Source organism: Vigna umbellata, chromosome 5, assembly GCF_029865625.1.
Source record: "Vigna umbellata cultivar VRB3 chromosome 5, Vumbellata_1.0, whole genome shotgun sequence".
In the NCBI taxonomy this organism is placed as follows: Eukaryota; Viridiplantae; Streptophyta; class Magnoliopsida; order Fabales; family Fabaceae; genus Vigna; species Vigna umbellata.
Window position 1 is genome coordinate 2,036,385 of NC_142169.1, and position 72,089 is coordinate 2,108,473.

Consider the following 72,089-nt stretch of genomic DNA (forward strand, 5'->3'; position numbering starts at 1 on the left):
TTCTCTCAAAATCAGCCACCATACTCAATACATCTACCCTATCTAATCACCTCTTCATTCTCCAACAATTGCTGCTAATTGTCCCATCACAAATTCATCACTGTGTGCATCTTTTTCATTGGATTAAAACTAATAAAAACTTCTAAAGAAAAAGAACGAAACGTGAGGTTGACGGCTCCCTTCACACATCCAGCCCCACTTAAATTCCCTTCACGTCTCCCATTTTTATATCCCAGCTGGAACAATTAAAAGGCACCGTGCACCACTTTTCTATATGAAGAGAAATACTGGAATGAAAACCGAAACTCTTCCAACTCCACGCACACCATTATCCAACACGCACACACGTTGGTTCAAGCGTCCGTGCACACCATTCTTTTCTTCTCGGTACTGCTCCAACACATGTACAGGCCGAGACACCTTGTGCCACTTCCAGAATCATAAAATGCGAGTAGAGATTGAACAATAACGTGCACTTTTCATAATGAAAATTAAATAAGCATTGCTCATGAATCCAGCACTTGCAAAAACGAAATGGAAAAATTGAAAGTGTATTTTTCATTCATGATCCTCAAATAGCGTTTCCAGCCAAAGAAGAGTTCAAAAACAAAATCCTAAAATCCAAAGACAGAGACTGAGAGTGAGTGGCAAGTGGCGGCTGAACCACACACGTCCAACGCCCCCTTTCAAATTGAAATGTGCTTTTCTTTTTATGTGGGAGGCAGTTGCCCTAGGCCGAGACACCCCTCCCTCCAAGCACGTCCTCTGCTAGGTGTGTTCCCCTCTTCCACGGGCTCCCTTCTTTTTCTGGACGCACCCCTATTTTTGCTGCCAGCTTGTGCTTGAAGGCTTGGTCCGAGTGCTTCAATGTGGGCCCTTCTTTAATTCCAACTAAGGCTGAATAAGATGAATGGCCGTGTGATGTGTTTTTCCTTCCAGCAAGCAACATGCACATCTCCAAGTGCACCCCCAAATATGAAATCCACACCTCCTCACTCATTTAGCCTCTAAATGTTCCAAATTGTATTTCCGAAATTTTCCCTACAATTAATAATGCAAATAATTAGCTCAAATCATTCAAATTAATTAAAATAAGAATTTCTGATCAAATTAAGCACAATTAGGAAAAATGGGAAAATACCAGACATTTAAGCACAATTCCCCGATTAATTCTAGTATAATAAACTAAGTGAAGTGAACAAAATATTGACTCATCACAGGCCATTCTTGAAAACTGCCCGAACTAAGATTGATGTGTATGCTGGAACTTTGTCTATGGAATTTGCTGATATTGTTGTTCATTTTAATATCCTTGATGCAATGAAATTTCCAGCTGAGGACCATTCTCTGTTTAGGATCGATGCATTGGATGACATTATTGATAAATATGTTGTTGATGATTTTGATTCTTTGCATAAGAAATAGCATTCTTCTCTATCTTCTCTACATACATGCATTGAATCTGAATTCGAGAATGATGTTGATTTTGAAGAGAATTTTGATATCCATGATGTTGATGATGTTTTTGGTATGGATGATGTTGATAATGTAATTGTCATGGATATGGATTTGGAGCTTGATGAGATAGGTGTTCCGCCTTTACTTGTGAATTCTTTGGAGTCAGAATGCACTAACCACTTTGTAGGAAGTACAAATGAATCTGACTTGCAGGCACCTACTCTTGAGTTGAAACAGCTCCCAGATAACCTCAAGTACGTGTACTTGGAGGAAGATGAGAAGAAACCGATGATCATTTCCACCTCCCTTGATTCTGTTCAAGAGGAGAAGTTGCTTGGTGTGCTGAGGAAGCACAAGAAGGCCATTGGTTGGAGTTTGGCTGACATACCTGGTATTAGCCCATCCACATGCATGCATAGAATTCTTTTGGAAGATGGGGCAAGGCCAGTGAGACAGCCACAAAGAAGGCAAAACCCCGTGATCATGGACGTCATCAAGAAGGAGGTGACCAAGCTTTTGCAAGCTGGGATCATCTACCCTATTTCAGACAGTCAGTGGGTTAGCCCCATCCATGTTGTGCCCAAGAAAACTGGCCTCACTATGGTGAAGAATGAGAGGGATGAGCTTATCCCAGCTAGAGTGCAGAACAGTTGGAGAGTCTGCATTGACTATAGGAGGCTCAACCAAGCAATCAGGAAAGATCATTTCCCCCTGCCATTCATTGATCAGATGCTGGAGCGCCTGGCAGGTAAATCTCATTATTGTTTTCTTGATGGTTTTTCTGGTTACTTTCAAATAAATATTGCGCCTGAGGATCAAGAAAAAACCACATTCACCTGCCCCTTTGGCACTTTTGCCTATAGGAGGATGCCCTTTGGTCTATGCAACAGCCCTGGTACCTTCCAGCGGTGCATGCTTAGCATTTTTAGCGACTTTCTTGAGAATTGCATAGAGGTGTTTATGGATGATTTTACTGTGTATGGATCCTCCTTTGATGCATGTTTAGACAGTCTGGAAAAAGTTTTGAAAAGATGCATAGAAACAAACCTTGTTCTCAATTTTGAGAAATGTCACTTCATGGTTGGACAAGGTTTGGTTCTAGGGCATATCATTTCTGAAAAAGGAATAGAGGTAGACCCTGCTAAGATATCTGTGATTTCGCAGTTGCCTTACCCCCTCTTGCGTGCGAGAGGTGCGATCTTTTCTTGGACATGCAGGTTTGTACAGGCGCTTCATCAAAGATTTCAGCAAGAAGGCGCTTCCCTTGTCCAGACTACTGCAGAAAGATATTGACTTTTCTTTTGATGACAGATGCAAGCAAGCGTTTGACTGCCTGAAGGAAGCTTTGACCACCGCCCCTATCATTCAGGCACCAGATTGGAGAGCCCCATTTGAACTCATGTGTGATGCGTCTAATTATGCATTAGGGGCTGTCTTGACACAGAAAATTGACAAGCTGCCGAGAGTGATCTACTATGCTTCACGCACTTTGGATGTCGCCCAGGCAAATTATACCACCACTGAAAAAGAGTTGTTGGCAATTGTTTTTGCCCTTGACAAGTTTAGGTCATATTTGCTTGGATCACCTGTTATTGTGTATACTGACCATGCAGCTCTAAAGTTTCTGTTGAAAAAGGCGGAGTCAAAGCCTAGATTGATCAGGTGGATGCTACTGCTCCAGGAGTTTGACTTGCAAATTGAAGACCGGAGTGGAGCACGAAATTTGGTTGCAGACCACCTAAGCCGGATTGAAAAAGCTGGGAATGAAGCTGATGTGTTGCCCATACAGGATACCTTTCCTGACGAGAGTTTGTTGATGATTTCTTACTCTCACCCCACTCCTTGGTTTGCACACATTGTAAATTATTTGGTTGCTTCTGTTTTTCCTCCCTTAGCATCACGTGCTCAGATTGCTAAAATTAAGAGTGATGCTAAGTATTATGTTTGGGATGACCCATATCTGTGGAAGTTGTGCAGTGACCAGGTTACTAGGAGATGCATTCCGGACCATGAGATTGACTCGGTCCTGCAGTTCTGTCATGCCTCCTCACCTGGTGGTCATCTGGGGATACAGAGAACAGCTCGCAGAGTGCTTGACTGTGGTTTCTATTGGCCTTCCATCTTCAAAGATGCAGAGAAGATTTGCAGCACTTGTGAACCTTGTCAAAGAGCAGGAGGATCAATTTCACAGAGACAAGAGATGCCTCAACAACCTATGTTGTTCTGTGAGGTGTTTGATGTATGGGGTACAGATTTCATGGGTCCTTTTCCTGTTTCTTTTGGTTTCTGTTATATTCTCCTTGCTGTGGATTATGTTTCAAAATGGGTGGAAGCTAGAGCCACCAGGACTAATGATGCTCGGGTTGTTGTAGATTTTGTTAGATCTCACCTCTTTTGCAGGTTTGGAGTACCTAGAGCAATTGTTAGTGATCAAGGAACCAATTTTTGCAACAGATCCATGCAAGCTTTGCTCAAGAAATATGGGGTAACGCACAGAGTTTCTACACCATACCACCCCCAAACAAATGGGCAGGCTGAGATCTCCAACAGGGAGATTAAGAGGATTTTGGAGAAGATTGTCCAGCCCAACAGGAAAGATTGGAGCAATAGGTTGGACGATGCTCTTTGGGCTCACAGGACAGCTTACAAAGCACCGATAGGGATGTCTCCCTACCGGGTTGTCTTCGGAAAGGCATGTCACCTACCGGTCGAGATTGAGCATCGAGCATATTGGGCTGTGAAGATTTGCAACTTCTCCATGGACCAAGCTGGAGAGGAAAGAAAGTTGCAATTAAATGAATTGGATGAGATCCGATTGGAGGCATATGAGAACTCGAAGTTCTACAAGGAAAGGACAAAGAAGTTCCATGATAGTTCTATTGTTAGAAAGGACTTCGAGGTTGGCCAACAGGTTTTGTTGTATAACTCTAGACTCGGCCTCATGGGTGGTAAGTTGAGATCAAAATGGACTGGACCTTTTGTTGTGACTAATGTTTATCCTTATGGTGCAGTAGAGATCCAAGGTCCATCCACAGTTAAAAGCTTCAAGGTGAACGGGCATAGACTGAAGCCTTTCCTCAGCAACCCTTCTTTAGTGGATGTAGTGGTGGAGGAGACGTCTTTGGTCCACCCCACCTATCCTCCCATCTGACTCAGGGAGTTTCTCTTCTCCTTCCCTCCTCACTTTTATTGCACTTTGTCGATATCTGATGATTGTTCTGATTGTTTGATCTACTGATTGTGACACACTGAGGACATTGTGTCGTTTAAGTGTGGTCTATTAGGGGAGGTTGTTTCTTTGTTCATGTTTCGGTTTTTATGTAGTTTGTTGTGTCTTGTGTACAGTTTTGCATGCTTTTCGTAAATTCTGGATTGTGGTTAGGTTGTCAGTTTTCCTTCACTTCATTGATACTCTGAGATGTTGGATTCCTTGCTTTTCTTTGCTTGGAAGATGATCATGATGTTTGAGAGTTGAATTGATTGTGACACAAATGCCCTGTGTGAGAATTTGAGCCACTTTATGTTCTTTCTTGTGTGTGAAGTGTCTCTTGATTGCTTGCACATATGCCTTGGCTTGACTCTTGTTGATAATTCTTGATTGATATGCATGTTTGGAAGTGATAAAGGCAGTTTTGTTCTTGAGCCTCTCTAGCCAAATAAGCTCACCTTGTTCTAATCCTTTGAAAACCCTTTTTGAGCCTATACTTTCCCCCATTTCTTTATTTTGAATGCTCATACACTAGCCCTAAGTGAAAAACCATGATTACCTTAACCTTAGGGAATTTTGGAGCTTTGGAAGTGTTTTGGGAACAAGTGTGGTCTCTTGGGGGTTTCTGATGAGTTGGCTAGTTGGTTCCTCTTCTTGTTTTGTTTTGGTAAATATATGTGTATCTTGTCTTTTACAGTTTTGTTTTGAAAAGAGAGAAAAGAAAAGCGACAAGATGAAAAAAAAAGAAGAGCAGAAAAATAGTGAAAAAAAATGTGAATAATTGTGAATAATGGAGTCAAGAAGAGGATGGAATTAGAGGTTGTGGGTGTGTTTGAATGTGTTTACACTTGTTCCCCATTGCTCCTCTGTTCCTTATGGTTTGTAGCTTCTTATCCAGATATATCCTCCCTTGTCCTTGGCCCCATTACAACCATGAAAAGACCTTTTGATTTGAACATGCGTATGTGCTTGAGTGTTGATATTAGAGGCTTGCCAAGTCTGTTTGTGATTGCTTTCTTGAGTGCATTGAGTGACATTGATTTACCTTAAACACTTGAGAGAAACACTGATTGTGTGCATCTGTGAGGCTCTGTTGCTTTTGATTCATCTCTTGAACTGATTGAATGTTTTCCTTGTACTGAACTGTTTGGATGATTCTTTGAGTATTTGCTTTCATTGACTCTGTGTGGGATTCTGCCTATACTTTTTACCGTCCAGATTTTGTGAGAATTGTGCAACTATGTTTCTGTTTTGGAGTCTTTGTTGTCTGTCTTTCGAGTCTGTGTCAGCTTCCTGATGTTTGAGTAGTTCCCTGGTTTTCGTTTTCGTTTTGCCCAGGAGTGCAAAAGACTAAGTGTGGTCTATTTTGATGAGTCGTTATTTCTTGAATTATATTTAGTTTATTGCACTTAAATAAACCTGGGAATTGTGTTTAATTGTTTGATATTTCCCCGTTTTCCGAATTCTGCTTAATTTGGTCGGAAATTTGTAATTGTGCTAATTTGGATTTTCTGAGCTGATTAAGTGCATTTTTGAAGTGCAGGAAAATTTCGGAAATACATTTTGGGACATCAGGAAGATTGCCAAATAAATTCAAAACTCTCCAGACAGACATTTTTGAATTAATTAAATTGTAATTCAGTAGTTTAGAATTTTTGAATCAACTCTTATATTTTGGGTCAATTTTTGGTAAATTAGATTAGACCCAAAATTAGAAATTAATGACTTGGCACCCTAGGGTTTTATTTGTGTGGACCCTACCCTAAAAAAGGGACACACGGTCTTAGAAGAGGGTGCCCAGCCGCCACACTTTTTGGCACTTTTACTCTCTCGGTCTAGGCTTTTGGTTTGGGGGCTTTGGTGTTTTTGGCTGAGAACGCTATTCTTGAATGATGAATGAAGAAAACACTTTCAATTTTTGTATTTCGTTTTTGCAAGCGCTGGATTCATGAGCAATACTTGTTTAATTTTTATTATGAAAGGTGCTGATTTATCTTGGTTGGAGAGAACGTAAATTCCATTTTTGACTGCACACGCGTAGTATTCTTGAACGAGGGGTCATTTTCAGCAGCTAGCTTTGATTTAAGCTTGGTGCATTCACGGTTTTTATGCGCTGTTGCTTGATGCTGTCACAGCAGGGAGAAGTCACATTCAACTTGGTGAATGAACGGTGAAGAAGTGGAGCAGAGGCTGCTGCACGGTGCTGGAATGCTGATTGAAAGGAGTATGTGTGTGGTGTCAAGTTGAGAGTGAAGCACGCACATGGAGCGCAGGAGCACATAGATTGGCATGGAGATAAGAGAAATGGAACGGTGATTCTCGGACGCGGAGAAGGAGCTGGAAGCAAGGAGAAGTGATGCGTTATTCCAGGAGCTCTCGGTTTTATTTTTCTTTAAAGAATAGGATGTTGTTCAATTGATGGTGGGAACGTGGAGTGAGGCACCGTGATTAATGCTTGGAGAATAAAGTCTAGATGATGGGACATGTGGTAGCAGGAGGTGTAGCAATGCATTTCTTTTATTTATTTAAGAATGAAGAAGTGGATGCACACGGCCCTATTCATTTTTGCTGGAGAAGCTTTATGCTTGGAGCATTGGGAGACGTGGAGTTAATTTAAGTAGGGGCTGAATTCATTTGTTGAGCTGCCCATTAAATTCTTGAAAAGAAGAGGTGATTAGATGGAGGTAGATATAAATGTACGGTGGTTAATGTTGGAAGAAGAAAAAAATAATTCATTGCTTGGAGAAAGTGGCGTCATGGCGTGAGTTGCTTAAAGGCACATGTGAGCTGGAAAAAGTGAAGCAGAAGGTGTTATTAAGGAGAGCACAAGGTGACACGTGAATTGGAGGAGATGGTGATCAATTATTGAGAACAGTGGTGTCACGGAAGGAGTTTTAGGTTTCTTTACTTCTTCAAACATGTTCTTTAAGCATTCACTTTAATTGCCCGCCATTTTTAGTTGGCATTAAATTGTTAGTTCAGTGATGCACATTTAATTTGGTTTAGGCATTTTTTTTTCATTTTAATGTTCTCTATTTTTCTTGGTTGTGATATTTTAGTTATGATGTTAGTTTAACTGTTTAAACCCTCTGTTTACAGTCGTGAAAGTTGAGTTCAATTGCATTCACAAACCTTTCACAAACCCCCCCCCCACTACGTGTTCGATCTGAGACTGAACCGCAAATTGGTCCTTGAGAGACGACCTAGGAGTCACTTCCTAGTACTATACTGCATTCTTTTATGCACAACTTTTGTTGGGAGGTGCGACCCTCTCATCAATGTGTATCAGCAGATGTCTGGCTCTGTGCTGGCCCTCTCTCTCTACGAGCCCGGCGTGGTGGAACTGGCTGAGTTGCATCCTCACCTCCACAGTACTGTCTGTAATAGGCCTCATCAATAGCTTTTCTTGGCCTCTCAAATGGTGGAGCAGAAGTGTCCACCCCAGCTATCTTGCAAAGGTGCGTGATCAAAGAAGGATGTCCTAGTGGTGCTTTGTTGTTTGAAGTATTGGCGCACACACTAATCTCATCAGCTATCACCTGCCCAATATTAACATTCAAGTTTCTGAGAGCACAGTAGATGAAGAATGCCCTGCTGAGAGTAATATCTGACACATGTGAACATGGCTGAATGTTGGCATGAGAAAACGCCATCCAATACTTTGCAAGAGGAGTCAAATCCGTCCTCCTAATGTTAACCACTGAGCCAGATCTATTCCTTTGGAAGTGTCCTCCAGGTATACACAATACTCTCTCCACATCCTCATAATCAGCACCTTCCTCCATGCAAAGAGCAAACTGGCACTGCTCACCAGCCCATATAGTGTCCAGGAAGTTATTAATAGAATCAGGATCATACCTGATAGCATGGCCTCTGACATAGCCCAAATAATTCTCAGCTGGATAATCACCAATCTTCTTTGCATTGGTGTAAAATTCCTTTACCACAGCTGTGTTGGCAGGTGCAGGATAAGTGGCTAGCATTCCCCAGTCATTCCCTAAAACTTGCTCTCCAAATTGAGGAGCAAAGTTAGGTATCATTCCAACCTTTCTCTCCATCAGAAGTCTCCTGTCCTGAACCACTTTAAAGTGCTTCTCATGTTTCCTAGAGAGGAACCTGCTAGAGTGGGGTTGCTCTGGTTCCTTTTCCTTTGGTTTAATACCTCTTTTGGTCCCTAGAAAGGGGGCCAAAGTTCAATGTGGTCCCACCTTTTTTTAGAAGTTCAATGTGATCCCATCTTTTGTAAAAAGTGTGGAATCAAGTCCTTTTTGCAAACGGCGTGAAGTTTTTAACGGAGCAGCTGGCAGGGTGGACTGAGTATCATTACGTGGCTTTGTGTGGGTAATACGTGGCAAAGAGAGGGTGATACGTGGCTGTGAGAGGGTAAATTTGTTAATATTAGTGAGGTTAGGAAATCAGAAATTAGGGTTCAGGAGTTTTAGAGAAATTGCTAATTTGGGATTGATCATCGTGGAGGAAGTGCACATTGAGGATCTCAAGCGCGAATTGGAGACCACAAATCTGAAGCTCAAATTGGAAACCGCAAATCAGGTTAGGGTTTATGATATGTATTTGTTGTATATGTTATCACTGTTGTCGCTTTATAGGGGGATTAAGTAGGGGTGAAAAGTTGTCTTGTTTTGATGGTTCATAGTGGTCCCATAGATATTAGTTTAACTTAAATTAGTGGTCCCCGTTTGCATTTGCAGGGTTGGGGTAGGGATGGGTGATGACATGTTTCAGGTTGTGGTCCATCACGGTGGGACCTTGATCAAAGAAGTCCCCTTTAAGTATATGGGTGGGGAGATAGTTTATTGGGACGTAGATCCCGATAAATGGTGTTATTTTGGAGTATTAGGTTCACTTAAAGATCTGGGTTACATGGAAGTAAAAGAATTATATTACAATATCCAACATGTTTTACATAAGCTTGATGATGATAAAGGAGCCATGAACATGATGAAGGTGGCTAATTATTTGGGGAAAGTGAACCTGTATGTTGTGCATGGGGTGGACGAACCAGCTATTGTAGAAAATGATGACAATGAGATTTTGTACCTATGTGAAGGTCCAGCAGACAGTGGTGAGGGTAGTGACGTTGGAGGAGAAGCACATCTTGAGGGTGACAAGGAGGATGGTGAGAATGAAAATGTCTGGGAGGAAGACAAGGAGGATGCAGAAGATGTTGAGGTTGAGAATGAGGGATTAGTGGAAGTGCACATTGAGGATGGAAGGGAGGATGGAAGGGAGGTTGAAAGTGAAGAAGAATTGGAAGTGGACATTGAGGAGGGAGGGGAGGTTCGTACTGAACAAGAGGTGGAAGTTGACATTGAGGATGGAGGGGAGGTTCCTACTGAACAAGAAGTGGAAGTTGACATTGAGGATGGAGGGGAGGTTCCTACTGAACAAGAAGTGGAAGTTGACATTGAGGATGGAGGGGAGGTTCATACTGCACAAGAATTGGAAGCAGACATTGAGGATGGAGGGGAGGTTCATAGTGAACAAGAATTGGAAGAAAACATTGAGGATGGAGGGGACAGTGATGATGAACCTGGAATGGATGATCTCAGTGGTGATGAGTATGTGGATGCAGACAATGATGAAGAAACCCAACAACAATGCAAGGGTTTGTCAGATGATGATTGGGAGTCTGATATGCTTGTAACTCCTGAAAACAGTTCAAGTGAGGAGGATTACAACGAGGATAGACTATGTATGGGTGGTTTCTCAAAATATACAAAACAGAAGTCCATGGCAGATTACAAGTGGGAAGTGGGCACCATTTTCAGTGGGAAGGAAGAGTTTAAGGATGCTATTAGAAGGTATGCTGTTCATGCTGGGAGGGATCTAAAATTTGTGAAGAATGATAAGCGTAGGGTGAGGGTGCGCTGCATGGGTGGCCAAGGGAAGTGCCCATGGGTAGCTTACTGTGGGTACTTGCCATCACGCAAAATTTGGCAATTAAGGAAGATAATTGATACTCACGGTTGTAGTAGGCAACTTAACATCAAACTAATGAATGCTCAGTGGTTGGGTGAAGAAATAGATAGGTCTTTAGTTGACAATCCTAACTTAAAGGTGAATGATATTCGTACTAAAGCATTAAGAAAATGGAATACAAATGTGTCAATATCCAAGGCACGAAGGGCAAAGTTAATTGCCACAAGACAGCTTGAAGGAGATTTCAAAGAACAGTATAAAAGGATATACGACTATGGACATGAGTTGTTGAGGTGTAACCCAGGTTCAACAGTGCAGATTAAAGTTGACTCGCATAATGGTGATACAATCTTCCAAAGAATGTATGTTTGTCTGAAAGCTTGTAAAGACAGCTTCAAAAGTTGTAGGCCCATAATATGTTTAGACGGATGTTTTTTGAAATGTTATTACAAGGGAGAGCTTCTCACTGCTGTTGGTAGGGACCCAAACGATCAAATGCTACCACTTGCCTATGCAGTAGTAGAAGTGGAGAACAAAGACAGCTGGACATGGTTCTTGCAATTATTAATTGAAGACCTCGGGGGTAGTGAAGTATGTGGGGGGTGCACGTGGATGTCAGACCAGCAGAAGGTAAATATACACCTTATATTCAATTTTAGTTAATGCTTTGTTAAAGGATCTTGTTTTATGACTAAAATTATTTGTGCAGGGGTTGGTCCCAGTTATCCAAGAGCTTCTTCCTGGGGCAGAACAAAGATTCTGTATAAGGCACCTGTATGCAAACTTTAGAAAAAGGTTTGGTGGTCAAATTTTAAAAAACCTGATGTGGACAGCTGCCACAAGCACATATCCACAGGCTTGGGAGAGAGAGATGCTGAAAATTAAAGAAGTCAATATTGAAGCATGATGGACAAATTTGTAAGCACCAAAATATGATGTCACAAACTTGTTTCACAATCGGCAAGTATGACCGAATCGTTCAAGTAATAAAACTTGGTAAGACCAAGTATCGTTCTTCCCAAAGGACTCACGGCCTAGTTTAGTTATGTGATTTCTTGATTAGCTAAGACTTAAGAAAACAATGATTGAAATTTTAATATGCAAGACGAAAATAAACATGTATGCATGAATTGATCAATGGCAAAGACATAAGATAAACACTGTCAATGGATTAAATGAATGAATATGTTGTTGGGGGTCAATTTCATCTCATCCACTCTCATATATTTTAGGAATTCCTCTTTCAAATCATCATTGTTAATGCCACTCTCTAATGTACCATTCTAGATGGCTTCTCCCTAATCAAATAGTTCATACAATTCCTAGCATTCCTAATGATTAGTTCATGAGTGCAGGAGCTTAAGGCAACCAATATAATGTTGTCAGTAAAATATTGGGAGAAATTCCCCGGATCTAGATTTCCCCGTACGTGTCCGTATCAACAAAACCAATAATCATGCATTAGAATGAGTTAAACAATGCAAGCATTGAGCAAAGAGGAAAAACCCTAACTAATGATGAAAGGAAAGCATATGTCTTAATTCAAAGATGTATTCAACAAATCCATATATGAGAGCTTCAAGAGATTACATTGATTCCCCAACAAACATACAAGGTTTAGTTCACCATATTCATGGTGAACCTAGATGAATAACAATGAAAGTATGAAAGAATAAACCCAATAAAGGTGAAGAGGTAGCCTGAGCATCCAAGATCCTCCTTCAAAGGGGTGAAAGAGAGAGTGTTTGCCTCGTTTCTGCCAAAGATCCCTAACTAAAGGACGTGCAAGCCCTTATATACTAATCTAGAGTTACAAAAGATTACAAAAGCCCAAGCCCAAAAAGTGCCGCTCAGCGCCATTTACCGCTCAGCGGTGGTTACGCGTCTTCTTTCTTCCCCTCAGCGGCCATTTGCCCCTCAGCGGTTCCAACGCCACCTCTTGAGTGCCGCTCAGCGGTAGTTTGCCGCTGAGCGGTGCCTTCGACTTCTCTTTTTGCACTCTTCCTTGTCTTTTCTAATGTCCTCTCTCTCATTCTTTACTTCTTTCACCAAATTCACCTTAAAACCTGCACAAAAACACTCAAATCAAGCATAAACCTGTCCAGCTCTCTTATTTCTGAAAATATAAACAAAATGCATGATTTCAAGCTAGTTTCTAAGTCTAAAGGTTGCTTTTAGTATCACTTTTAAGCATGAAAATAACAGTTTTTCAACTGTTATCACAACCCCAAACTTAGAACTTTGCTTGTCCTCAAGCAAACAAAATGTAACTCCATCTCCAACCAATTCATATGATGGTTCACTCATTCAAAATCCTCTTTTCAAGATAAGTAATAACTTCACTCAAACTTATGACCAAGAGTTAATTCAAGATGTGCACATGCTTTAGTGTTCACAAAGTCATTTAAGTTCCAACAAATGCTATTTTTCATGAATGATCAATCAATTAAGCATGGATGTTCATGTGCTTATGGAATCTTTCCTCACTAGGTAAAGTGTTTCACTCAACACACAAGTGTATAAGAGGTAAAGTGTTTCACTCATTCACTCCACTATCACAATGTCACATGAATCAACTTTGCCTTTCATTTAACCACAATCAAATACATTCACAAGCATGCATCATCACAAGGACTTTTCAATGGCTTATAATGTGGCTGGGCTAACAAGAAAATTGGTTTTTCTGGATCACAAAATCCTTGAGTTAAGAGAATCATAACAACACAATCTTCTTATTCATTCCCAACTTTCTTTTGCCTTTGCTTTTGCATTTGCATTGAGCTTTGCTTCTTTTTCTTTTCTTTTCTTTGCATATTCTTACTTTTTAGCTGTTAGCTCAATGTTTTTTTCTTTTTCATGTTTCCCCAATAACCCCAAACTTGAACATTTAACAATACCACACAAGATCTTCTACTTAACTCAAGGTAAAGATTTTCAATCAAGGGTGTTCAGTGTATATTTAAGGCTAAGGGTTCAAAGGATAGAACACAATGTGTTCTCTTTTAGAAGGCTAACTTTATGAATTTGGCCAATAAAAAGGGTTTCAAAAACACGGCCTTTGATCATATGATGCAAAACAAGCAATTGATTCAATCATAGAAAACCTGGGCAAAGTCATTCATGCTTTCAAAGTAATAGCATTCAACAATAATAACTCTGGAGCTCAAAACCTCACATATAAGCTCATTCACATTTGACATGCACATCCTGCTTAATTTCACAATCACAATCATGATATTATGCATTTGTTCACAAAGCTTGTGAATCACCTGTATAAGCATTTTAATGTGCACATCATCTCAACATCAATCAATCAATAAGCATCATCAAGCATTACTTATCACATAATCACAGTTAATAGCAAACCATCATAAGAAACCAGGTGTTCAATAGAGTACATCAAACCCTAATCTAAAAACAAAAACAACTTACAAAGTACTGGGTTGCCTCCCAGTAAGCGCTTGTTTAACGTCCCGAGCCTGACCCAAACTTTCAAGGATCCACCAACAACATCATGGTGGACAATTGTTGCACCTCTCCCCCTAGATAGGGCTTGAGACGTTGACCATTTACCACCCAACTTTTCTGCGGATCATCAGATGGATTAAAGATTTCAATTGCTCCATGCGGATGCACTTCTTTTATCACAAATGGTCCTGTCCATTTTGACTTCAGTTTCCCAGGAAATATCTTCAATCTTGAATTGAACAATAATACCTGTTGTCCTGGATTGAAAACTCTATTCACCAACTTCCTGTCATGATAAAATTTTATTTTGTCTTTGTAAGCCTTAGATGAATCATATGCATGTAAGCGCATTTCTTCAAGCTCCAAAATCTGCCGTCTGCGGGTGCAGTGAGTGTCATAAGGATCAAAATTCAAGAATTTCAAAGCCCATAATGCTCTATGCTCCAGTTCAACTGGCAAATGGCATGCTTTCCCATAGACTAGTTGAAATGGTGATAATCCCATAGACGTCTTCATTGCTGTCCTATAAGCCCAAAGAGCATCATCCAATTTGAGAGACCAATCCTTTCTGGATGAAGTCACAGTCTTTTCCAGGATTCTTTTTATCTCCCTGTTAGACACCTCAGCTTGGCCATTGGTTTGTGGATGATAAGGTGCAGCTACCTTATGCTTTACTCCATAGTGTTTGAGTACTTTCTCTAGCTGATAATTGCAAAAATGAGATCCTCCATCACTGATCAACACTCTTGGAGTGCCAAAACGTGAGAATATCTGCCTCTTCAGGAATTTAATTACCGTGCTAGCATCATTTTTAGGACAAGCCAATGCTTCCACCCATTTACTCACATAATCCACTGCTACCAGAATATATTCATTGTTGAAAGATGGAGGGAAGGGTCCAACAAAGTCAATACCCCAACAATCAAAGACCTCAACCTCTAAAATACCTTGTAAAGGCATCTCATGACGTTTAGTGATTGTCCCTGCTCTTTGACATTTGTCACAATTCCTAGCATGATTATGAGCATCCTTAAATAAAGTTGGCCAATAGAATCCTGATTGAAGGACTTTTGCTGCTGTTCTTTCTCCATTAAAATGTCCTCCATAAGGTGAATCATGACAATGCCAGAGAATTCCTTCTGCTTCTTCATTTGTAACACATCTCCTTAGAAGATTATCCGCTCCAATTTTGAACAAATATGGATCATCCCAAACAAACTGCTTGGCATCATGTAGAAATTTCTTTCTCTGTTGCCAAGTTAAATCTTCTGGCATGACTCTTGCAGCTTTGAAATTGGCCATATCAGCAAACCAGGGCCTCTGCTGAATATACATGAGTGATTCATCTGAAAAAGATTCCCAGATTGCAGACTCCTTGCTAGTGACCTCATTGTTGACTAACCGTGACAAATGATCAGCAATTAAGTTCTCACTTCCTTTCTTATCACGGATTTCTACATCAAATTCTTGTAATAGTAGTACCCATCTAATCAGACGTGGCTTAGAATCTGGTTTTGTCAACAAATATTTGATAGCTGCATGATCTGTATAGACAATCACCTTAGACCCAATAAGATAGGGTCTAAATTTCTCTAGAGCATATACAATGGCAAGAAACTCTTTCTCTGTAGTAGCATAATTCAATTGGGCATCATTCAACACCTTACTAGCATAATAGATTGGATGAAACTTTTGTTCCTTCCTTTGGCCGAGAACAACTCCCAATGCATAATCACTTGCATCACACATTAATTCAAAATTTTGATTCCAATCTGGTGCTACAATTACTGGAGCTGACACTAGCTTCTTCTTCAATATATCAAAAGCTTTCAGACAATCTTCGTTCATCACAAAAGGCGCATCCTTCATCAAAAGATTACTCAATGGTTTAGCAATTTTTGAGAAATCTTTGATGAATCTTCTATAGAACCCAGCATGACCAAGAAAACTCCTAATCCCCCTTACATCTGTTGGGGGAGGCAGTTTCTCAATGACTTCTACTTTGGCTTTATCCACCTCAATTCCTTTAGCAGAGATTTTATGCCCCAGTACAATCCCTTCAGTTACCATGAAATGACATTTCTCCCAATTCAGAACCAGATTTGTCTGAACACATCTTTTGAGGACAGTGTTCAAATTAGCTAAACATCTTTGGAAAGAATTTCCAAAAACTGAGAAGTCATCCATGAATACTTCAATGCATTTTTCTAAAAGATCAGAAAAGATTGCCTGCATACACCTCTGAAACGTAGCTGGAGCATTACATAATCCAAAAGGCATCTTTCTATATGCAAAGATACCAAAAGGACAAGTAAAAGCCGTCTTCTCCTGGTCTTTTGGATCTACCACAATTTGATTATATCCAGAATATCCATCCAGAAAACAATAGAAAGCCTGCCCTGATAACCTTTCTAGCATCTGATCCATGAAGGGAAGAGGAAAATGATCTTTCCTGGTAGCTTTATTCAGCTTCCTGTAATCAATGCACATGCGCCAGCCAGTAACTGTCCGAGTAGGAATAAGTTCATTCCTATCATTATAAATTACTGTCATCCCTCCTTTCTTTGGTACCACCTGTACTGGACTCACCCATTCACTGTCAGAGATTGGATAGATGATACCAGCTTCTAGCAGTTTCAACACTTCTTTTCTGACTACCTCCTTCATAACAGGATTTAACCTTCTCTGCGGTTGAGCACTTGGTTTATAGTCTTCTTCCATAAAAATCCTGTGCATACAATAAGTTGGACTAATACCTTTGAGATCTGATATTGACCACCCAATTGCTTCTTTGTTGGCTTTCAGAATTTCTATCAACTGCTCTTCTTCTTGTAAAGATAAAGAGTTGTTGATGATGACTGGCTTTGTTCCACCCTCTTCTAGAAACACATATTTCAAATGTGATGGCAATCTTTTCAATTCTGGCGACTGTACTTTGATTGTTTCTTCCTTATCAATTGTTTCAAATATTGGATCTTCCTCTGGACCCTTTTTCAATGTTTCCAAGTCCATCAGACATTCATCGATCAATTTCTCTTCTTCTTCATCCAAATCTTCACATGCATCAATGAGCGTTTTTTCCAATGGTGAAATATTACGCACCATTCTTTCTTGAACCATACAAACTTCATCAAGTTCATCAAATTGAAAGCATGCTTTATCATCATTTGGATACGTCATGGCCTTGGATACATCAAAAGTAACTTCCTCATCATCGACTCTCAGTTTAAGCTTACCATTCTCCACATCAATCAAAACTCTAGCAGTCTTCATAAAAGGTCTCCCCAGAATAAGAGGAACATCACTAGCTCCTTCCATCTCCATCACAATGAAATCTACTGGGAATACAAATTTGTCAACCTTCACTAGAACATCTTCAACCACTCCATATGGATATTTAAGAGACCTGTCTGCCAATTGAAGAGCCATTCTGGTTGGTTTAATTTCCAACCCCTGAATTGTTCTGCACATGGATAGCGGCATTAGATTAATGCTAGCTCCCAAATCAATCAATGCTCTTCCAACTTTCACATCTCCTATGGTACATGGAATGGTGAAGCTTCCTGGGTCTTTAAGTTTAGGAGGTAGTTTCTGTATGATTGCACTGCAATTTCCCTGTATATTGATAGTTTCCTTCTCAATGTACTTGTGTTTCTTTGTGAGAAGTTCCTTCAAAAATTTTGCATATGCTGGCATCTGTTGTAATGCTTCAGAGAATGGTATAGTGATCTCCAACTTCTTAAACAATTCCATGAATCTTTCCAACTGCTTTTCTTTCTCCTTCCTTGAATAACTCTTTGGATAAGGAAGTGGCTTTTCATACTCTTTTTCTTTCTGTCTCTCTTCTCTCTCATTTTTTTCTCTCCTCTCCTCTTCTTCTTTTTTCTTTTTCTCTCTCTCACATGTTTCACTCTCACTCTCATTTTCTTTCTCCTCTCTCTCTTTTTGTCTCTCCTCTAACACTCTACCACTTCTAGTCACAACAGTTTTGCACTCCTTTCCAAGATTATCCTGTTTAATTTCGTCAACTATTCTCTCAACATGAACCTCCATTTTTTTAAATGCAACATCCACATTATGACAATAAGACGCATTTGTCTTCAAGAATCTCTGGAAAGTCTCTTCAAGCTTTGTTGTTTTCTCAACTGGAGTAACTTGCATCTGCCATTTTTGTTGTTCTTGAACCATTGAGACCTGTTGTATTCCCTGTGGTATTCGAGAAAGTTTCATAGTTACTTCCTCAAGCTGTTGAAAGAGAGTTTTATTTTGTTCTAGCAGAGCATCATGTAATGGTAACAACTCCCTCTGATGAAGGTCTCCTTTTTCAATATTGAGTTCGTTGTCACTAGTAGCCATATTTTCAATAATTTCAGTTGCTTCCTCTGGAGTCTTCCATTTGATATTGCCTCCGGCTGAAGCATTCAGTATCATCTTGGTTTGTGAACCAAGCCCTCCAAGGAAAGTTAGGACTACTTCTTCTTCTCTGAAACCATGCATAGGAGTTTTACGTAACAATCCTTTGTATCTGTCCCATGCATGTCCAAGTGATTCTTCCATGCCCTGCTTGAATGAAGATATCTCTTGCTTTCCCTTAGTCACCTTAGATTGTGGGAAGTATTTGTTTAAAAACTTTGTAACCACTGCTTCCCACTCTGTGAAACTTTCTGCTGGAAAAGAGTTCAACCAAAGCTTAGCATTGCCTCCCAATGAGAAAGGAAACAAGCTAAGTTTGATAGCTTCGTCTGGCACCCCATTGATCTTGACCGTGTTGCAGATCTCATTAAATGTTGTAAGGTGCTCATATGGGCTTTCATGTGATAACCCAGTAAATTGATTACTCTTTACCAGTTGAATTAATGCTGGTTTGACCTCCATGTTGGTTGCATTGACTCTAGGTCGAGCTATGCTGTTAAAGTGTTGAGGTCCAGCAAGATTAGTATAATCTGCAAGAGTTCTTCTAGCATTATTATTCTCCATACTCCTTGTGCTATTGAACTAGTGCTGGTTTGACCTTCCTGCATACACAAGAAAACAAAACCCTAGAAAAGATTTGTTAGCGCAAAAAAATATAGGAGAAGATAGAGATTCAAAAGATAAAAAGATTTAGAAGATAGAAGATTTAGAAGATAAAATGAAATAAAACCTAATCTAAAAAATAAAATCTAATCTAAAAGATAAAATATAATAAAATCTAACCTAACCTACAAGATAGAATAAAATCTAATAAAATCTAACCTAACCTAAAAGATAAAAATAAAATCTAATAAAATCTAACCTAAAAATAAAAAACAGAAAACAGAAAAACAGAAAACAGAAAAATAAAATAAAAATTCGAAAATAAAATAAAATAAAATCTAATCTAAAAAGATAAAAATAAAATCTAATCTAAAAAGATAAAAATAAAATCTAACCTAAAAGAAAAAAATCAAATTTAAAAAGATAAAAAATAAAAACAGAAAAAAAATAAAAACAGAAATTCAAAATTAAAGTCAAAGGTAATCAATAATCACACAAATTAACCAGTTAAACCACGAGTCCCCGGCAACGGCGCCAAAAACTTGATGGACAAATTTGTAAGCACCAAAATATGATGTCACAAACTTGTTTCACAATCGGCAAGTATGACCGAATCGTTCAAGTAATAAAACTTGGTAAGACCAAGTATCGTTCTTCCCAAAGGACTCACGGCCTAGTTTAGTTATGTGATTTCTTGATTAGCTAAGACTTAAGAAAACAATGATTGAAATTTTAATATGCAAGACGAAAATAAACATGTATGCATGAATTGATCAATGGCAAAGACATAAGATAAACACTGTCAATGGATTAAATGAATGAATATGTTGTTGGGGGTCAATTTCATCTCATCCACTCTCATATATTTTAGGAATTCCTCTTTCAAATCATCATTGTTAATGCCACTCTCTAATGTACCATTCTAGATGGCTTCTCCCTAATCAAATAGTTCATACAATTCCTAGCATTCCTAATGATTAGTTCATGAGTGCAGGAGCTTAAGGCAACCAATATAATGTTGTCAGTAAAATATTGGGAGAAATTCCCCGGATCTAGATTTCCCCGTACGTGTCCGTATCAACAAAACCAATAATCATGCATTAGAATGAGTTAAACAATGCAAGCATTGAGCAAAGAGGAAAAACCCTAACTAATGATGAAAGGAAAGCATATGTCTTAATTCAAAGATGTATTCAACAAATCCATATATGAGAGCTTCAAGAGATTACATTGATTCCCCAACAAACATACAAGGTTTAGTTCACCATATTCATGGTGAACCTAGATGAATAACAATGAAAGTATGAAAGAATAAACCCAATAAAGGTGAAGAGGTAGCCTGAGCATCCAAGATCCTCCTTCAAAGGGGTGAAAGAGAGAGTGTTTGCCTCGTTTCTGCCAAAGATCCCTAACTAAAGGACGTGCAAGCCCTTATATACTAATCTAGAGTTACAAAAGATTACAAAAGCCCAAGCCCAAAAAGTGCCGCTCAGCGCCATTTACCGCTCAGCGGTGGTTACGCGTCTTCTTTCTTCCCCTCAGCGGCCATTTGCCCCTCAGCGGTTCCAACGCCACCTCTTGAGTGCCGCTCAGCGGTAGTTTGCCGCTGAGCGGTGCCTTCGACTTCTCTTTTTGCACTCTTCCTTGTCTTTTCTAATGTCCTCTCTCTCATTCTTTACTTCTTTCACCAAATTCACCTTAAAACCTGCACAAAAACACTCAAATCAAGCATAAACCTGTCCAGCTCTCTTATTTCTGAAAATATAAACAAAATGCATGATTTCAAGCTAGTTTCTAAGTCTAAAGGTTGCTTTTAGTATCACTTTTAAGCATGAAAATAACAGTTTTTCAACTGTTATCAAAGCATATAAATACCTCATAGCCATTCCCCCGAGGTAACCCATTAGCCATTACATACAATTTACTGTCCCTGATGCATTGTAACCCATTTGAGTGTGCAACAGGTTTTGGTCAAGATCTTGCTTCACAGGTCAAGCAATGACTGATACACTAGATAACAACATCAGTGAAGCTTTCAACAGTGTTCTTATTCATTCAAGAGGAAAACCTATTATAACCATGATGGAGGATATCAGAGTTTATCTCATGAAAAGGTGGGCCACCAATAGAACCAAGGTGGCATCTATGGAGTTCACAATATGCCCAAAGATAAAGAAGAGACTTGAGAAGGAATGTAATCTGTCAAGATATTGGGTGCCAAGGTAATATAACTCCATTTATTTTATATACAAGTTATTTATCTACATTGTTGATGTGCTTCATTTGTTTCAGCTGGTCTGCACGAAAGATTTTTGAGGTTAGGCATACTTCTTCAGTTGGGAACAAGTTCACACTGGACCTGGACACAAAGGAGTGTAGCTGCAGAAAGTGGATGATTAGTGCCATTCCATGCTGTCATGCAATTGCAGCAATGAACTTCTCCAACGTTGATCCACAGACTTTTGTCCCCAATGTGTTCACAAGATCCACCTATGAAGAGGTCTATGCGTCCATCATTTTTCCACTCAATGGCCACCTACTATGGGAAAAGACAAATTTCAATGATGTACTACCACCACTAATCAGGAAGATGCCTGGGAGGCCAAAGAAAAAAAGGAGGTTGGAAGCATGGGAGCTAACTAAAGATCAGACTCAAATGCGTGTTGGTGGCCATAAGAAAAAATGTAGTCTTTGTCGTAACATGGGGCACAACAAGAGTAACTGCCCTTTAAAGCCCCAGCCAGCAGAAACAACACAACCATCACAGCCACCTCCAAGTTCACCAACCCCTGAACCATCACAGCCATCAAGTCCCCAATCATCCCGGCCAACAAAATGCAAAGTCAGAAGAAAACGTACTTAGATGCAAAGTCAGAAGAATTGGGTTATTAGATATTTAAATTTTGTGGTGGTGTAATATGTACTATTTCTTACATGGTGGTGTAATACATACTTAACGTACTTACTGAACTGATTTTCTGTATTTCTTTTATGTGTCGTAATGAATGAAACTGCTTTTATGTATTTGTTTTATGTACTTGTTTTATGTATTTGTTTTATGTATTTGTTTTATGTGCCAATATTCAGCATCATATGCATTATTTGGTGACCTTGGTGAACAGTTTTAAAGCAAATGGGGGACTCATTTCAACATTTTTAAAACATCAAGGGACTGATTTCAACATTGTTAAAACATCAGGGGGACTGATTTCAACATTAATCACTAAAATTTACTCATTAAAATAGTCAATACGTAATACATTGAATTGCATAATTCATCTTACACCTTACAATCTAACTAAATGAACCTAGACAGAACCTGAACAAGGCACACCACAATACACACACAAAGCTACAACTAAGATCTTCATCATTTTCTGCAAGTCCTGCACTGATTTTTCCAGCTGACTTATCCTCCTCACCATTGTGCAATCTTTTTCATCAACTTTCTCTTCAACACACCACTTGAAAAAGTTACACGAGCTGCCAATTGCAGATCCACCCTGTTATTCACCAAGTTATGGATTCTATCAACAAATGCATCATCAATTCAAAAAAACTTTAACTCAAAAGGGTATAATTCAAACCTTGTAACGTGGACAACCCCAGAAATTTCTCCCAGCATTCTTCGTAGTTCTCGCCACTTTGGTTACAGCAACATCACCACAGTAACAAGTAGGGATTATCCCACCTCCTCTCACACCACAACCATGGGACCACCCAGAAGATCCTTTGCCCCAACTTCTCGAACACGATGAACACCCTTCAGAAGAAGCCATTCGTATCCCAAATTAGCAATTTCTCTAAAACTCCTGAAACCCTAACTTCTGATTTCCTAACCTCACTAATATTACCAAATTTACCCTCTCACAGCCACGTATCACCCTCTCTCTGCCACGTATTACCCACACAAAGCCACGTAATGATATTCAGTCCACCCTGTCAGCTGCTCCGTTAAAAACTTCACGCCGTTTGCAAAAAGGACTTGATTGCACACTTTTTACAAAAGATGGGATCACATTGAACTTCTAAAAAAAGGTGGGACCACATTGAACTTTGGCCCCCTTTCTAGGGACCAAAAGAGGTATTAAACCTTTTCCTTTCTCTTGGTTGCCATGGTTCTGAAGAGGATGTCATTCCTACATTCAAAACACAAATACAAAACCACAGAACATGATGTTAATCATTAGTAAAACACAGAACACAACTCCTTTCGAAGTTAAACCACCGCTGAGGGCCAGAATTTCCCCTCAGCGCCACCAATGCCACATTCTAGATCACAAAAAATCAGAAAAGCCAAATCTGGCAGAGTGCCGCTCAGCGGCAATTTACCCCTCAGCGGTAACTCTGCAGATTTTTGAAAATCTTGTTTTAAAGCTGTCCTAACTCCACCCAAATGCAATTTTCTGTTTTCCAGTTCATAATCATGCAGTTTAATCGGTTCAAACATCAAATATATCATCAAATCATGCATAGAAATCAAAACCCCTAAATATTCATGCTTTGACAATCACATTCGAATTCAAGAATCCTAGAATGAACAAAATGCATTTTCCTTACTTGGGTGGAGATACTAGATGCAATAAGAATGCTTCCAAGCTAAGATACTCTCTTCCAACCCCAAACTTGAATGGAACACTAGTGAGCAAGTGAGTGGAAGAGAAATTTTCAAGAGGAAAGAATGAAAAGATGTGGAAAACCTTGGAAAAGGTATGTGGAAGTGTTTGTGCAGAGAAGAGCCTGGATAGAAAACCTAAAACGCAACTTGGGGTATAAAAATACCCTAATGGGCTCGGGTCCCGCTAAGGGGAAACTAAAGCCCATCTGCGAGAGTACCGCTCAACGGCACTTTCGTGATGTGCTCTTCTCCTTCTTTTCTTAACCTACGTGCCTCCCATACATGCCCCTCACTGGTTCCCTGCAATTCAATATTTAAAATGCTTATGCAAACCCTAACTAAAATAAACAAACAGAAATATTCAATCAACTGGGTTGCCTCCCAGGTAGCGCTTGTTTAATGTCACGAGCCTGACCCAAAATCCACCAACACCCTTCAGTAGGTGCAAAATTTTCTTACCAACACCCATCAGTAGGTGTTACAACCCTAGTATCCTTCAGTAGATACTTAACCATCTAGCATCCTTCAGTAGATGCTATCTCCAACAAAATATTTACAAAAATAATGTTCACAAATTAAAAATTACAAAACCAAATCAAAAGTCTTTAAATCCACTGGGTTGCCTCCCAGCAAGCGCTCTTTTAACGTCATTAGCTTGACCCAATAAAATTCAAGTTCCATCTTCTTTATAGTTGATGTTGTCATTCCACCAACTCCTCAGCTGTTTCCTCTGAACTGTCTTGGTTCTTCTAGAATATGGAGACTCTATCTCTATCATCTCCTTCTCTTTAAAGCCTTTCACAACCCACAACTTGTTCTTGATTCTTATAGGTGTGCCAAGTTGGAGTCTTCTTTTCTCCCAGTCACTAGGAATTTTTTCTCCTCTTCCAGTCTCTTCTTCCTTGGGTACCTGAAACAACAAACAATGGTTACCTGCAACCTTGAGATTTTCATCTTTACAGCTAGTCATGGGTGCATCTCGAAATGCAGCTTTATAACTAGCCTCTTCCTCCTTTGCTTGCGTCTCATCTTTGAAGACGTCTATAACCACTCTCTCCTCCCTGTCCTGGAGCACCACTATACCTTCATTTACATCAATGATAGCCCTGGCCGTTTTCATAAACGGTCTTCCAAGTATGATAGGTATTTTCTTTGTCTCCATCTTCATCACCACAAAGTCTGCCAAGAACTGAAGTTTGCCAACACAACCTATAATGTCCTCTACAATCCCACATGGCTCCTTTGAAGATCCATCGGCCATTACTATTTTAACCTTTGCAGGTTTCACTTTAACATTGCCGATTTGCTCCAGTAAAGAGTAAGGTATCAAGTTAACACTTGAACCTAAATCAAGGAGAGCATTCTTTACCTTTTTCTTCCCTATGGTACAAGGGATAGAAAAACTACCTGGATCTAATGCTTTAGGAGAGAATGGCTCTTTTTTAACAGTTATACATTTTTTTGCTTCATCAGATTTTGTGTAAACTGTGATTTTCTGTAGAATCTGCTCCCAAGGTGCATCATTATCCAACATCTTGAATAGTTCTGTGAAATCCAATTGTTTCTCTTGATTTATTGGAAAAGGAAAAATATTTTCGCTCTCTATTTCTCTTCTTTCTTCTGGTTCTCCTTCTTCTAACTCAATTATCTCTTCATTCACACTCTTTACCACCTTGCACTCTTCTCTAGGGTTAACCTCAGTATTAGCCCCAAAATTTCTATTTGGTCTTTCTTCCAATTGCTTGGTAATCTGACCCATTTGAATCTCCAAATTCTTTATAGCAGCTTCAGTGCTCTTTTGAGAAGATTCAGTTTTCTGTATGAATTGCTGAAGAGTTTCTTCCAACCTTGTTGATCTTTCATTAAGCATAGATAACTATTGCCAAAAGGTTGGTTGCTGCTGCTGCTTATTATATTGATTAGCTTGCCCAGTTTGTCCTTGACCAATGCTTGGATGTGGTTTCCACCCTTGATTGTAATTCCCTTGACGGTATGGAAATTGATTAGCCATGAAATTAACATCCTCCACGGCTTCCACTGGAAAAGCACATTGACCATTGATATGGTCACCTCCGCATAATTCGCACAACTGGGTTTGTACCTGTGCAGCAGTTTTTAACTCTTTAGGTAATTGTGCAAGAGTTTTAGTCAGAGTCTCCAGCTGTTGAGTTAGAATTTTATTTTGAGCTAGCAAGGCATCATGTGTTTGTAATTGAAGAACCCCTTTTTGTTGCATAGGAGCTCCTCTCTCACTGTACAGCTCATTATCACTAGTAGCCATGTTGTCAATGATTTCTATAGCTTCCTCTGGAGTTTTCCATTTGATATTTCCTCTTGTTGAGGCGTCAAGCATCATCTTGGTTTGTGAACCAAGACCTCCAAGGAAAGTTAAGACTACTTCCTGTTCTTCAAAGCCATGCGTGGGTGTTTTTCTTAGCAGACTTTTGTATCTATCCCATGCATGCCCCAGTGATTCTTCCATGCCCTGCTTAAATGAAGATATCTCTTGCTTTCCTTTTGTCACCTTTGATTGTGGAAAGTACTTGTTCAAAAACTTTGTTACCACTGCTTCCCACTCTGTGAAACTTCCTTCTGGGAAAGAATTCAACCAAAGCTTAGCATTGCCTCCCAATGAGAAAGGAAACAAACTAAGTTTGATCGCTTCATCTGGCACCCCATTAATTTTGACTGTGTTGCAAATTTCATTGAATGTAGTAAGGTGCTCATATGGGCTTTCATGAGATAACCCATTAAATTGGTTACTTTTCACCAGTTGGATCAGTGCTGGTTTGACCTCCATGTTAGCTGCATTGACTCTTGGTCTAGCTATGCTGTTAAAGTGCTGAGGTCCAGCTATATTGGTGTAATCAGAAGGAGTTCTTCTGATATTATTGTTCTCCATATTTTCTGTCCTATGAACAGAACCTTGTGGTGATGGTTGCAACAGAGTTTCCGGAGGAGGGAAAAGTTCTCTAGATGTTCGGATTCTTCTCCTCCGTCTACTGTCTTCTAATCCTTCAAGCAAAGGTTCTGTTGTTTTCTTGCTCCTAGTTCGAATTGCCTCCTGCATACACAAGAACACAAAACCCTAGAAAAGATTTGGTTAGCACAAAAAGATATAGGAGAAGATAAAAACAGAAAACAGAAAATAAAATAAAATAAAATAAAATAAAATAAAAACCGAAAAAATAAAACAGAAAATAAAAACAGAAATTCAAAATTAAAGTCAAAGATAATCAATAATCACACAAATTAACCAGTTAAACCACGAGTCCCCGGCAACGGCACCAAAAACTTGATGGACAAATTTATGAACACCAAATTATGATGTCACAAACTTGTTTTTCAATCGGCAAGTGTGACCGAATCGCTCAAGTAATAAACTTGGTAAGACCAAGTATCGTTCTTCCCAAAGGACTCACGGCCTAGTTTAGTTGTGTGGTTTCTTGATTAGCTAAGACTTAAAGACGAAATATTTGGATTTTATATGCAAAAGACGAAAATTAAATATGTATGCATGAAGTTTTGATCAATGGCAAAAAGCAAAAGATAAACACTTTCAATGAAATATATGTATGAATATGTTGTTGGGGGTCAATTTCATCTTATCCACTCTCATATATTTTAGGAATTCAACATTCAAATCATCATTGTTAATGCCACTCTCTAAAGTACCTTTCAAGAAGGCTTCTCCCTAATCACGAGTTCATACAATTCCTAGCATTCCTAATGATCAGTTCATAAGTACAGGAGCTTAACGACAACCAATATAATATTGGGAGAATTTCCCCGGATCTAGACTTCCCCGTACGCGCCCGTATCGACAAAACCAATAATCATGCATCGAATGAGTTAAACAATGCAAGCATTACGCAAAGAGGAAAAACCCTAACTAATGATGAAAGAAAGCATAGGTCTTAATTAAAAGATGTAAAAACAGATTCCATATATGAGAGCTTCAAAAGATTACATTGATTCCCCAACAAACATACAGAGTTTAGTTCACCATATTCACGGTGAACCTAGATGAATTACAATGAAAGAATGAAAGATAAAACCCTAAAAAGGTGAAGAGGAAGCCTCAGCATCCAAGATCCTCCTTCAAAGGGGTGGAAGAGAGAGTGTTTGCTTCGTTCCAGCCAAAGATACAAACCCTAGGAAACCCTAAAGCTTATATATTATTCGTAAATTACAGAAAATTAGGTCCAAGCCCATTAAAGTGCCGCTCAGCGGTAAAATACCGCTCAGCGGTAAGTGCGTGTCACGTTTCTTCCCCTCAGCGGCCATTTTGCCCCTCAGCGGACCTCCCGTGAGCTCCTGAGTGCCGCTCAGCGGTAAATTGCCGCTGAGCGGTGACTTCGGCTTCTCCTTTTGCACTTTTTGATGTCTTTTCTGATTCCATATCTCTCCTTCTTCACTTCTTTCACCAAATTCACCTTAAAACCTGCACAAAGACACTGAAATCAAGCATAAACCTGTCCAGCTCTCTTATTTCTGAAAATATGAAGAAAAGCATGATTTGAAGCTAGTTTCTAAGTATAAAGGTTGCTTTTAGTATCAATTTTAAGCATGAAAATAACAGTTTTTCAACTGTTATCAGTGCCGTTTTTCGGTGTTCATAAATTTGTCATCAGCGTCCCAGAGAGGGGAGGACCATCGGGCAGCGCCCTCTTGATACACTTGGATGATGCAGAGGATTCCCGAACGGCTTTCTGTTTTCCCTTCTTCTTTAGAATGGGCTCCGAACGGATTTGGGCAACTGGACTTCAGCCGCGGGTGGCGGAGGTGGTGCCTGGTGGGCCGGTAGAGACGTCGCAGGGATCGCAGCAATACTTGGGGCGCGAGATGAGCTCCCTCCTACTGTTTTCCTTACGTCTCCCTCCCTCTGATACGAAATAAATGCTCAACAAGCATGTTTTCATTCAGAATAAATCTATTCAAGTTACAAGGTACAAAGGCAAAAAAGCAACAAAATTCTATATCTAAGACCTATGGTTGGACATCAACCCCGTCGGTCTCCTCGATCACTTCAACGGGAGTCTGAACATTAGGGGCACGAGATGAGCTCCCTCCTACTGTTTTCCTTACGTCTCCCCCCCCTCTGAGCGAACAAGCGGGCGAAGGTGCTGCTTCTGGCCGGATCCATCTTGGACAAGTAATCTACACATCAAAAATAAATTTAGATAAGTTCCAAATGGCTGCTCAACAAAAGGCGGTCAAAAATAACTTACCGAACACATTAGAGGGAAGATTTTTATTGTTCAGAAAACCGATCAACATGCGAGAAGAGGACTTGGGGGGCAGCTGACTTAGTTGATTTATTAAGTCCAAATCCTCGGGTGTCATCCGTGACTTGGGCCAGGAAATAACCTTCTTCGGGTTATTGGTCCAACAAAAGGGAAACTTAGCCCGCCCGTCTGAGAAACAAAAACTCCGGTACCCAGCGCCCAAAGGCACGACCTTAAAGAAGTGCCCTTTAAAATCCTTGTACGAACTGTTGAAAAGAGACAACAGATGTCTATTCCCGATCGTGCGAAGGAAAACCTAAGGTTTGGTCGGATGAGGCTGTACATGAAAAAAGTAGAGGAAAGCCCCAGGAGTGGGGTATAGGGCTAAGCCGATACAGACGGCGGAGAATGCTTGCATAAACACCCAACCGTTCAGATGCAGTTGGGTAGGAGCCACGTTAAGCTCCCTCAGAACGCTCATTTGAAAATTCGAAAAAGGAAGGAGAACCTTTAAATCTTTAAACATGATAGCGTAAGCATAGAAGAAGTCTGTGGGGTAATTCCCCCGATCGTGGCATACACACTCAGTCATTTGGCAAACGGCTAGTTTAAAATGGCTAGCATCCTCAGCAGCCTTTACCAGACAAATACTACTGGCCAAATCCCTAAATGGACGACAATGATAGAAAGAGGAAGAGATTTGCCTAACCTCACGGGGAACCCAATCATAGCCAGGAACAACAAGCCAATCTCTAGGCTGACCGTCCCAAGCACCAGAGGATGCCACGTTAATGACGAGTTCCTCAGGAGCATCACTATCCGCCAGAAGATCGGAGGAGTTCCCTGAATGGGCGGCTACAGCACCTCGACCAGCAACAACACCCGAGGAGGAAGACGAAGTACTAACCTTATCGTCAGCATACCCCCTGCCCTCTTCACCGGCGATATCAGAAGACATGATTAGACCGAGTAGGTTAGACCGACAAGACATGCTTGAGTTACTACCGAGTAGGTTAGACCGATCGTCCAAGGACGATGGAAGTGTTAATTTGACCGACCGGGTACGTAGGGGCGATGGAGCCGAACATTCTCGGTCGGACGCCAGGATACTACTCGTGAACTCTCCAGCCGTTTGCTGGAGACAACCTTTGAATGTCAATGAATGCATAATTAATTATGTAACGGTCACTGTGGAGCAGTTAAGGTTGGCATTGATCGTCATTAAGAGGTAAATTAATGGATGATATTCCTTGAAACCCTATAAATAACAATTGATTAAGAAGGTAAGCTCTCTGATTTTCTAATTTAGACTAGACTTGCGGAGATAAATTCTGACTTGAGTGTATAATTCACATTTATATAATTTTAGTTTTTTTTTCAAAATAAAATTTTAGTTATTTACACTTCCGGAGAAACAAGACCCCTCATGAAAGCTAAATATCGTTTTCAATCTTTCATTTATAAAATAGGGCACTGATGCATTGACACGTCCATGTGACAAAAACACTCAAATAACACGTTACTATTCATTTTTTTTCTTCCAAAATTACCCTTTTATTCTTAATAAATGTTAAAAATAGTGGGACCCACCATGTCATATGAATGTTTTTTTAAGGGTCCGTGTCAAAGTAACTTTTTCCTATAAAATAATGTCTTTCAACATCTTCATAGCTCAAAACAAGAAATAACATTAATGATAATAAGAATAATAAAATTGGGAATGCATAACTTAATATTAAATTAAATTTCTAAGTTTATTATTTCATGAAAATTTATAATTATTATGTTAGATTGAAAATGTATAACTATTGCGTTTAGAGTGATTATAAGAAGAAAAAACATTAATAACAATTTGCATTTAGATTGAATTCAAATAATATTTTGGTGTGTACATATATATATATATATATTAATTATGACACAAACATATTCATTTCTTATCAATATGAACCATTTCTATATTTAGTGATTTATAAATTAATTAATTATAAAAATTGAAGTCAATAATATTTTTGCAAATGATTTTGTTAAATGAAAAGAAATAATAGTTTAGCAACAATTTTGTTGGATGAAAAAGGTAGGTTAGTTATCATGTTTCAAGAGAAAAAGAATATTAGAATGTGATTTTTGAATATTAGAATTTTAAAGGGAAGAAAAGGCGTAAGAAAATACTCAAGTTATATGTCCCTTGACATGAAATGTGCTTCTATATGGCTAAATCATGTCCTTAGTGCTTGCTTTCGATCGTACAAGGCTTTGTGTAACTTGTAATCCTTGTGTGCTTCTTTCCCTTTTTGACATAGCTCTTTGGTTGTTCTATATAAATATTTTCACTTAACTTTCCATGTAAGAATACAGACCTCCGAAAAATCGATTCCATATTGTTGAGAATACCCTTTAGGTACCAATCTTGCCTTATATTTATCAACTTCCCCATACTCATTCAACTTTGTCTTGTAGATCCATTTGACTCCAATGGGTCTAGTTCGACATAACAAATCCATTAGTTCCCATTTTTTATTCTTTTAAATTGAGTTTATTTCATTATTCATAGCATTTCTCCATTTCTTATGTTTGACAGCTTCCTCGAATAGAATTAGATCTTCACTTGTGACATCTTGTACTATGTAGGTTGCTACCTCATCTTCATCTTCTTCACTCAATCCTTTTCCAGTAACAAATTCTTCCATCCAACTTGGCCTCCTTCTTTCTCTACCTTGAATCATGTGTTCTTGTGAACTCATTGTTTCTTTATTTCTAACTTCACTTTCATGATTATACTCATTATTTGCTCCACCACTATCAACTTCAATATCTTCCTGAGATTCATCACTATGTAACTCATCATCACCCCCTGATAGGTTTCTGGATATGAAACCTATCTGACTTCAAGCACTCACACAAAATACAACTCAAATTGTAAAAGGAATGGGTTTCTATATTGCTATTGAAACTATGTACACATATATCACTAACGGGAGCCTAATCCCCCTCTTCTGGTCAAAGTCCAAACTTTACAAAAGAATACTCTAAAGTTGTCCTCTCTACCAGATGCCCCTTGCCTTCTTATAGAGGCAACCCACTTCTAACTAAATATAGAAATGATTCATATTGATAAGAAATGAATATGTTTGTCATAACCACCGCTCAATGGTAAGTGCGTGAGTCCTTTCTTCCCCTCAACGACCTTTTCACCCCTCAGCGGAGCCAACGTGGGTTTCAGAGTGCCGCTCAGTGGTAAACTGCCGCTGAGCGGTGGTTGCGACTTCTCCTTTATGCACTTTTTTATGTTTTTTCGGATTCCATCTCTATCCTTCTTCACTTCTTTCACCAAATTCACCTTAAAACCTGCATAAAAACACCGAAATCAAGCATAAACCTGTCCAGCTCTCTTATTTCTAAAAATATGACCAAAAGCATGATTTCAAGCTAGTTTCTAAGTGTTAAAGGTTGATTTTAGTATCAATTTTAAGCATGAAAATAACAGTTTTTCAACTGTTATCACCTGTCGGTCCACGAGGTTTCGAATAAACCTGATTGGAGGAAGGACATCAGAGAAATCATTCAGAAGCAGGAGAGTGGCTCGCATATTTCCGAGCGGTTGAAGCCAAGAAGGTCGCTCGGTTCTTACTGGTAGGGGAGGATCTGTACAAGAGAGGGTTCTCTTTACCTTTATTAAAATGTGTGTCCGCGGAGGAAGATGAATACGTTATGAAGGAGTTGCACGAAAGGGCATGCGGAATGGATACTGGGCAGCGAGCGCTGCGAGCGAAGGTGATAAGAGCAGGCTATTTTTGGCCGACGGTAGAAAAGGACTGCAAGATATTTGTACAGAAGTGTTTGAAGTGTCAAGAGCATGGCAAGAACCTCAACCTACCACCGGTAGAGTTACACAGTCTGATGATGTCACAAACTTGTTTTCAATCGGCAAGTATGACCGAATCGTTCAAGTAATAAACTTGGTTAGACCAAGTATCGTTCTTCCCAAAGGACTCACGGCCTAGTTTAGTTATGTGGTTTCTTGATTAACTAAGACTTACAAACGAAATATTTGGAGTTTAATATGCAAGACAGAAAATAAACATGTATGCATGAATTTTGATCAATGGCAAAAAGCAAAAGATAAACACTTTCAATGAAATATAGATATGAATATGTTGTTGGGGGTCAATTTCATCTTATCCACTCTCATATATTTTTAGGAATTCAACAGTCAAATCATCATTGTTAATGCCACTCTCTAATGTACCTTTCCAGAAGGCTTCTCCCTAATCACAAGTTCATACAATTCCTAGCATTCCTAATGATCAGTTCATAAGTGCAGGAGCTTAACGACAACCAATATCATATTGGGAGAAATTCCCCGGATCTAGACTTCCCCGTACGTGCCCGTATCGACAAAACCAATAATCATGCATCGAATGAGTTAAACAATGCAAGCATTAAGCAAAGAGGAAAAACCCTAACTAATGATGAAAGAAAGCATAAGTCTTAATTAAAAGATGTAAAAACAGATTCCATATATGAGAGCTTCAAAAGATTACATTGATTCCCCAACAAACATACAGAGTTTAGTTCACCATATTCATGGTGAACCTATATGAATTACAATGAAAGAATGAAAGAATAAACCCTAAAAAGGTGAAGAGGAAGCCTCAGCATCCAAGATCCTCCTTCAAAGGGGTGGAAGAGAGAGTGTTTGCTTCGTTCCAGCCAGAGATGCCTAACCCTAGGAAACCCTAAAGCTTATATATCATTCGTAAATTACAAAAAGTCAAGTCCAAGCCCATTAAAGTGCCGCTCAGCGATGAGTGCGTGACTTGTTTTCTCCCCTCAGCGGCCATTTTGCCCCTCAGCGGACCTCACGTGACTTCCAGAGTGCCGCTCAGCGGTAAACTGCCGCTGAGCGGTGACTTCGGCTTCTCCTTTTTGCACTTTTTGTTGTCTTTTCTGATTTCAACTCTCTCCTTCTTCACTTCTTTCACCAAATTCACCTTAAAACCTGCACAAAAACACTGAAATCAAGCATAAACCTGTCCAGCTCTCTTATTTCCAAAAATATAAAGAAAAGCATGATTTCAAGCTAGTTTCTAAGTGTAAAGGTTGCTTTTAGTGTCAATTTTAATCATAAAAATAACAGTTTTTCAACTGTTATCAACAATGGGGAATGGATATTGTGGGACCTTTTCCAATAGGCCGAGCGCAGAAGAAATTCTTGCTAGTAGCAGTTGATTATTTTACCAAGTGGGTAGAAGCAGAGCCGCTCGCAACAATCACGGCGGCGAGGGTTCAAAAGTTCGTATGGACACTCATATGCCGATTTGGAATCCCCAAAACTATAGTTACGGACAACGGGCGGCAGTTCGTTGATAAGCGATTGGGGGATTTTTATAAAAAGCTGGGAATTAAACATGTAACGAGCTCGGTCGAGCATCCACAGACGAACGGACAGGTGGAAGCGGCCAATAAAGTCATTGTTGTGGAGCTGAAGAAAAGGTTGGGAGGTGCTAAGGGAGCCTGGGTGGATGAGCTTCAGGAAGTCCTTTGGGGATACCGTTGCACACCGCACGGTACAACTGGAGAAACCCCGTTCCACCTTACATATGGAATGAACGCTATGTTACCAGTAGAAGTAGGGGAACCTACCGTCAGAAGGGGGATTCAAAGTTTGCAGAATAATAATGATGAGCTCCGAGTGGAGCTAGACACCTTAGATGAACGAAGAGAGGTTGCAATGATCCGAGCGGAGGCCTAGAAAAGACTTCTTACGAGACGCTACAACACCAAGGTGAAACCCCGACAATTCATTGAAGGAGATTTAGTGTGGAGAAAGACGGCGGAAGCCCGACGACACCGGGCGGCAGGGAAGTTAGCGGCAAACTGGGAAGGTCCCTTCAGGGTGGTCGAAAATTTAAAGAACGGAGCATACCGTTTGGAGTATCCGACAGGAAAGGCTATACCCAATACATGGAATGCGTTGCACTTAAAGTTTTATTTCAGCTAAGAAACGACTTTGTACTTCTTATTGCATATCAATAATACTATGATTTTCATCACATTCCAAGAATTTTATGATGTTTTAGCAGCTGAGCGGGTGAGGCAGATTTCTTTCGTGAACTCTCACCTTGGTCTTAGAGCACGCTTCTAGAGAGCTTCTAAGACCTAAACCGAGCGGGTGAGGCAAATTTATGTTGTGAACTCTCACCTTGGTCTTAGGGCACGCTTCTAGAGAGCTCCTAAGACCTAAACCGAGCGGGTGAGGTAGATTTATTTTGTGAACTCTCACCTTGGTCTTAGGGCACGTTTGTAGAGAGCTCCTAAGACCTAAACCAAGCAGGTGAGGCAGATTTCTTTTGTGAACTCTTTCCTTGGTCTTAGGGCACGCTTCTAGAGAGCTCCTAAGACCTAAACCGAGCAGGTGAGGTAGATTTCTTTTGTGAACTCTCACCTTGATCTTAGGGCACGCTTCTAGAGAGCTCCTAAGACCTAAACCAAGTGGGTGAGGTAGATTTCTTTCGTGAACTCTCACCTTGGTCTTAGGGCACGCTTCTAGAGAGCTCCTAAGACCTAACCCGAGCGGGTGAGGCAGATTTCTTTTGTCAACTCTCACCTTGGTCTTAGGGCACGCTCCTAGTGAACTCCTAAGACCTAAACCGAGCAGCAATAAAGGGTCATTCGCGAAGACTTGATAAATAAAGTATGAAATTAAATACGAGGCATATGTGTCCAAAATAAGTGCTCAATAGGCGTATATTCATTTAAAACAAAGTCTATTACAAGGCACAAAGGTAAAAAAAGCAGTAAAATTCTATGTCTAAGACCTAGGGTTGGACATCAGCCCCATCGGTCTCTTCGATTACTTCAACAGCTTCGACATTTGGGACGGCCATAGGTGAGGATGGAAGAACATGGATCGGAACTAGTTTCTCACCCACCACCATCATGCTCACGTTAAGGCGGGGATCGTCGGTGGGAACTTGAAAAAGGAGGTTGCATTGGGCGAGCGCTTTTTCAAAACCGAGCAGATGCTCATTCATTACTTCGTCCCCCAAGAATTTGTTGTTCGCCTCTACTTTGAGCACTTGATCCCGAAGCTCATCCCTCTCAGTCACCAACTCTTTCTGCGAGGTAGTCGCTTTTTGAAGGTCAAGCTTTAGATCGTCAAGGGACCTTTGCATGCGACGTTGAGCGGTGCGGGCCTCGGCGAGCAGCGTGTTGTCTTTTTTCTTGTCCTCGTCCGCTATCCTTTCCGTCTCGGCTAGGCAGAGGGTCAAGTCTTGGTTGTCCTTCACGACGACATCGTACTTCTCTTGGAGAGCCTGAAGCTCTGTGGAAGTCGAGGCTCTCTTCTGAGCGGCATAAGCTAGACACATTGTCGACCGAGCGGCCAGCTCCATAGCCATATTGGAGGCCTCTTCCTCGGTCATCCCGCTGACTAGAGCCTTTTCCTCAGCAAAAAGATCAAAGTGGATGCGCTTTGCCACCCACGAGTTGGGACTCAACGGTCCCGAGAGGGGAGGTCTGTCGGGCAGAGTCCTCTTAGCACGCTTGGACTCGGCGGAAGATTCCCGAACGACCTTCCTCTTTCCTTTCTTCTTCTGAGCAGGCTCCGACAGAGGAGCCTCGTTAGCAGGACGATGAGTGGATTTAGGCGACGGGACTTTAGCAGCGGGTGGAGGAGGTGGTGCTTTTTGGACTGGTAAGGATGTTGCAGGGACGGTGGCAGTAGTCAGAACACGAGAAGAGCCCCCTCCGGTTTTCCTTAAATCCCCCCCTCTCTGCGCAAACAGGCGGGCGAACGTGCTGCTTCTGGCCAGATCCATCTTGGACAGGTAGTCTGCACATCAAAAATAAATTTAGATAAGTTCCAAATGACTGCTCAACAAAGGACGGTCATAAATAACTTACTAAACATGTTAGAAGGGAGGTTCTTGTTGCTTAGAAAACCGATCAGAGGGCAGCAAGAGGACTTGGGAGGCAGCTGGCACAGTTGGTTTATTAAATCCAGGTCCTTGGGTGTCATCCGGGGCTTGGGCCAGGAAATAACCTTCCTTGGGTCTCTGGTCCAATAGAAGGGAAACTTAGCTTCTCCGTTCGGGAAACAGAAACTTTGGTACCCAGTCTCCAAAGGCACGACTTTAAAGAAGTGCCCTTTAAAGTCCTTATACGAGCTGTTGAAGTGGGACAGCAGATTCCTATTCCCGATCGTGCGAAGGGAAACCCACGGCTTGGTCAGATGAAGCTGTACATGAAAAATGTAGAGGAAAGCCGCAGGCGTCGGGCTAAGCGCTAAGCCAGAACAGATGGTGGAGAACGCTTGCATAAATGCCCAGCCGTTCGGGTGTAGCTGCGTAGGAGCCACATTAAGCTCCCTCAGCACGCCCACTTGGAAGTCCATAAAAGGGAGAAGAACCTTTAAATCTTTGAACATAGTAGCATAGACATAAAAGAAGTCAATAGGGTAATTCCCTCGATCGTGGCAGACGCGCTCCGTCATTTGGTAGATGGCTAGTCTAAAATATCTAGTGTCTTCAGCCGCCTTTACCAAACAGATATTACGGATCAACTCCCTAAATGGGTGGCGGTGGTGGAAGGAGGAAGAAATTTGTCTAACTTCATGAGGAGCCCAATCGTAGCCGGGAACAACAGGCCAAGCCCTGGGTTTCCCATCCCAAGCGCCGGAGGAGTCCACTTGGATGGCAACTTCCTCAGGAGCATCGCTATCTACTAGGAGATCGAAGGAGTTCCCTAACAGAGAAGCCCCAACACCCTGACCAGTAATGGCAACCAAGGAGGAAGATGGAGTACCAACATCGTCGTCGGCGTACCCCCTGCCCTCTTCGTCGGAGAAATCGGAAGACATGATTACCTGAGAGGACGAGGATGAGGAGGATAGGAACGAGAGTGTAAAGCAGAAGACAGTGGCGACGGCGAGAAGAAAGGAGTAAAAAATTAGGGCAAAGGTGTGCCTATTTATACAAGGTAAAAAGCGATTCACCAAGCAAATTTGGAGCGTCAAACGCAGAAAGATCTGACGGTTCATTTGCAGAAAGATTTGACAGTCTGGGCGATCTGACGGTTCATTTGCAGAAAAATCTGACGGTCTGGGCGATCTGACGGTTCATTTGCAGAAAGATTTGACGGTACGGTTCACTTTTGCCTTTCTCGCCTAAATTTTACAGTCGTGACTCTACGTCTTCCCACCCTTGCAAATATCGACAATACAATTGAAGGTCTTGATAAAGGAAGATGCAAACCGATCAGTAACGGTCATTGTCGAGCAGTTAAGGTGAACATTTATCGTCATTAAGAGGTAAATTAATGGATAATATTCTCTAAAACCATATAAATAACAATCAATTGAGAAGGTAAATTCTCTGATTTTGACTAATTTTCAATAAACTTGCGAAGATAAATTCTGACTTCAGCGTCGGAGTGTTTTCTGCAGGTCACCCCACTTTGATATTGAGAGAGTAAGAGTCAGGAGGTAAGGCAGAAGCGAGAATGACCGATCGGTGAAGGAGGAGCGTTCTCGAGCGGTAGCAGCAAGAGTTTCCCTCGGTCCCTTTCAGCAGAAACAAAATGTATAAGGAAAACGATGCCAAAGGTTAGCGGTAGATTCGTAGTAATATGAGTTTATACAACAAATTCAATTTTGATATAATCGACTTCTCTCAATCAATCAATTGATTTCAATATGTGACTCTTGTTGACATAGTTGACATAGTTTGAATATGAGTCTAAGTTGACTCAATTCAAATATGGGTATGTAGTGACTGGACTAAATTATGGATCGAGTCAACCTAGCTTAACCTTTTACATGACTTGATTGGATATGACCTCTGATTTAGGTTAACTCGATTCGACTTTCAGCATAGTGATAACAATTGAAAAACTGTTATTTTCATGCTTAAAATTGATACTAAAAGCAACCTTTAACACTTAGAAACTAGCTTGAAATCATGTTTTTGGTCATATTTTTAGAAATAAGAGAGCTGGACAGGTTTATGCTTGATTTCAGTGTTTTTGTGCAGGTTTTAAGGTGAATTTGGTGAAAGAAGTGAAGAAGGATAGAGATGGAATCAGAAAAGACATCAAAAAGTGCAAAAGGAGAAGCCGCAACTGCCGCTCAGCGGCAGTTTACTGCTGAGCGGCACTCAGATAGTCACGTTGGATCCGCTGAGGGGTGATTTGGCCATTGAGGGGAAGAAAACAACTCATGCACTTACCGCTGAGCGGCACTATTTTGGGCTTGGGCCTAATTTTCTGTAATTTTAGAATAGTATATAAGCTTTAGGACGTCCTACGGTTTGTATCTTTGGCAGAGACGAAGCAAACACTCTCTTTTCCACCCCTTGAAGGAAGATCTTGGATGCTCAAGCTACGTCCTCCTCTTTCTAGGGTTCTATCTTTCATTCTTTCATTATTGTTCATCTACTTTCACCATGAATATGGTGAACTAAACCTTGTATTGTTGTTGGGGAATCAATGTAGTCTTGTGAAACTCTCATATATGGAATTTATGATTTAATGTCTTATATTAAGATATATGCTTTCTTTCATCTTTAGCTAGGGTTTTTCCTCTTTGCTTATTGCTTGCTTTGTTTAACTCATTCATTGCCATGATTATTGATTTTGTCGATACGGGAACGTACGGGGAAGTCTAGATCCGGGGAATTTCTCCCAATAGCATATTGGTTGCCTTTAAGCTCCTGAACTTTAAGAACTAATTACTAGGAATGCTAGGAATTGTATGAACTCGTAATTAGGGATAGGCCTTCTTGCAAGGTAATTTAGAGAGTGGCATTAGCATTGATGATAAGAATGATGAATTCCTGAAAATATGAGAGTGGATAAGATGAAATTGATAACCCCAACAACATACTCATCCATATAATTCATTGAAGTGTTTGTTTTGTTCTTTTCCATTGATCAACATTCATGCATACATATTTAATTACTGTCTCTTGCATTTAAACCTACAATCAATTGTTCACAAGTCTCAAATAATCAACAAATCACATAGCTAAACTAGGCTGTGAGTCCTTTGGGAAAACGATACTTGGTCTTACCTTGTTTTATTACTTGATACGATTCGGTCACACTTGCCGATTGTTAAACAAGTTTGTGGCGCCGTTTTTCGGTGTTCATAAATTTGTCATCACTTAGGCAAACTTAGTCCAAACTTTTGCATAAACCAACTCGATTAGACATTTGATTGTGCTTATAAGACACAACCTTTGTCTTGAATTTACATGTTTCAACCTTTCTCCCAAGTTAACTAATCTTGAACTTCTGCTCGAGTTATCCTTGTATAGACCGATCTGTTTTGACCATCAATCACAGATGTTGCATCTTGACATTCGGCTCGAGTTGGATGATCTCTACCTTAGGCCTAGATCGACCTGTCCCCACCTTCGGCATTAGTCAATGAGTCTTTATATTCTTCTTAGGAAAATTTGTCTCAATCTTTAACGTGAACTGGTCATTGTTCACATTCTACATTGAACGACATGTTTTGACCTTTAACCCTGAACGATTCGTCTTGATTTTTTACCTATACAAATTGTTTTCATCTTTTGCCATAACCGACTTGTCTCAACCATCATTTGAATCGGTCCATCTCACACTTTATTTTAAAATAATTTGTATTGTCCTTTGATTTGAACTATCCAATCTCAATCATAATCAACCCATCTTAACATTTGTCTCTATTAATATAAGTTTTAATATAACTTATATAATAATTTTTAAAAAATTATATATTAATTTTAAATTCGAGAAAATTTAATATTTTATTAAAATTAGAATTGCTCAAATAGCTAACATGACAATTACAAGTTAAAATTTTATTTAATAAATATGAAGAATAATATTTAAATATTTTAAAATTAAAATATTATTAGATTATATTTCCATAGGTTTTGATTGTCTTAAAATATGAGCATCAAACAATTAGAAAAAGAATTAAAAAAATAAAGAAAACGACTTTGATTCTGAAATTTAATCCAAGCCTATTCTCTTTTCAGTTTTAATATAATTCAAATTTAATAAAACATGAAGAGAAAATTAAGCTTTATTTCTCAAAACAAATTTATTTTTAAAGTTTAAAAATGAAAATATATTAATTTTTCATATATGAACAAATTCAAATTTTACATTAAAATTTAAAAACTGAAAAATATCTAACCTTATAAAAAAAAGCATGAGTTCAAGACAAGATATTGTACAATGTTTTTACATGTAAAGATCTCTTTAAAATAAATTGTTAAAGATACTTACAACAAAAATGCGTTAGATATATAATTAACTAATTTTAACAATATTACATGATATTTAATTAATAATTTTTTTTTTCTTTTCATGATATGAGCTCTTGAATATATATATATATATATACATATATATATATATGTATGTATACATATATATATATATGTATGTATATATATATGTATATATGTATGTATATGTATATGTATGTATATATGTATGTATATATGTATGTATATGTATGTATGTATGTATGTATATATATGTATGTATATATATATATATATTTATGTATGTATATATACATATATATGTATATACATGTAGATATACATATATATGTATATGTATGTACATACATATACATATATGTATGTACATACATATACATATATATATATATATATATATATAATATAATATAATATGTTTTGTATATAATTTATGTTGTCTTCTTCCTTATCTTCTAACCTTTGAACCTCCTACTTCAAATTCTTCTAATTCGAGCCAAGTGGGAGAGTATTCGCAAAAGACACTTCGACAGTAATTTTGCCTAATAATAGTGATAATATTCAATAGAAAATGAGTACTCAGAATAGGGTACCTGCAAAAGGCACTCCGACGCTCAAGTCAAGGACTTTGTGTGATAATAGTAACAATATTCAATAGAAAATGAATACTCATAATTGGTTACCTGACTTTTTTTGTCAAACATACATACATACATATATATATATATATATATATATATATATATATATATATTAGATTGAACTTACAGTTAGTTCCGACCTATTACCAACAAACAGTTAATATTTTAATTAATTGTCAATTAGTTATAACTACTTCAATGACTATCTTAACTTATTAATTAAGACTTATTAATTGTTTATTTGCTCCGTCCATTGATTAAATAACAACAACTTTAGCTCTAGCTCAATTATGACCTAACACCCATGAAGCTTTTTCATCTAGTTACCTTTAACACTAACCTAATTAAAGCGATGGCCCAAACGGTACAACTTTACCATCAATTTACTCTAATAATTATAATGTTGACCATCAAAATAATACTTATGTATCAAGTCCAGTACAAATTTGAAAAGAATAAAAAGTATGTATTACAATTAATACCAAAAGGATGCGTTTATTAAATTAAAAAGTTTATTAAATAGCCAACAATACAACAAAATACATGGAAATGGAAGTGGTAACTCTTAAAACAAAAAGTGCCTACAAAATTAGGTATTATTATGTAGTAAAAAACGAATAAAATATATATTCAATTTTTTTTTCATTTTTGTAATTGTCATTTTATTTAATAGTTTCATTTTGTAAGCAAAATTTTATCTTGTAATTATCATTTTATTTAATATTTATCACTTTATACTTTTTGAGCATTTCTAATTTTACGGACAAAAACACATTAAATTTTCTTTAATTAAAAACCAATATATAATGTTAAAAATTATAATATAACCAAATAAGAGTCAACCCAACTACTTTGTTTTAATACCATACACATATTATGATATCTCAAAATAAATAAAACCTTATTATCATGAGTTCTTGAAAACACACATAAACATAATCAGTAGCAACATAAATATATATAACAATACAGATATAAACACATGGAATTGTAGTTAGCGCGGCTAAAACTGTAAATTGTAGTAAATAAGCTAATAATGGTTTCTCTGTAAGCATTTATAAGAAAATAAAATAAGAATTAAAATTAACTTTCTTTTTTTTAATTCTTATTTTTAATTTATACAAAAGTCAATTTTTTTCTTTAATTTTTCTTTCCTAAAAATGCGATCAGAGAAACCATACTATTAATTAACTTACACACTCAATCTGCGTCCAATCTCGTAAGAGAGAAACGCATCGACAGTCGCGTACTGAATCTGCTGTGGAGTGAGCCAGGGATTGTCCCACCTACTCCTCGAGATTCGTTTGGGCTTCTCAAACTCCAAACCCAGCACGCGGAGGCCCAACGATTTAATCCCGGCTCGGTTCAATTCCCTGTCACGAAGCTTCTCTGCCGCAAAAGAACGAAGGTCGCGAATATTAACAACATGGAGATTGTAATCTTCTAGAAGCTTCTCAGCGTCTTCTTCTATCCCAACACCAAAGAATGTGACATTGGAATCAGCAAGGAAGGAAACTAGTGAAGAAGGAATTGAAGGGGAGTGAAGGATCTGGAAGACGAGGCAGTGTTGACCAAGACATAGTTGGAGTGTGGCAACAGGATTCTGCATGTTGCGCTGCGTGTTGGGCCGCCACTCGATGTCCAGGCCCACCATGAGCCCAGTTTGATTGCTGCGGACGTTGGTGGAGATCCAAGAATGAACGAGGGAGGGATCGGAGGTGAGGAGGGTGTGGATGGTATGAGTGTGGAAAGTAACATCGTATAGGTTGTGGGTTTCGTAAGGGAGACAGTGATCCACCACGCTTATGGTGGCCACGCGGCTGGGGGTGGCGTTTACTGAACTGATGGGAGCGCCGTTGTGGTCAAGCATGTCTGGCATTCTCTAAATTGGAGAAAAGCGGAGAGAGATAGGGTTTGAAGCTAAATAGTGCCGTTTTGGATTTTGATTCGCCACTGCTTTTACAAATGATTATACTTAGGGTTCAAATAAGTTTTTTACCTGTGAATCTTTTGAAATTTAGATATTTATTATTTTCAATTTGGGTCTTGCAACTGCTTTTTCTGATAGATGTTTTATTTTAAACTGATTAATCAGTATTTTTAATAAAATAAGTTAGAAGATTACTATTATATTACAATCAGTAATTTGAAAATTGTATATAATTAATGTTATTTCATGATTTTTTACAGTTATTTTGAATTGTAAAACATGTTGTAAAAAATACACTTAACTTGTTATGACTCATTATTAACAATGTGTATTTGAAATAATGTCATGAGTAATCATTAAAATATTTACTAATTTAAAACGACACCAACTAATTTAAAAAATTATTTCAAAATTAACACCGTGACATTTTGATTATATAAACAATAAGAGTAAGGATGGAAATCGAGGGGATCAAGAAGAATTTGATTATCATGTACTCATTTCTAACAAAAATCCATTCACATGTCTATATAATTCTTTTATTTCATCTCCAATTAAATGATATATTTATATTGAACTTGCTATTTATATTCTTACTATTTTAATATTAATTAATTAATTTTAAAAAATCAAAATCATGATAAAAAAACTTGATATTATGAAATATTTAATTTTTAAAGATGAATTTTTATTTTTTAATATTAAATATTTAAAAGAAAATATAATTATATATATTAAATTAAAGTACTAAATAAAATTTCATTATAATAAAATATTTATTAATTTTTATAAATATAATGATGAAATAAAGTTAATAAAATTAAAAGAAATATTTGTAAAAAATTATAAAAAATAATTATAGTAGTTTATAATTATTATAAATATCTCTTTATTTTTTTTTTCAAATTCTAATGAAATCTTTTTTTATACATTAATAAAAATTATAATATATCATTTTAATGAAATTGCATAAAGAATAATAATTAAACTAATAATAATTAAAATGGAGCATAAATCTTTTATTCTTTCAACTTCAATCTAGACGGTCATAAATAAAATTCGGGTTAAATATGTTTTTAGCCCGTAAACTATCAAGCGAATTTGTTTTTAGTCTCTCTTTCAAACTAAGCTACATTTTGATCCTTCTCCTTAAGGAAACCATAATTTTTTGTCCTCCAAAACCAACGACGTTAAAAATCAGCTAAGGTGGCTAATGGTGGTGTGTCACGTCATTTTTTTTTTGACATTAGTCAATCTTTCTCATCTCCTCTCCCTCCCTCTCCCTTTGACTCTACCACAACCACCTCCACGAGTCGCCACCGCCATGATCGCGAGTCGCCACCGCCGTGATCGCGAGTCGCCCCTTCCTTCCCACGGTCATCCCCTGGGAGCCAGATCTTGAAGTCCTTCATCTTCACCACCATGAAACTCAACCCCCTTCCCATTTATAATGGTTGATGAGATCAACCAAGGTTTCCCCTTGTCCACCCTCAAACACTCAAATATTCTGGACGCTCTCTTCCGAGCTAACTAAAAACCAAACCAAATCAGTCTCTAGAATAACCAAAAGGTTGTACAATCATATTGAAAGATTGTACAAAGCGCGCAGAGCATCTTGCTTCACTTGCCATTGGGATTGTGGTACGGTTTTACTAGCCTCTAAACTTTTTAGGGTGCTAACAAGGAATGGTATTGCACCGGAGGAACCAACTATGGGTTTATTTGAATCCAAAGCGCTCAATCCAAGGAAATTCGTAACAATCCCTTCGGCCACTGACGAATTTGAATCACTTGATTCAATTAGTTTTAGCATCTTGTGTACAGTGTCGATTTTCACTACAGTCGCTTTGTTTCTGAAATAATTAAATTAACATTAAAATTCAGATATATGAATATTTGGGTAAACACCACGGTGGATTTTGAATGAAAATGAAAATTACGCACGCATTGTTACTGATTCCGAGATTGAGCAAAGCATAGAGCGAACGAGTTGTGAATGAGCGTCTTCCGAATCGAGCATTTCGACGAGAGGAGGAATTACTCCGAGCACTGCGAGATTCGCTCTCGCTTCGACATCTTCCTTCGCCAGTGACCTCACTCTCTCCGCCGCAATTCTTCGCATCGAGAGGTCTTCTTCGCGCAACTCCTTCACCACTCGCTTCAGCTTCGCCAATGCCTCCTCTTTCCTCTCCGCCTCCGCATCTGTTTTCGTCTCCACCGCGTTCAGCAAATCCGACAACTTCTCCGACCTCTTCTCTGACCTCTCCTCCTTCTCTAGATGGCTAGCCACCAAGCTAAAGTCACCAACGTTTCCTTCGCCACCACCACACTGGCGATAGCGGTAGCGGGAGGTGCCGCCGCAGCTAACGGCATCAAAGATCAAGAGGCAGAGCACACAGAAGTTTGGAAGAAAACACAGAAGAGAAGAACGTGCAGAAGATGCAAGGAAGGAGATGACACGAAGGGAGAAAAGCTGGGAAAAGTTTACTGAGTGTCAGAGAAAAAATGACGTGACACATGTTAGCCACCTGAGCTGGTTTTTAATGCTGTTGGTTTTGAAGGACGAAAAATTATGGTTTCCTTATGGAGAAGGACCGAAATGTAGCTTAGTTTGAAAGAGGGACTAAAAACAAATTCGCTTGATAGTTTAGGGACTAAAAACATATTTAACCCAATAAAATTCACTACAATGACATTAAGTTATTATAATATGATAAATAAAATGTATGTATATAGTTATGGTGATAAAAAGTATATTTATGATAATGAGTTGGAAATAAAATTAATTATAAAAAAAATAATCGTAATGGTATTTTACATTATAAAAATAAACAACCAAATGAAAATATTATAAATAAGTAAAAATGATAAAACGTGTCTTAAAAACTATTTGATAGACAATTTAACGAAAATTAGAAAGAAAAACAAATGCAAAATTAAATGCGATAAGATGAAAAAGTAAAACTTAAGAAAAACTTTTAAGATATAACAAACTAGTCAAACTTTTAATAGATAATGCAAAAAGAATTAGTAAAATAAATGAAACTGTTTGGGTAGGGTTTGGACGTCCCCTGCTAAAACACTCCTGGTTATATTGAAGACTAGGTGGACGTTAAAAATTAGACGGACAAACGCTGTTCGAAGCTCTTCGGGTTGAAGACCAGGCGAACGTTACTCCAAGCGGACGGACGTTGGGAGCTGGAGGAATGTTGAATCTGACAGACGATTCTTATAGCGGACGAGTGTTGAAGACTTGTCGGACGTAGCTCCAAGTGGACGGACATTGGAACCTGAACGAACGTTGAAGCGAACAGACGATTCTTGTAGCGAACGGGTGTTGAAGACTTGTTGGACGTAGCTCGCTCTCCCTCCTTCTCCAAGCCGGATGGGGCCTACCTATTAAAGGTGCTCTGACGCTCAAGTCAGTAAAATGACCGAACGATTATCACAAGTGATGCAAGTAGTGCATAATGTGTAGTGTGTGTAGTCTGGTGTGAAGTCATACCTGAGACCTTTATTTATAGTAATCGTAATGGAATGTAATGGGCTTTTACCTTTCACTAGCCTAATAACAGCCCAATGACACCTTAACCTGCTTTAGGGTGTAAATGAGTTATCACTGTTTATAATCTAACCGTGCGATCGGCCTGGTGGTTGGTCGGCTGACCTGGACGGTCGGCCGGTATGGGTGGTCGGCCTGGATGGTCGGCCTGGTGGTTGGTCAGCCAGGATGGTCGGTCGGCCAGTATGAGTGGTCGACCTAAGAAGGGTCGTTTGGTTCATGGGGTTGGGAGGACCATACGGTACATAAGCCCCTCAAGCCCGAGCATGATTTAAATTATGCGAAGGGGTTTTGTGCATGACCTTCCTGATACGGATGGGATCTCTTGTTTTGCTTTTTTCTTTAAGTCCTCTCTGCTTGTTGAGAGGATGAAAGGCAAAAACGAGTCGTGCCTTCATCGGCCGAGCTGGATAATCTACTGATCCTTACAAGTAACAAGTCGTGAAGATCCATGGTCGCCCACTATCTGTGTGGCCGGTCGGGATATCTTTATTGAAGATCCACAATTGCCGACCTTCGGGGAGGCCGGCCGGAATTCCTTTGAAGAAAAACAGCTATGAGGTCGAATGACCGAACACTTGATGCCAAATTTGGCAAAGTACTTGAGGCCACGGATGGCCGAACGGTCGAGGCCTTTGGCAGCCCAGAGGTTGAGGCCGACGAGGCCGAGAAGGTAAGGCCTTTGGAGGCCAAGTTGAGGCCGAGGAAGTCGAGAAGTTGAGGCCTTTGGAGGCCAAGTTGAGGCCGAAGAAGCCAAACGGTCGAGACCTTTGGAGGCCGAGAGGTTGAGCCTGAAGTAAGGCCGAATGGTCGAGGCCTTTGGAGGCCAAGTTGAGGCCGAGGAGGCTGAACGGTTGAGGCCTTTGGAAACTGAGTTGAGGCCGAAGAAGCCGAGAAGTTGAGGCCGAGGAGGCTAAACGATCAAGGCCTTTAGAGGTCGAGAGGTTGAAGCCGAGGAGGCCGAGAATTTGGAGACCAAGTTGAGGCCGAAGCAAGGCCAGGGGGTGACGCTGGTTCATCTACTAAACGTGTCGTTCCCCAACTTGGGTTTTACTTGGAGCTAGGCGACAATGGTTATGTAATGAACTCGTCATTCACCGCACGACCAAACTAACAGTGCTTCCCTTAGAAACTCTCCGTTCATCCATTTGGGCTTTATTTGGAATCAGGCGGTAGTGGTTCTGTAATGAACTTGTCGTTCACTACCCGACCAAACTGACAGTGGTTCCCTTAGGAACTCACCGTTCATCAATTTGGGCTTTATCTGGAATCGGGCGATAGTGGTTCTGTAATGAACTCGTCGTTCACTGCCCAACCAAATTGACAATGGTTCCCTTAGGAATTCGCCGTTCATCAATTTGGGCTTTATTTGGAATCGGGCGACAGTGGTTCTGTAATGAACTCGTCGTTCACTGCCCGAGGTGTTAAGGTCGAAAGCTTGATGCAAACTTTGGCTTCCATTCCTGAGGCCATGGATGGCTGAGCAGTTGAGGCCGAAGGGCCTACTGGTTGACGTTGAAGGGCCGAATATTTGATGCCAAATTTTGGCTAAGTACCGGAGGCCGAATGGCTGAATGGTAGAGGTCGAACACGTACCTTGGAGGCCGAATAACCGAGTACTGGATGCCAAATTTGGCTAAGTGGTTAAGGCCGAAGGGCCGAGAGCTTGTGGCCGACTGGCCGAGAGTTGAGGCCGGACGGCCGAGACTTGAGGCCTGATTGCCGAGAGTTGAGACCGGATGCTGGATGCCAAATTTGGCTAAGTACTTGAGGCCGAATGGTCGAGAGTTGAGGCCGGATGGCCAGATGCTGGACGCCACATTTGGCTAAGTACCTGTGAAGCCATGGAAGGCCCAACAGTCGACGCTAAGGTATGGCCGAACGTACATCGTTGAATGGTAGGTCAAGTACCTGTGAGGCCATGTTTGAGAAAGTACCTGAGACAAAGTTATGGCCGAACTCTTGAGGGCATGGGAGGCCGAGAAGTTGAGGCCAATTGGTCGAGGCCGGACAATAGAGGCCGAATGTTGGATTCCAAATTTGGCTAAGTGGTTGAGGCCGAAGGGCCGAGAGCTTGAGGCTGATTGGCCGAGACTTGAGCCCGGACGACCGAGACTTGAGGCCTGATGGCCGAGAGTTGAGGTCGGATGGCCGGATGCTGGATGCCAAATTTGGCTAAGTACCTCAGGCCGAATGGCCGAGAGTTGAGGCCGGATGGTCGGATACTAGAGGCCAGATTTGGCTAAGTACCTGAGGCCGAATGGCCCAGAGCTTGAGGCCGGACCACCGAGAGTTGAGGTCGGATGGCCGGGACATGAGGCCGGATGACCGAGAGCTTGAGGTCGGATGGCCGAGAGTTGAGGCCGGACGACCAAGACTTGACGCCTAATGACCGAGATTCTAGGCCGGTTTACTGGGAGCTTGAGGTCGGATGGGCGAGAGCTTGACGCCGAATGGCCGAGACTTTAGGCCAGACAATAGAGGCAGGATGTTGGAGCTCGACCATCCACGCTGAGTGGACGAGGCCGAGCGGACGAGTCCAAAAGGCTAAATTGACGTCCTTTTGAGGCACCACTCACTAGTTCCTTGTGACTACAATGGGGATACTCGCTCGGGCCCCACGGTGGGCGCCAAAATGTTTTGGTAAGGTTTGGAGGTCCCCTGCTAAAATGCTCCTGGTTGTATTGAAGATTGGGTGGACGTTAAAGACCAGACGGACAAACATTGTTCGAAGTGCTTCAGGTTGAAGACCGGGCGGACGTTACTGCAAGCAGACGGACGTTGGGAGCTGGAGGAACGTTGAAGCGGATGGACGATTCTTATAGCGAACGAGTGTTGAAGACTTGTCAGACATAGCTCCAAGTGGACAGACGTTGGGAGTTGGACGAACATTGAAGTGCATGGACGATTCTTGTAGTGGACGGGTGTTGCAGACTTGTCGGACGTAGCTCGCTCTCCCTCCTTCCCTAAGCCGGATAGGGGCGTACCTGTTAAAGGTGCTCCGATGCTCAAGTTAGTAAAATGACCAAACGGTTATCACAAGTGATGTAAGTAGTGCATAATGTGCAGTGTGTGCAGTCTAGTGTGAAGTCATACCTGAGACCTTTATTTATAGTAGTTGTAATGGGATGTAATGGGCTTTTACCTTTCACTGGCCTAATAACGGTCCAATGACACCTTAACCTACATTCGGGTGTTAATGAGTTATCGCTGTTTATAATCTAACCATGCGATCGACCTAGCGGTTGGTCGGCTGGCCTAGTCGGTCGGCCGGTTTGGGTGGTTGGCTTGGTGGTTGGTCAGCCGGGATGGTCAGTCGGCCGATATGAGTGGTCGACCTAAGAAGAGTGGTTCGGTTCACGGGGTCGGGAAGACCATACAGTATGTAGGACCATTCGGTTCATAGGGTCAGAAGGGTCATACGATACATAAATTAAGGATAAAAAACTAAAAAAGATAAGCTTTTTATATTACCTACTAAATGAAAGGTTTACGTAATTGCACACTAAAAATTAAGAATAAAATACTTTGAGAAAAAAAAAAGTAGAAATATTCAAATAATACAAACTATTTGATTCATTATAATTGGTAATACATCTTTCGAACTTAATCCCATAATGATTGAACATAAAACAAGCCAAATAATTAAAAAAAGTAAATGTGTGTAAAGGAAGAAAAAAAATAAAACTAAAAACTAAGAGAATAATATATATATATATATATATATATATATATATATATATATATATATAAAATTTAAACAAAATAAGACGAATATTAGGACGGATATGAGAATAAAAATACGTAGGTATATACATACATATCCTCTCTTGACTCTTGAAAAAAATATATATTTCTCATATTCACGCACTACAAAAAAGAAGGGCATTACCGAAGGCCAAAAGCCCTCGGAAACAGCCCAAAACCGTCGGTAGAATACATTTACAGACGGCTTATCGACGGCCAAAAAGCCCTCGGTAATTCTCTTGTCGCTAACATTTACCGAGGGCCTCTGCCCTTTGGTAATTTACTGAGGGCAAAAGCCCTCGGTAATTACCGAAGGGCGAAAGCCTTCGGTAATCAGCGAACGTGGGTATTTACCGAAGGGCAAAAGCCTTCGATAAGTTCGAGGGAGATGTCAGAGACATTTGTATTTATTATGAAACCAACAACAAACCTGCATAACAATTTTCATACACAAACAGACCTGCATAACAATTTTCAAGCACATACAGACCTGCATAATGTGCATCTCAAAGATGCAATCATTGATCAATAATATCCATAGAACATCCATTAATGCATAGAACATGTATTTATATTAATAACATATAAGAATGTAACATAATGATATTCTAACATCCAAATTATCCAACTGATCTAACATCCAAATGATGTAAACTCCAAATGTGATAATATCCAATTGTTTCTATAACTTGATTATAACAAAATGAATTCAATACTATACATAGTTATCATCAGAATGATCTTCATCATCCTGCTCCGGTATAGATGGTTGGACTGCTGTGGGTTGGACTGATGAGGGTTGGACTGATGAGGGCTGCTGAGGGACAGCGGGGGACGAGGAGGGTTGTGGCTGGGTCGGAGGGATAACTAATTCATCCTGTGAAGTACCAGGCAACACTCTCATGACCAGGGCCTTGAAGTTTGTAAACTCTGCTCTCAAATCAGTGATTTCCTGGTCACGTTGCTGCAGTGCCTGCGTGAGGCGGAGAACGACCTCGTCAGGAGTAGTGGTGGAAGAAGAAGGTTGGTGCTTCAGAGTACCTCCTCTCGATGCTGTATAGTTTGCAGCAAGTTGTCCTGCACCGTACACTCGTCCCTTTTTCTTCCCACCAACGATGTCGATCCAGCACTGTGTCCTACGGATGTCATCTTCTGCATTACTGACATCATCCGGTGTAGGAGCTGACTCATGTTCAGATCTAACCTGTGAAAGTCTCGTAGAAAATTCTTCCTGTTGAAACATTAAAAGCAATGTTAGGGAATGATAGAATAACTTAACTGAAAAATTAGTAATAGTATTAGTAATAGTGTTATTTGCTTACATGAGTCTTCCGAGATCTTTCATCAACGAATTGATTAGTGCCCTTCCTTACATGAGTCTGTGCAAAGACCTCATCAACATGGACCGCCCGTCCCAGAGCTTGTGCCTGTAACATAATTTACAATTATATCAAGTACGTATGAAATAAATACATAACTTATATATGAAAGAAAAAGTTATGTAATGAAATTATACCATACGAATGGCATGCTCATTCATGGTGATCGACCCACCAGTATGCAGGGTGCCACCCCTTTCAGACGCTCTGTTCCTCTGGGCTTTGGCATATTTATTGCAAAACTCTACTGTATTCCAATGAGCAAGTAAAGAGTTCCAAATTTGTTCACCCAGCCAGTAAGGGCGCTGTCTTGCATTGCGGGCATCCCTAAACATCTCTGACAGTCGATGAGATGCTTTCATGTGGAAATTTCTGTGTATCTGACTTTCATGTTCAGGTTTCCACTGCACCTTCATCTGTAACATTGCAGAGAACAAACATTGATTACATAACATAGTAAAATAAGAGGGACAATTACTTAAATAGATTGTTCACCTGAAAGCGCTCCCAGAATGGCTTTTTGTCGTCATCAGGAATTGCTCCCCAAGTAGGCCATGGACTTAGAAACTGTTGCTTAATTGAATGTGTGATGGCCTAGGAAGCAACCCTAGATGGAATAAACCTGCAGGATAAAAGTCATTTGAATGACAATAGGGTTTAAACATCAAATTATATCAAGAGATTAAAATCTTACCCTTTACCATACGGCTCAATCCATGGTCGATCATGGAGGGGCGGGTCAAGACCTTCACCATCACCACTTGAATCTTGATCAGCAGATGGTGTGACAGTGTCAGAAGGAGGTATAACAGATGAGGAAGGTATAGAAGTAAGGTCAGGGACAGGAGTGGGGGTTATAACCACAGGGGGAGAAGTGGGGGTTATAAGTACAAGAGGAGCAAGAGGGTCTGTTCCAGGGGTAGTAGAAGGCTGTACTGTAGGGGTAGGAGTAGGGTCTACTGCAGGTGTAGGAGGCTGTACTGTAGGGGTAGGAGGAGGCCCCACAGACGATGTACTGGCGGCAGCAGTGGTAGGTAGTCTAGCAGGCACCCTAAGTACATACTTTGGTGCCTGCCGTTGCCTCTTTCTAGGCCTTGCTACCCCCTTTCCTTTGTCAGGACGTTCTGAACCTTGTCCTGTCATTACTGCATTGAAATGGTTACAAATAAAGCGAAAAACTAGAAATGATTAACGAAGGATCAATGGTTTTTAAAGTAAATGTATAAATAATTGCATACAACTTTTAAGATGGTATTTATGATAACTCTATTGAAATGACAGTTCAATTTGCTATAATGGATGTCCAACATTCAATCGTCGTCATCATGATCTTCATCTTCATCTTCTTCTTCATCATCGTCTTTATCATCATCATCTTCGTCTTCTTCTTCGTCGTCGTCATCATCATCATCTTCTTGTTCGTCTTCTTCTTCTTCTTCTTCTTCCTCTTCTTCTTGTTCTTCATCACCTTGTATTGTTGCTTGTAATTCATCTCCATCACCATCAGGGTCAACCAATGCGGTTATATGTTCAACTTCAATAACTTCTTGTGGTTGTGACATTTGGTCAAGTTGGTAGGCAACATCTTCCTCAACCTCATTTGAGTCAATGCGACCTCTAGGCTTGGTTTGTATTGCTACGACCCAACCACGCTTGTCAATATTGCGAAATGGTGGATATGGCACATAATAAACCTGTCTGACATTAGTTGGTAGAATGAAAGGATCAAACGGTCGATATCTTAATCTCTGGTTGAGTTCAACAATATTAAAGCGTGGATCGACTCTAGTACCAGCTCTAGAAGGATCAAACCATTCACAATAAAAAAGTACTACTATGTTTGGAGAAGTAGTGCTGTTGTACTCTAACTCATATATTTTATGAATGATGCCATAGAAATCATCATAACAACCCTCTGTTAGGCCCTTCACATACACACCACAATTTGATGTTTTCTTTCCTTTAGACCATTCATGTGTATGGAATTTGTAACCATTGGTGAAGTAAGTGTGCCATTCTTTGACACATCTCATTGGCCAATTCGACAGATGTCTTAACTCTTGAACCGTGGGAGTTCATGCCTGATTAAAAACCTACAAAGGTACTAACAAAATTATAAAAGCAAGAGTCAAATTAACCTTGCTCTAAATGTAGGAAAAAGTACGGACCTGATTTCTAAACCAATGGGGAAACTCTGAGTGTATTCTAGCAGAAGTATTTCCTTCTACGACTTGTTTAGCCACAACAAATGAGCTGGTACAAATGAAATTCATTTATAATAATTGAACCGTTTGAAAGATAAGAGATGGATAATGACATACTCAAGGTACGGCTTTACTTCACTGCAATTGATTAAGACATGGACATGAGTAGAATTGAACAAAAATACGTTGTCTCTCTGCGCAAGTAAGCTGTACAAATTGAGGCTTCTACTCTAGCTTTATTTTTAACTAAACGTTTGAATTCTCCCATAAACCTTTCAAATGGATACATCCACCTGTATTGCACAGGTCCCCCAAGCCAAGCTTCATATGCAAGATGAATTGGAATATGCTCCATTGAATCAAAGAATGCAGGAGGGAATATTCTTCTAATTTGCAGAGAATAATTGGGATATTTTCATCCATCTTTTTAAGGGAATTCTCCTTTAGTGTCGTGCAACACAAATCTTTAAGGAAGTTACTGATCTCTATCACTGGATTTAACACGTGCATTGGCAAACAACTGAACGCAAGAGGGATTAGTGATCCAGTCAACTTCGGCGGGGGCATATCCGTTTCAACTTGCCCTTTGCGAAATGCCTTTTTGTTTCTTCTAAAGGGGTGATCAATGGGCAAGAACCGTCGATGACAGTCAAACCAACTACTTTTCTGACCATAAGTCAATTGGAATGACTTTATATGTTCCATGCAATGTGGACAAGCTAATCGACCATGCGTGCTCCAACCAGATAACATGTCGTATGTTGGGAAGTCATTAATAGTCCACATCAAGGTTGCCCTCATAAGGAAATTTTGCTTCCTTGAAACGTCATACGTCCAAACACCATTCCATATCTTCTTCAAATCATCAATCAAAGGCTCCAAATAAACATCAATCAATGATTTGGGATTAGATGGACCTGGTATTATACACGATAAAAACATGTAAGGCTTTGTCATACACATCTCAGGTGGTAGATTGTATGGGGTAACTATCACGGGCCAGCATGAATATGGTGATGCAGACGCCTGAATGTACGGGGTAAACCCATCAGAGCATAGACCAAGTCTAACGTTGCGTGGTTCACTAGCAAAGGATGGATGTTTACGATTGAAGTGCTTCCAAGCTTCAGCATCAGAAGGATGACGCAAAAATCCCGGAGTTTTGTTACCATCATGCCATGTCATGTGTTCTGATGTTTGCATTGAAGTAAACAATCTTTGTAATCTTGGAATTATAGGCAAGTAGAACATGGACTTTAATGGAATTGGTTTTTTTTGCCTCCGTCCAACATGCATTGTATGATATCGAGGTGAGCCACAAAACTTGCATTTAACCAACAATGCATAATTTTTGCCACTGTCATTGTCATAGAATAACATACATCCATTAACACAACAATCAATCTTCTTGACATCCAATCCCAACTTTGAAACACATTTTTTGGCTTGGTAATAATTCTTCGGCATGAAATTGTTTGGTGGTGTCAAATCTAACATCAATTTTGTATAGAAGTCCACTGCTTGAATGGGAACGTTCCAATTAGATTTGTCAGCCATGAGTCTAATGCACACTGACAATTTTGACTCAGATGAACCTTCAAATACAGGTAGATTTGCCTCTGTCAGTAAATTGTAAAACCTCTGCGTCGTTTCATTTGGAGGCTCTTCATCATGACTATCGTCTGCTTCTTCAGCATGGTGACGAAGAGCATTGTCGACCATCTCTTGCATATAGGCAAATTGATCTATCTTAGATGTATGTACAATAGTATTCGAACCTGATGCAAGCCGTTTTTACAGCTGCAGTGGAGGTGGAAGGAATTTCTTCACCATGAAATGTCCAAACCGTGTAATTAGGCATGAACCCTTTTTGGTATAGGTGAAGTTTGACGACTTCATCTTTCAAAATCCTTGTACATTCGCACTTGATGCATGGACATTGAATCCCTCCATCAAGGGCATAATATTGATATCGTCGGGCCGTCTCCACGAACTCCTTCAACTCCGATGACAAAAGATTCCTTCAAACCTCTCCTTCCACTATAACAACGGTCGTACATCCATCCACGATGGTTGGGAAAATGGGCCATGTTCTGTGACAAGCCAAACAAAAAAAACTTAGCCAAAACAGCAACACTCCATGTGACATAAGTAATAAACCTAGTACTACTCAAGTCGAACATGGAAGGCAATTTGAACACTATTGTCATAGGCATTCAATAAGGGCATGCAAAGAGAAGTCCTCAGTATTGAAATGCCTTAGACATACTAAGGAGCTGTGTATTAAAGTTGGAGGAGACAACTTATAACTACTGAAGTTCTCTTGTCTAGAGTACCTCCAAATATTTTGTAGGTTCTAAGTGTTTAGTGTATTTTTACCCATCTCATTGCTTTGAGAATGTGTGTAGTACCATAGGTTTTTAAATGACAACTTAACTTAATGAAGTTATAGCCTAACAAATGAAAGACAATGTAAATGAACATACCATATAGACATCAACATAATTTAGGTAATAAAATATCTATAAAAGAATGGATATATACTATAATTTGTGGTTTATGGAATTCTTTGCTTTTGAATAGTTTACTAGGTCCATTTCACTACTCTACACATGTTAGGATGTTCACATTAGTTAAAATAAGGTTACATTAGGTCTAATTTTAGGTTTAAGTAACCAAATTTAGTGGATTTTTGTTGTTTTTGTAGTGTGAGTTTCTAATTAGCTACGTTTTACCATTCTTTGTTAGGACAACTTCTTATAAGTTTCTTAGGCTAGTTTAGTGCAGTTTGCAAATTCTAACCATTGTAGTGCATTTTTAGTAGTTATTTTGAAGAACAAAAAGTTGTATTGGGTGTCTATTTTCGTGCATCTGGATTTTGTGCTATTTGGCAGTTTAAAGAAGTCCTAATTGCTGTTTTAAACTTGTTACAACATTCAAATTGAAGCCAGATTCATCTATGTGCAATTTGCATATTCAAACCTCATTTTTTAGTGAAATTGGGAACTAAAAGGGTGAATCTGCTATACAGTTTCGTTTTCAACCCAATTAGAGTTCAAACAAGTTTAAATTGATGAATTGAAGTTGTTGAAAGTATTATCAAAGAGTCAGAATCACTTATGCACGAATTCACTTTTAGAACCACCAATCTTGGATCAATTTTTTGGTGTAGAGTTCAAAAAATTTAAGTGCTGTTTTGATGAAGTTGGTGTAAAATTCCATTTTGCTTGGACCAAAACATGTTTCAGTATTTCTTGCTTTCTTCTTCTGTTGAAGAACCTTTCTTAGAATCCATTTGAGTGCCAACTTGTATTGTACACCTATTTCTATTAGTTTTAAGCTTGTTGGCATGTTAAAATTGACCAATTAAAGTCAGATTTTGGTGTTGTCCTTGTACATTTCTGGTCCAGTTTTTGATTTGCTTTGGTGCTAATTTATGTGTGAAATAGTGGTGTTCTAAACACTTTGAGGTGCAGTCCAGTTTTTTCACATTTTCCAACTAAGGTGGCATCTTAGGAAGTGAAGAAGGACTAGAATTTGTCAATTCAAACGGGTTGTCCAACAAGGAAAAATGATATCATTGGCAACTTTGATAGCCAAATTTTGAGTTCTAAATTGTTTTTGTAGTTAGGTTTGTTCATTAAATTTCATTCCATTAATTTAATAATCTAGAATTGAATTTGGGCAAACAAAATAATCAAACAATAGCTGGAAAGGGATTCAAAGGCCTTTCTTCACATGTTTGGGGTGAATGATAAATCCAAGATAGTGCTAGTTGAAGACCCTATTAGTCAAGAGAAGAGGTTTTTAGAGAGAAGGAAGAATGGTAAGATGGAGAAAGCTGCAAAATCAATCTCAGAAATCAGCTTGGAAGTAGATAGGCTTGCAGGGAAAAAATAGTGTTGTGGTTGCTAATGATCAGTGATTGGATTTGGTTAGGAATCAACATTTGAGTGAATTATGAACAAAGGTGGAAGATTTGCACAAACAGATGTGCTTAATCTGATTGAGTTATTGCTGAATCAATTGCTTACACTAGATGGTATAATGGTTGAAGGGGATGTGAAATTAAAGAGGAAAATTCAAGTCATGCCAAATACTAAGATGCATTTTACTGAATTTTGTTTATCACTGTATCTCAAATTACATTTGTTTAAGCACTTGTAGTTCTAATGTTGGTGAAAAATTAATTTTGAGGTTAAAAAGAGTTCAAAACTATGTTGAAACTCTGGATTAGCTGAAGATTAAGAATTCCTTGCTTGGTAGCAATGGACATCATGCACCATTGAGAATGTGTGTAGTACCATAAATAGTTTAAGGTACTTTTATCCTTCTAGTGAATTGAAAGGGGCTGTCAATTTTTCAGTTCTAGGTTCTTTTCGTAGCTTGAGTTTCTAATTGGCTGGGTTCTAGGTTCTAACTCTAAAAGCTCTTACATATTTGACAATCAAATTCAAACAATTCAAAACAAATTTTGACAAAACTCAATGTATACAGTATCATAAACTCCATTCAACATAACTGGACATTCACAACATTTTATAACAACATAAAATTCATGAAACAAGAATGAAAATAACATATCACATATAATCATGCAATTTCAGTTTAGGTGATCATACCTTCGCCTTTGTTATCCTTTCTTGATCAAGTCTTCTTTGTAGACTCTCTTCCTCCCCTTCTGGCCACAATTCCTTTAAAAACTCACCTAAGACATCAAATACAAGTGTATTTAAGGTTATTCATTAGATTTTGTTCCATTAATTTAATAAGCATAGCAACAGTTTAAGCATTAGCTAATAATATCCAAAAAGGAATAACAATAACCAACTAAAACATCACCAAACAAATTTAGCATACTGCACCAGAATTCAACAGACCAAATTCTTTGAGTTTTGACAACTTTTGGCCAAAGAAATTAATCAAACAGTAGCTTCAACAAAAATTATGCACTAGAGAAAGTCCCTAGTTGGGTGGTTTGATACTAAAACACGTATGGAAGAGATTTAAACACACACCTCAATGTTCAACCAACTTTGTTTGATGATTTTATTTGTGTTTAAACTCTAAAATGAGTTATAAACAGCTTGCAGCTCAAAATCACTACTCTGCTTCCAATTTAACTCAAAAATTGATGGTTTAGAAAGAAAATCTTCATATAAACCAAACTATGAACCAATGAGGTGCATAAGAATTTACTTTTAATTCTTTCTTCCTTTTTTAAACTTTTCCAAAGTGTGAACAAAGTTCAAATGGGAAGATTGAAGAGTGCTACTAACAGGTCAGAAGTATCAAGACAGTGAGGTGTTAGGTTAACTTCAACAACACTTTTAAACCATTCAATCAATATCAAACTTCATTTCTAATAAACACTTTTAAATAATTAAAAATAACATAAGCTCTACAACCATACAATTCAAATAATTCATGAAGATTAAAAATCGGAATCAATTATCAGTTACCCAAAGAATGTGTTGAAACAGATTTCTTTGGTGTAGAGAGAGTAACTCAAGCTCTTCTTCCTCTGCTCCAAGTCTCCACTTCACTAAGGATTGTCACATTCTTTCTTTGAGAATGAAGAAACCATCAATTAATCTCTGCCAAAGCAATGAAACCAGACAAGTTGTTATCACTTCTCTTCCTCTGGTTGCATAGATTTTTACCTATGAATACATATGTCTAGTTTCACTAAATCCAAATAAGAAAACAAAGTCCTTGAGTGTGTGATAACAGTTGAAAAACTGTTATTTTCATGCTTAAAATTGACACAAAAAGCAACCTTTACTCTTAGAAACTAGCTTGAAATCATGCTTTTCTTCATATTTTCAGAAATAAGAGAGTTGGACAGGTTTATGCTTGATTTCAGTGTTTTTGTGCAGGTTTTAAGGTGAATTTGGTGAAAGAAGTGAAGAAGGAGAGAGATGGAATCAGAAAAGACATCAAAAAGTGCAAAAGGAGAAGCCGAAGTCACCGCTCAGTGGCAGTTTACCACTGAGCGGCAATCAGGAGCTTACGGGAGGTCCGCTGAGGGGCAAAATGGCCGCTGAGGGGAAGAAACGACTCACGCACTTACCGCTGAGCGGTACTTTACCGTTGAGCGGCACTTTTATGGGCTTGGACCTAATTTTCTGTAATTTACGAATAATATATAAGCTTTAGGGTTTCCTAGGGTTAGGTATCTTTGGCTGGAACGAAGAAAACATTCTCTCTTCCACCCCTTTGAAGGAGGATCTTGGATGTTGAGGCTTCCTCTTCACCTTTTTAGGGTTTTATCTTTCATTCTTTCATTGTTATTCACCTAGGTTCACCATGAATATGGTGAACTAAACTCTGTATGTTTGTTGGGGAATCAATGTAATATTTTGAAGCTCTCATATATGGAATTTGTTTTTACATCTTTTATTTAAGATCTATGCTTTCTTTCATCATTAGTTAGGGTTTTTCCTCTTTGCTTAATGCTTGCATTGTTTAACTCATTCGATGCATGATTATTGGTTTTGTAGATACGGGCGCGTACGGGGAAGTCTAGATCCGGGGAATTTCTCCCAATATCATATTGGTTGTCGTTAAGCTCCTGCACTTATGAACTAATCATTAGGAATGCTAGGAATTGTATGAACTCGTGATTAGGGAGAAGCCTTCTTGAAAGGTACTTTAGAGAGTGGCATTAACAATGATGATTTGAATGTTGAATTCCTAAAATATATGAGAGTGGATAAGATGAAATTGAACCCCAACAACATATTCATACATATATTTCATTGAAAGTGTTTATCTTTTGCTTTTGCCATTGATCAAAACTTCATGCATACATATTTAATTTTCGTCTTTTGCATATAAAAGCTAAATATTTCATCTTTAAGTCTTAGCTAATCAATAAACCACACAACTAAACTAGGCCGTGAGTCCTTTGGGAAGAACGATACTTGGTCTTACCAAGTTTATTACTTGAACGATTCGGTCATACTTGCCGATTGGAAAACAAGTTTATGACATCATATTTTGGTGTTCATAAAATTGTCCATCAAGTTTTTGGCGCCGTTGCCGGGGATTCGTGGTTTAACTGGTTAATTTGTGTGATTATTGATTATCTTTGACTTTAATTTTGAATTTCTGTTTTTATTTTCTGTTTTTTTTATTTTTTCGATTTTTTATTTTATTTTATTTTATTTTCTGTTTTCTGTTTTTATCTTCTCCTATATCTCTTTGTGCTAACCAAATATTCTAGGGTTTTGTGTTCTTGTGTATGCAGGAGGCAATTCGAACTAGGAGCAAGAAAACAAAAGAACCTCTTCTTGAAGGTCTAGACGAGAGTAGAAGGAGGAGAAGAATCCGAACATCTAGAGAACTTTTCCCTCCTCCGGAAACTCTGTTGCAACCATCACCACAAGGTTCTGTTCATAGCACAGAAAATATGGAGAACAATAATATCAGAAGAACTCTTGCTGACTACACCAATATAGCTGGACCTCAGCACTTTAACAGTATAGCTAGACCTAGAGTCAATGCAGCTAACATGGAGGTCAAACCAGCACTAATCCAACTGGTAAAAAGCAACCAATTCAATAGGTTATCTCATGAAAGCCCATATGAGCACCTCACTACCTTCAATGAGATTTGCAACACAGTCAAAATTAATGGGGTGCCAGATGAAGCAATCAAACTTAGTTTGTTTCCTTTCTCATTGGGAGGCAATGCTAAACTTTGGTTAAATTCTTTTCCAGAAGGAAGTTTCACATATTGGGAAGCAGTGGTGACCAAGTTTTTAAACAAGTACTTTCCACAATCTAAGAGGATAAAAGGCAAGCAAGAGATATCTTCATTTAAGCAGGGCATGGAAGAATCACTGGGGCATGCATGGGATAGATATAAAAGCCTGTTACAAAAAACGCCCATGCATGGTTTCAAAGAAGAAGAAGTAGTCCTAACTTTCCTTGGAGGTCTTGGTTCACAAACTAAGATGATGCTTCATGCCTCAGCAGGAGGAAACATTAAATGGAAAACTCCAGAGGAAGCAACTGAAATTATTGAAAATATGGCTATTAGTGACAACGAATTCAACATTGAAAGAGGATATCATAGTCAGAAGGAGTTGTTACAGTCAAATGATGCTTTGCTTATTCAAAATAGAATTATATCTCAACAGCTTGAAGAGGTAATTATGAAGCTTTCTCAAATAACACAGGAAATACAACAGGTTTCAATGGTTCAAGTGCAACAACAAAAATGGCAAATGCAATCTACTCCAATTGAGAAAACAACAAAACTTGAAGAGACTTTCCAAAGATTCTTGAAGACAAATGCGTCTTATTGTCAGAATGTAGATGCTGCATTTAAAAATATGGAGGTTTATGTTAAGAGAATAATTGACAAGATGAAACATGATAATCTCAGAAAGGAGTGTAAAACTGTTGTGACCAGAAGTGGTAGAGTGTTAGAAGAGAGAAAACAAGAAAGAAAAGAGAAAGAAAATGAGAGTGAGAGTGAAAAAGAAACATGTGAGTGGAAAGAAAGAGTTGAGAAAGAGAAAAAGAAAAAAGAAGAAGAGAGAGAGGAGAGACAAAAGGAAAAAGAGTATGAAAAGCCACTTCCTTATCCAAAGAGTTATTCAAGGAAGGAGAAAGAAAAGCAGTTGGAAAGATTCATGGAGTTGTTTAAGAAGCTTGAGATCATGATGGACAAATTTATGAACACCAAATTATGATGTCACAAACTTGTTTTCAATCGGCAAGTATGACCGAATCGTTCAAGTAATAAACTTGGTTAGACCAAGTATCGTTCTTCCCAAAGGACTCACGGCCTAGTTTAGTTATGTGGTTTCTTGATTAACTTACAAACGAAATATTTGGAGTTTAATATGCAAGACAGAAAATAAACATGTATGCATGAATTTTGATCAATGGCAAAAAGCAAAAGATAAACACTTTCAATGAAATATAGATATGAATATGTTGTTGGGGGTCAATTTCATCTTATCCACTCTCATATATTTTTAGGAATTCAACAGTCAAATCATCATTGTTAATGCCACTCTCTAATGTACCTTTCCAGAAGGCTTCTCCCTAATCACGAGTTCATACAATTCCTAGCATTCCTAATGATCAGTTCATAAGTGCAGGAGCTTAACGACAACCAATATAAAATTGGGAGAAATTCCCCGGATCTAGACTTCCCCGTACGTGCCCGTATCGACAAAACCAATAATCATGCACCGAATGAGTTAAACAATGCAAGCATTAAGCAAAGAGGAAAAACCCTAACTAATGATGAAAGAAAGCATAAGTCTTAATTAAAAGATGTAAAAACAGATTCCATATATGAGAGTTTCACAAGATTACATTGATTCCCCAACAAACATACAAGGTTTAGTTCACCATATTCATGGTGAACCTAGATGAATAATAATGAAAGAATGAAAGAGATAGAAAAACCCGAGAAAGAGAAGAGGAGAGCCGTCACCATCTCCCAATCTACCCCCAAGGGGTGAAAAATGTGTTTCTACTTCCTCCCAGCCAAAGATACAAACCCTAGGACGTGCAAGTCCTTAAATAGGGCATAAAAATAACATAAAACAAGTCCAAGCCCATAAAAACAAAAGAAAACCGGTCCAAGCCCACTTAGAATGGCGCTCAGCGGTATTTTACCGCTGAGCGGTACTAGCGCATGAACCATTTTGCCCCCCAGCTGCTGTTTTGCCCCTCAGCGGTGATTTTGGCACCCGAAAAGTGCCGCTCAGCGGTATTTTTCCGCTCAGCGCCACTCGGTCAGGCTTTTTCTGCGTTCTGGTTGGTTTTTCAGCATTCTGGTTGACTGGTTGACTTTTCTGGTTGACTGGTTGACTTTTCTGGTTGACTGGTTGACTTTTCTGGTTTCTGGTTGACTTTTCAGCACTCCAATCATTCGGTATTTCAATTCTTCTTTCAAATCATTCAATTAGCCTACAAAATCAAGGGAATCTTGCAAAAAAGCATTAAATTCACTTTCAACTCTCTTATTCTCAAAACTAAAGCAAAAATATGAGTTCAAGCTAGTTTTTAAGGCTTAAAGGTTGCTTTTGGTATCAAATTTAAGCATAAAAATAACGGTTTTTCAACCGTTATCACAACCCCAAACTTAAAACTTTGCTTGTCCTCAAGCAAACAAGATGTAACTCAATCTTCCTTCAATCCATATAATGGTTCACCACATTCAAAAATCCTTCTTTCAAGACAAGTAAATACTCAATTTAGCTCATCATCAAGACTTCAATCAAGATGTGCACATGCTTTTAGTGATCACTCAAACACATACTATTCAACAAATGCTATTTTCATGAATGATCAATTAACTAAGCAAAGATGTTCTTATGTGTTCATGGAATCTATCCTCACTAGATAAAGTGTTTCACTCAAACACACAAGTGTATAGGAGATATTCACTCATTCACTCTACTATTACAATGTCACATGAATCAACTTTGCCTTTCATTTAACCACAATCAAAAACACTTACCAGCAAGCATCATCACAAGGACTTTTCTATGGCTTATAACGTGGCTGGGCTAACAAGAAAATTGGTTTTTCTAGATCACAAAACCCTTGAGTTAAGAGAAACATATAAACACAATGATTCTTATTTTTCCCAACTTGCCTTTGCATTGAGCTTTGCCTTTCTTTTCTTTCTCTTTTTCTTTTCACATTCTTATTTCTTAGCTTTTAGCTCAATGCTTTTCCTTTTTCATGCTTTCTCAACAACCCCAAACTTGAACATTTATCAATACCACATAAGATTTTCTACTTAACTCAAGGTAAAGCTTTTCAACAAGGTTTTTCAATTTATGTTCAAGGCTAAGGGTTCAAAGGATAGAACACATAGTGTTCTCTTTTAGTGGGCTCAATTTATGAATTTAGCTAATAGAAGGGTTATCAACAAATGGCCTTGATCATATGATGCAAACAAGCAAGTAATTCAATCATAGAAAACCTGGGCAAAGTCATTCATGCTTTCACAGTAATAGTATTCAACAATAACAACTCTGGAGCTCAAAACCTCACATATAAGCTCATTCACATTCCACATATAACATCCTGCTTAGAATCATAATCACAATCATAACATCTTGCATTTGTTCACAATGCTTGTGAACCACCTGTATAAGCATATAATGTGCACATTCTCAACATCAATCAATATCAAAGCATCATCAGGCATTACTTATCAAACAATAATCAAAAGCAAACCATCATAACAGACAAAGTTTCCAATTGAGTACATCAAATCCTATTCTAAAAACAAAAGTGACTGATAAAACAAATCCTACTCTAGTGCTTTGAAAAACTCAGACCCATCAATGATGCTCTCTCCCAACCCCAAACTTAGATGGAAAACTAGTGAGAAAGTGAGTGGAAGGGACATTTTCTAAAGAGGAATGAAAGGAAAAATGTAGAGAACTTTTGGAAAAATGTTTAGGAGTGTGTGTGCAGAGAAGAATCTAAAAATAGAGGCCAAAGCGTGACTTAGGGTATAAAATACCCTAATGGGCTCAGGTTCCGCTAAGGGGCAACCTAAGCCCCTTTTTCGATACCACTGCTCAGCGGCAATTTGCCGCTTAGCGGCACTTTCGTGTTGTGCTTTTCTTCTTCCTAGCTTACCCTAGGTGCCTTCTACTCATGCCCCTCACTTGCTCCCTGCAATTAATTTCTCAAATCACTCAAACATTCAAACCCTATCATGCAACTAAAGCAGAATCAAAACAAACAATACAGATAAAATCAATCAACTGGGTTGCCTCCCAGGTAGCGCTTGTTTAACGTCACGAGCCTGACCCAAAATCCTCCAGCACCCTTCAGTAGATGCAAATCTTTCTTACCAACACCCATCAGTAGGTGTATACAAACATAGTATCCTTCAGTAGATACTCTTCCGCCTAACATCCATCAGTAGATGTAAACCCTGTAACAAACTTATAACAAAAACAAAAATACCCAAAAGTTCAAAATTACATCACCAAACCAAAAATTAAAAGTTCTTAAATCACTGGGTTGCCTCCCAGCAAGCGCTCTTTTAACGTCACTAGCTTGACCCAATAAAGCTCATGTTCCATCTTCTTTTTCTTCTTTCTACTGAACTTCTTCAGAAATTTGATCAAACCAGGAACCTGTTGTAGTGTCTCAATCATAGGAACTTTAATCTCCAATTTCTTGAAGATTTCCATGAACCACTTAAATTTCTTTTCCTTCCTATGATACTTCTTTGGATGAGGAAGAGGTTTTTCATATGATTCTTTCTTTTTTTCTCTCGTCCTCTTTTTCTTTTCTCTCACTTTCTTTTTTTCTTTTCTTTTTCTACTCACTTTCTCAATCTTCACACAAATTTTCTCTTCTTTCTCTTCTCTCTCTTTTCTCTCTTTTCTCTCTTCTCTCTCTTCTTTTTCCAACTCAACTTTTTCAACATTTACACTCACTAGCATTTCACACTCTTCCCCGGGGTTAACCTCAGTATTAGCCCCATAATTCTTGTCAGGCCTTTCTTCCAACTGCTTAGTAATCTGACCCATTTGAATCTCCAAGTTCTTGATAGCAGCTTCAGTGCTCTTTTGAGAAGATTCAGTTTTCTGTATGAATTGCTGAAGAGTTTCTTCCAACCTTGCTGATCTTTCATTAAGTGTAGACATTTGTTGCCATAAGGTTGGTTGTTGCTGTTGTTGCTTGTGAAATGGCCCTGTTTGTCCAGCTTGCCTACTTTGTCCTTGACCAATACTTGGGTGTGGTTTCCACCCTTGATTGAAGTTCCCTTGACAGTATGGAAATTGATTAGCCATGAAGTTAACATCCTCTAAAGCTTCCACTAGAAAGGCGCATTGACCATTTATATGGTCACCACCACATAATTCACACATCTGTGGTTGAACCTGTGCAACAGTCTTTAACTCTTTTGGCAGTTGTGCAAGTATCTTTGTGAGATTCTCCAATTGTTGAGTTAGTATCTTGTTCTGTGCAAGCAAGGCATCATTGGTTTGTAACTGTAGAACTCCTTTCTGTTGCATAGGAGCTCCTCTTTCACTGTTGAGCTCATTATCACTAGTAGCCATATTTTCAATAATTTCTGTTGCTTCCTTTGGAGTTTTCCATTTAATGTTTCCTCCTGCTGAGGCATCAAGCATCATCTTGGTTTGTGAACCAAGACCTCCAAGGAAGGTAAGGACTACTTCCACTTCATCAAATCCATGCGTGGGTGTTTTTCGTAGCAAGCTTTTGTATCTATCCCATGCATGACCCAGTGATTCTTCCATGCCCTGCCTGAATGAAGAAATATCTTGCTTTCCTTTGTTGACCTTGAAGAATTGAGTGCCCATATAGTTAAATTCTTGTCCGAATTGCATCCTGCAAGCATTAGGCACAAAACTCTAGAAAATATTTGTTAGCACAAAAAGATAGAGAAGATACAAAGAATAAATGATAAGAAGATAAAAGATAGCAAGATAGAAGATAAAAACATAAAATAGAAAAATGAAAACAGAAAACAGAAAAAAAAAAACAAATAAAAACAGAAAACGAAAAAATTAAAAATAGAAAACGAAAAAATATAACAAAACAAAAAAAAATGAAAATAAAAACAAAAAAAACAGAAAATAAAAAAATAGAAAAATAAAAAAAAATAATAACCAAAAAATAAAAATAGAAAATAAAATAAAATCAAATCAAATCAAATCAAATAAAATCAAAATCAAATCAAATCAAATAAAATGAAATCAAATAAAAATAAAATAAAATAAAAACAGAAAACAGAATAAAAACAGAAAACAGAAAAATAAAATAAAATAAAATAAATTCGAAATTTAAAAATAAAATAAAAAAATAAGTCAAAGATAATCAATAATCACACAAATTAACCAGTTAAACCACGAGTCCCTAGCAACGACGCCAAAAACTTGATGGACAAATTTATGAACACCAAATTATGATGTCACAAACTTGTTTTCAATCGGCAAGTATGACCGAATCGTTCAAGTAATAAACTTGGTTAGACCAAGTATCGTTCTTCCCAAAGGACTCACGGCCTAGTTTAGTTATGTGGTTTCTTGATTAACTTACAAACGAAATATTTGGAGTTTAATATGCAAGACAGAAAATAAACATGTATGCATGAATTTTGATCAATGGCAAAAAGCAAAAGATAAACACTTGCAATGAAATATAGATATGAATATGTTGTTGGGGGTCAATTTCATCTTATCCACTCTCATATATTTTTAGGAATTCAACAGTCAAATCATCATTGTTAATGCCACTCTCTAATGTACCTTTCCAGAAGGCTTCTCCCTAATCACGAGTTCATACAATTCCTAGCATTCCTAATGATCAGTTCATAAGTGCAGGAGCTTAACGACAACCAATATAAAATTGGGAGAAATTCCCCGGATCTAGACTTCCCCGTACGTGCCCGTATCGACAAAACCAATAATCATGCACCGAATGAGTTAAACAATGCAAGCATTAAGCAAAGAGGAAAAACCCTAACTAATGATGAAAGAAAGCATAAGTCTTAATTAAAAGATGTAAAAACAGATTCCATATATGAGAGTTTCACAAGATTACATTGATTCCCCAACAAACATACAAGGTTTAGTTCACCATATTCATGGTGAACCTAGATGAATAATAATGAAAGAATGAAAGAGATAGAAAAACCCGAGAAAGAGAAGAGGAGAGCCGTCACCATCTCCCAATCTACCCCCAAGGGGTGAAAAATGTGTTTCTACTTCCTCCCAGCCAAAGATACAAACCCTAGGACGTGCAAGTCCTTAAATAGGGCATAAAAATAACATAAAACAAGTCCAAGCCCATAAAAACAAAAGAAAACCGGTCCAAGCCCACTTAGAATGGCGCTCAGCGGTATTTTACCGCTGAGCGGTACTAGCGCATGAACCATTTTGCCCCCCAGCTGCTGTTTTGCCCCTCAGCGGTGATTTTGGCACCCGAAAAGTGCCGCTCAGCGGTATTTTTCCGCTCAGCGCCACTCGGTCAGGCTTTTTCTGCGTTCTGGTTGGTTTTTCAGCATTCTGGTTGACTGGTTGACTTTTTTGGTTGACTGGTTGACTTTTCTGGTTGACTGGTTGACTTTTCTGGTTTCTGGTTGACTTTTCAACACTCCAATCATTCGGTATTTCAATTCTTCTTTCAAATCATTCAATTAGCCTACAAAATCAAGGGAATCTTGCAAAAAACCATTAAATTCACTTTCAACTCTCTTATTCTCAAAACTAAAGCAAAAATATGAGTTCAAGCTAGTTTTTAAGTCTTAAAGGTTGCTTTTGGTATCAAATTTAAGCATAAAAATAACGGTTTTTCAACCGTTATCAGATCACCATACCATTTTCTGAAGCATTGCAACAGATGCCAGCATATGCAAAGTTTTTGAAGGAACTCCTCACAAAGAAACACAAGTATATTGAAAAGGAAACTATCAATGTACAGGGTAACTGCAGTGCAATCATACAGAAACTACCTCCTAAACTTAAAGATCCAGGAAGCTTTACTATTCCATGCACCATAGGAGACGTGAAAGTTGGAAGAGCATTGATTGATTTGGGAGCTAGCATTAATCTAATGCCGCTATCCATGTGCAGAACAATTCAGGGGTTGGAAATTAAACCAACCAGAATGGCTCTTCAATTGGCGGACAGGTCTCTTAAATATCCATCTGGAGTGGTTGAAGATGTTCTAGTAAAGGTTGACAAATTTGTATTCCCAATGGATTTTATTGTGATGGAGATGGAAGGGAATAGTGATGTTCCTCTTATTCTTGGGAGACCTTTTATGAAGACTGCTAGAGTTCTGATTGATGTAGAGAATGGTAAGCTTAAAATGAGAGTTGATGATGAAGAAGTCACTTTTGACATATCCAAGGCCATGACATATCCAAATGATGACAAAGCATGTTTTCAATTTGATGAACTTGATGAAGTTTGTATGGTGCAAGAAAGGATGGTGCGTAATATTTCTCCATTGGAAAAAGCTCTCATTAATGCATGTGAAGATTTAGATGAAGAAGAAGAGAAATTGATTGATGAATGTCTGATGGACTTGGAAACATTGAAAAAGAGTCCGGAGGAAGATCCAATATTCGAAATAATTGATAAAGAAGAAGCAGTCAAAGCACAGACACCAGAATTAAAAAGATTGCCATCACATCTGAAATATGTTTTTCTAGAGGAAGATGGAACAAAGCCAGTCATCATCAATAACTCTTTATCTCTACAAGAAGAAGAGCAGTTGATAGAAATTTTGAAAGCCAACAAAGAAGCAATTGGGTGGTCAATATCAGATCTCAAAGGTATTAGCCCAACTTATTGCATGAACAAGATTTTTATGGAAGAGGATTATAAACCAAGTGCTCAACCACAGAGAAGGTTAAATCCTATTATGAAGGAGGTGGTCAGAAAAGAAGTGCTGAAACTACTAGAAGCAGGTATCATCTATCCAATCTCTGATAGTGAATGGGTGAGTCCAGTACAGGTGGTTCCAAAGAAAGGTGGGATGACAGTAATTTATAATGATAAGAATGAACTTATTCCTACTCGGGCAGTTACTGGCTGACGTATGTGCATTGATTACAGGAAGCTAAATAAAGCTACTAGGAAAGATCATTTTCCTCTTCCTTTCATGGATCAGATGTTAGAAAGGTTATCAGGGCAGACTTTCTATTGTTTTCTAGATGGATATTTGGGATATAATCAAATTGTGGTAGATCCAAAAGACCAGGAGAAGACGGCTTTTACTTGTCCTTTTGGTATCTTTGCATATAGAAAGATGCCTTTTGGATTATGTAATGCTCCAACTACGTTTTAGAGGTGTATGCAGGCAATTTTTGCAGATCTCTTAGAAAAATGCATTGAAGTATTCATGGATGATTTCTCAGTTTTTGGAGATTCTTTCCAAAGATGTTTAGCTAATTTGAACACTGTCCTCAAAAGATGTGTTCAGACAAATCTTGTTCTTAATTGGGAGAAATGTCATTTCATGGTAACTGAAGGAATTGTATTGGGGCATAAAATTTCTGCTAAAGGAATTGAGGTAGACAAAGCTAAAGTAGAAGTCATTGAGAAACTACCTCCACCAACAAATGTAAAGGGGATTAGAAGTTTTCTTGGTCATGCTGGGTTTTATAGAAGATTCATCAAAGATTTCTCAAAAATTGCTAAACCATTGAGTAATCTTTTGATGAAGGATGCGCCTTTTGTAATGAATGAAGAATGTCTGAAAGCTTTTGATACATTGAAGAAGAAGTTAGTGTCAGCTCCAGTAATTGTAGCGCCAGATTGGAATCAAAATTTTGAATTAATGTGTGATGCAAGTGATTATGCAATAGGAGTTGTCCTTGGCCAGCAGAAAGAACAAAAGTTTCATCCAATTTATTATGCTAGCA

At 38.8% G+C, this 72,089-nt stretch overlaps 3 protein-coding genes across 3 annotated transcripts; 1 reads left to right on the forward strand and 2 right to left on the reverse strand.

Annotated features, from left to right (window-relative positions):
• Positions 1 to 11,429: 11,429 nt before the first annotated feature.
• LOC148197508 (uncharacterized) lies at positions 11,430 to 21,953 on the forward strand. The gene is made up of 4 exons (XM_088115392.1): positions 11,430 to 11,505; positions 20,952 to 20,985; positions 21,055 to 21,312; positions 21,383 to 21,953. The coding sequence occupies exons 1-4, from the start codon at positions 11,430 to 11,432 to the stop codon at positions 21,951 to 21,953; spliced, it is 939 nt and encodes a 312-aa protein (XP_087971518.1).
• A 20,788-nt stretch (positions 21,954 to 42,741) lies between these two features.
• Positions 42,742 to 43,878, reverse strand: LOC124827667 (3'-5' exonuclease-like). Its single transcript, XM_047300774.2, has one exon. The coding sequence runs from the start codon at positions 43,738 to 43,740 to the stop codon at positions 43,054 to 43,056; it is 687 nt and encodes a 228-aa protein (XP_047156730.1). The 5' UTR covers positions 43,741 to 43,878; the 3' UTR covers positions 42,742 to 43,053.
• A 1,411-nt stretch (positions 43,879 to 45,289) lies between these two features.
• Positions 45,290 to 52,004, reverse strand: LOC124827669 (uncharacterized). The gene is given in 6 exon segments (XM_088114751.1): positions 45,290 to 45,644; positions 45,736 to 45,785; positions 45,788 to 46,173; positions 46,936 to 47,006; positions 47,773 to 48,266; positions 51,822 to 52,004. Coding segments are annotated over 6 exon segments (1,539 nt in total).
• Between the last annotated feature and the right edge of the window lie 20,085 nt (positions 52,005 to 72,089).

Coding starts and splice junctions, on each gene's coding strand:
- LOC148197508 (XM_088115392.1), top strand. CDS start 11,430: ATGTGGACAGCTGCCACAAGCACATATCCACAGGCTTGGGAGAGAGAG. Junction 11,506..20,951: donor AATTAAAGAAGTCAATATTG/AAGCATGATGGA, acceptor CAACTGTTATCA/AAGCATATAAATACCTCATA. Junction 20,986..21,054: donor CTCATAGCCATTCCCCCGAG/GTAACCCATTAG, acceptor AGTGTGCAACAG/GTTTTGGTCAAGATCTTGCT.
- LOC124827667 (XM_047300774.2), bottom strand. CDS start 43,740: ATGCCAGACATGCTTGACCACAACGGCGCTCCCATCAGTTCAGTAAAC.